We start from the raw sequence: 72,089 nt of genomic DNA on the forward strand, positions 1-72,089 counted from the left end.
TTCTCAGAAAAGTAGTTATTCTAGGGCAAATCTAAAAAAAAAAAGTATTTATTTGAATACGGGTTTCTCTGGAGACCTAGTTTTAAGTTTGGTGGAGGGAGAGATGGAGCACCTTATGTACTAGCCTATGGTTATAACTAGGTATGACCATGTACAAAATCAACATTACCTTACATATATGCTTAGTTGCAGTCAAAACAGCTCATTAAAAGTATGTCAGTATGAATACTTGGTAGAACTGTAATAAAGAAACCAGCTACCCTCTAAATATACATATAGTGTTGTATTGCTGTGTATTCTTCGAAAAATAGTCATTCTACGGGAAGTGTTATATAAATACATGAATTCCTATAAAATTGTCCAATATTCTAGATGTGCAACTTGTTATGGTATTTGGGTTGCTATTACATTTGGTTTGAAGTAACTGAAGATTTGGGCATGCTTTCTGAAGCCTACAGCCATAGGCCCTACCACTGCCATTGTTTCACTAGCAACGATGCTCATGCTGGCTTTGGGGTAAGTAAATAAAGAAAAGGAAGCCATATTGTTGGTCATTGTCTCACAGGTTCAATAGATGAATCACTTTTTTAAATTAAGTATATTTCAAATGTTGGTGTACTGCCCCTTTAAAATTGACAGTCATTTTTACCACATAAGACAAAATGTATATTTACATCAACATTCTAAAAACGAAATGATAACAATCAAATGATGGTAAATTGGCTTAATAGTACTTCTGTGGATTGTACTTTGGAAAAAAGCTGCACATTATTTAAGTGAAATGTATATTCTTGTTTTCTAGAATATGCAAATACCCTGTAATTTTGCGAAAATAAGTATTTATTTTATTTAGATAACATTATTTACATATCTAATGATGTTTTGATAATAATTAATTTGATATTTTGCTATGATTGTTGCTTTTTCCAATAGTTTCTTCTTGGGGTCAAAATTACCCCAGTTGGTAATCCATGTCTGTAAAATATATTGGTGGTATGAGGGATAAAGGAATCCTTTTAAGGAGCAGTGTCCACAGAAAGGGTGGACTAAGGTATTGAGGAGGGAAGAATGCCTCCTACTGGCACTCTAACACAATTTCCAACAGCATCTGGTCTCCTACCCCAGAGATCAACCAGGCCTGACCCTGCTTAACCTCAGATGAAAATCAGCAGATAGAGGCAGTCAGGGTGATCTGGCCGCTTGCCATACATGAAAGCATTATGTCCCTCTTTTGTGCTACGATTTCCCTCCATGTCTACTAATACATAAAAAGTAAACCAGGGAACCCTTGTGGTTACACCTGGCATCTTTAAACTAACACATACCACAAGACGTTGGTGGGTAAGAGAAGATGCATCTGCATAGCAATGGAAGGGGAGGATGAAAAGGCAGTGAGGACTGGAGGAGAGTTCAGGGGTGGGATAGTCTTCTGTTGGCCTACATGGGGCAGACTTTGTTCTCTGGGATTGGCAGCTGGACGAAGGATCTGCACTTGCTGGGGGATGCCTCCTCATTCTTAGGCTGGGTGTTGCCGCAGACCGGGATGCGTGCTGCTATGGCTGACATCTCGCCCCCCGTGCAGCTCTCCCCCGTCATTCCCAGTCGCTCCGACGTTGCATTCATGTTCTCTGGCGCAGGCTTGCCGGTAAAGAGCTGAATCAGGCACTTCCTGAACTGGAAAAAGGTCAAAGGGCATTAGAACAGCCAATCGAAAAAGAAAATACAAGACAGGCAGTGAAGGCATTGGCAATGAAATAAACGTTCTTTTTGGAAAAGTTCAAAAAGCACATTCTTTGTTTCTTAATGTGTAGTCTTCTGTTTGGTGCCTTTTGAACAGGACCCAGGTGATATCACACTCCCAGGCAATAAGTGGATATCTGAACTGTCAGGTTACTTTAGCTCCTCTTAAAAAGAAGCAGATACGCGGCAGACATTGTTACCTGGCTGTGCAGGTAGGAGATATTTATCATACTTATCAAGAGATGCCCAGCACGTACTGCAACATTGCCATAGCTCCACTTAGGAGACTGAAAAGATTTGGCATGGGTCCTCAGATCCCAAAAGGTTCTACAGCTGCACCATCGAGAGCATCCGGACTGGTGCAAAGCTGTCATCAAGGCAAAGGGTGGCTACTTTGAAGAATCTCAAATCTCAAATATATTTTGATTTGTTTAACACTTTTTTTGGTGAAGAAAAATGTTAATACATGATTCCATATGTGTTATTTCATAGTTTTGATGTCTTCACTATTATTCTACAACGTAGAATCCTTGAATGAGTATGTAGGTGTCCAAACGTTTGACTGGTACTGTATATATTCAATATATTCAACGTCACATAAAATCTATTCCAAATACATGTAGATACATTTGCATCTTTGCTAAAAGATCGGCAGTACACTACAGACTTAGATTTGTTCTTAAAGGAGGTACAACCGTTTGTCATTGAGGTGGTACCCTTGTACATTTAGTTATAGGTACATAATTGTACCCCAGTTCATACCTCAGTACCTTTCTTACATATAGTCCAGAAGGTACAAAATCATGCTTTTAGAAAAGTTACAATTTGCCCTTATAGGGAACCACAAAAATGACAAAGCCCTAATGTTCTTAGTAGGTGACAAAAATGTACCTCTACCATAGACCACCTTAACTGGGACAACATAACGCCAGCAGCACTTGTGGATTTGACAGCTCTAATGCAATTTCACCTCTGACCCCGCCAAAACAACCACTATGCGGATGTCGACTAAAGCGGATCTGATTGAATAGAACCCTTAATCTTTTTGTACCCCAGGGAACAATACTGTACCCTAACCGTACCCTTATTTTTGTATTCTTTTTTTATTTGCGTTTTTATGGCTTTAAACACAAACTATACATTGTACAACGCTCAACAATATGTTAAAGTGTAGGTCTAGGTCTTGTGCCTCCAATTATACAGCTCTACAGTGGTGGTTAGCGGTGTGTTTAGTAACCAAGTGGGAAGCAGGAATTTACATCATCTGGGAAAAATCTACTTAAAATGGCCCTCCAACTGGTAATTCAAATCACATCAAATTGTATTAGTCACATGCGCCGAATACAACAAGTGTAGCCCTTACAGGGAAATGCTTATTTACAAGCCCCTAACCAACAATGCAGTTAAAAAAAATATGAATAAGAATAAGAAATAAAAGGAACAAGTAATTAAAGAGCAGCAGTAAAATAACAATAGCGAGACTATATACAGGGGGTACCGGTACAGAGTCAATGTGCGGGGCACCGGTGTCGAGGTTATTGTGGTAATATGTACATGTAGGTAGATTTATTAAAGTGACTATGCATAGATAATAACATAGAGTAGCATTGGCGTAAAAGAGGGGGGGGGGGGGGGGGCAATACAAATAGTCTGGGAAGCCATTTGATTAGATGTTCAGGAGTCTTATGGATTGGGGATAAAAGCTGTTTAGAAACCTCTTGGACCTGGACTTGGCGCTCCGGTACCGCTTGCCGTGCGGTAGCAGAGAGAACAGTCTATGACTAGGGTATAGAGGTCCTGGATGGCAGGAAGCTTGGCCCCAGTGATGTACTGGGCCGTACGCACTACCCTCTGTAGTGCCTTGCGGTCAGGGGCCGAGCAGTTGCCATACCAGGCAGTGTTGCAACCAGTGGCAGGATGCTCTAGATGGTGCAGCTGTAGAACCGTTTGAGGATCTGAAGACCCATGCCAAATCTTCAAGTCTCAAGTCTCCTGAGGGGGAATAGGTTTTGTCGTGCCCTCTTCATGACTGTCTTGCTGTGCTTGGACCATGTTAGTTTGTTGGTGATGTGGACACCAAGGAACTTGAAGCTCTCAACCTGCTCCACTACAGCCCCGTCGATGAGAATGGGGGCGTGCTCGGTCCTCCTTTTCCTGTAGTCCACAATCATCTACGTTGTCTTGATCACGTTGAGGGAGAGGTTGTTGTACTGGCACCACACAGCCAGGTCTCTGACTTCCTCCCTATAGGCTGTCTCGTCGTTGTCGGTGATCAGGCCTACCACTGTTGTGTCATCGGCCAAACTTAATGATGGTGTTGGAGTCGTGCCTGGCCGTGCAGTCATGAGTTAACAGGGAGTACAGGAGAGGACTGAGCACACACCCCTGAGGGGCCCCTGTGTTGAGGATCAGAGTGGCGGATGTTGTTACATACCCTCACCACCTAGGGGCGGCCTGTCAGGAAGTCCAGGATCCAGTTGCAGAGGGAGGTGTTTAGTCCCAGGGTCCTTAGCTTATTGATGAGCTTTGCGGGCACTATGGTGTTGAACGCTGAGCTGTAGTCAATGAATAGCATTCTTACATAGGTAAGGGCAGTGTGGAGTGTAATAGAGATTGCATTATCTGTGGATCTATTAGGGCGGTATGTAAATTGGAGTGTGTCTAGGGTTTCTGGGATAATGGTGTTGATGTGAGCCATGACCAGCCTTTCAAAGCACTTCATGGCTACAGACGTGAGTGCTACGGGTCGGTAGTCATTTAGGCAGGTTACCTTAGTGGTCTTGGGCACAGGGACTGTGGTGGTCTGCTTAAAACATTACAGACTCGGAGGTTGAAAATGGAGAGGTTGAAAATGTCAGTCAATACACCTGCCAGTTGGTCAGCGCATGCTCGCAGTACACATCCTGGTAATCCGTCTGGCCCTGCAGCCTTGTGAATGTTGACCTGTTTAAAGGCCTTACTCAAATCGCCTGCGGAGAGCGTGATCACACAGTCGTCTGGAGCAGCTGGTGCTCTCATGCAGGTTTCAGTGTTATTTGCATCGAAACAAGCATAGAAGTCGTTTAGTTCGTCTGGTAGGCTCGTGTCACTGGGCAGCTCTGCTCTGTGCTTCCCTTTGTAGTCTGTAATGGTTTGCAAGCCCTGCCACATCCAACGAGCATCGGAGCCGGTGTAGTACGATTCAATCTTAGTCCTGTATTGATGCTTTGCTTGTTTTATGGTTCGTCGGAGGGCATAGCGGGATTTCTTGTAAGTTTCCGGGTTAGAGTCCCGCTCCTTGAAAGCGACAGCTCTAGCCTTTAGATCAGTGCGGATGTTGCCTGTAATCCATGGCTTCTATACGTACGGTAACTGTAGGGACGACGTCATCGATGCACTTATTGATGAAGCCAATGACTGATGTGGTGTACTCCTCAATGCCATCGGCAGAATCCCGGAACATATTTCAGTCTGTGCTAGCAAAACAGTCCAGTAGCTTAGCATCTACTGCTGCTTCCTGCTTTACATTTTAGCTTGTAAGCAGGAATCAGGAGGATAGAATTATGGTCAGATTTGCCAAATGGAGGGTGAGGGAGAGCTTTGTACGCGTCTCTGTGTGTGGAGTAAAGGTGGTCTAGAGATTTTTTCCCTCTGGTTGCACATTTAACATGCTGATAGAAATTTGGAAAAATGGATTTAAGTTGCCCTGCATTAAAATCCCCGGCCACTAGGAGCGCCGCATCTGGATGACCGTTTTCCTGTTTACTTAGGGGGGAATACAGCTCATTGAGTGCGGTCTTAGTGCCAGCATCGGTCTGTGGTGGTATGTAGACAGCTACGAAAAATACAGATGAAAACTCTCTAGGTAGATAGTGTGGTCTATAGCTTATCATTATCATCATATTTTACCTCAGGTGAGCAAAACCTTGAGACTTCTTTAGATATCGTGCACGAGCTGTTGTTTACAAATATACATAGTCCACCACCCCTTATCTTACCAGACGCCGCTGTTCTATCCTGCCGATACAGCATGTAACCAGCCAGCTGTATGTTGATAATGTCGTCGTTCAGCCACGACTCCTTGAGCATAAGATATTACAGTTTTTAATGTCCTGTTGGTAGTTTCATCTTCCTCGTAGGTCGTCGATTTTATTTTCCAATGATTGCACGTTAGTTAATAGAACGGAAGGCTGTGGGGGTTTACTCGATCGCCAACGAATTCTCAGAAGGCAGCCTGACCTCCGCCCTCTTTTTCTCCGTCTTCTCTTCACACAAATGACGGGGATCTAGGCCTCTTCCCAGGAAAGCAGTATGTCCTTCACGTCGGGCTCGTCAAAGAAAAAAAAATCTTCTGCCAGTTCGTGGTGTGTAATCGCTGTTATGAAGTTCATTTCGGTCATAAGAGATGGTAGCAACAACATCTTCAAATTTCTTTTTTTTTTTAAGTTACCAACAACGCAAAAAAACGAACAAAAAACACAGTTGGTTAGGAGCACATAAAAAATATCAGCCATCTTCTCCAGCTGCATAATTACTATATCGTTTGTGCAAGTAGCTCTGAAAGCAGTGACCATGAGCCAAAAGTGGTACCCGACTAAACTGTACTGGCCAGATTCAGACTTACGCAGTGTAAGCATTTCCTACGCACTTCTCAGTAGTTGGTTTTCAGACTTACCTTATGCAGATGGGTAACGGGCTTTGCAGGCGTGGTTCCCTTGCACGCGCTGAATACATTTAATTCAACCTCTGAACACCCTCCCACATGCTGGCCAACAGATTTTGTCATGGAGTTCATTCAATAGGGTTTTCCGTACATTTATCTTAAGCCATCCCTTTAAATAGGGGGTACCTTTAATTAGAATTTAGAATCTCGACCGACTCACTAGAATACATAGAGAACGGGTTCTGAAAATAGATAGACTTAAAAATACTCTGACCTTGAATCATAAAAAACACTGGTTTGGAGAGCCTTTACACACTAAATATATTGATGAATCAAAAATGGAGGGGTTCGATTCATCCTGCAAGTTGTCATATTCAAGTTCATTAAATATTGGCAGGTGGAAAAAAGTGTATAAAAGGGTTAGAAAAATAGTCCTATAAATGTAGCCTAATCCTCACTAATCATGGAACTGTATGACAACGGTCCAGTTGTCGTGAACCGTGCTCCAGGCTCCAGGTTTAACCTGGTAAACGGAATGGAATGGAATGATGTAAAACAGGCTACAAATTGAAGGAAACAAACACTAAAGTGACAGTTACTGTACAAATGTATGTGGGTATCACCAATGGTGGCTCCTGAATGTGGCTAACATTTAAAATGATCCAAATGATAAATAAAACGGAGAAAAGCCCGGCATATATTTAAAACAATCTAAAGTGCATACATGAACTGGGCAGGTACAGCCGTACAGAAACCTATAGCTTGGGTCTTTAAATTTCATCCACGCAAATTATGAGGGCAGGGCATACAATAATAATGTGGAATAACGGCACAGTTATTTATAGCCTACTTCACTGTGTGAAAAGGGTCCACAATACATGCCATGTTGATATGACTTACAGTTTGCTTCCATATGACTGGTTTCACATTCGTCTCCAGCGATCATAAGGAAAAACCATCTCAAATAAATTGCTATGTGGATTTACAATCCCCTTCTCCAAACGGATTACTCATATATAGGGCTGTTGCGGTGAACTTATTGCCGCCACACCGGCGGTCACGAGTCATGAAGGCAGTCAAATTCCACGTGACCGTTTAGTCACAGTAATTAGGCTTCTCCAAGCTCTGATGCTGCTGCTGGTCATTAGTAGCCTACCAAACTTGCTAACTGCCTAACTGCTAATCACTCTGACATTAATGCAAATGCCTTTGAATATGCAATTGCACCTTAAAAACAGAGTGGTGGCCTCCGTGAGGGACAAATTACGTATTAACCTTATATTTTTAAATTAATAGTTAAGACATTTATGTTCTGTTAATGCTGTGTTTTTACGGACTCCACTCTAGCTTCCTGCAGCTAGTCTGGGCATCGAGGACATGGGTTTTACTAGAGATAGCTTGAGCTGACAATTGATGGATATCTTAGCGATAAAAACCAACAGCCACATTCCATTCTATGATTAGTGGTGCATGTGAGACATATGTCTCTGGGCTGATTGAGCCTGCATTCCATAGACAAGATATGGTGTATGTTTAGCCAGGATAGAGATAGCCTGGAGGAGCAGAACAAAGGCCTCAGTATTCCTAATTATCCTGGCATCTGGGAAACGAAGACAAGGTGGGGTTAAAAATAACACCAGAGGCAGATAACTAGGAGATGAACCCAGAGTGCATTATGATGGCCCTTAGTCTGCATGGGAAGGGTGGAGCCAGCCATGACAGCATGTTTAGGTCTACTATATATACACAACTCTGCATTTCTGTAAAGGTTAAGCACTCGGTCCGACAGTCAAGACTGTTGGGCTGACGGTTTCATTATTGCAATAATGAATCGATATTAAATAAAGATGATTGTTTGAAGAAATGGCCAAGTCTCTCTCAGTACTGAATTTCCACGACATCTCTACTAAAAAGAGGAGGATCCCATCAGCTAGGCCTACTATATTTATTTCTCAACTTTCCTAATATTAACCGCATTGTTTATCTTTACAACAAGAGTATAGCCTACCTGGTTGGCATGAAAATGAACTGCAGGAAAAGCGTCCTCCATTCGCTATTTAAGTGCATAGATTTATTTTTTCCTGCTGCCCTTTTCGAGACAGGTGCATGATAATGGTCCGTTCTAAATCAAAACAAATTTCACAGCTATATCATTTGGTACATGCAAAGACAAGATTAAATCAATAATATTCTGATGGATGACAATATTAGCCTATCACTTGTGAATGATATTATCACTTGTGAATAATGCCCCCATAAGAAACTGCCATTTTTTGGTGTCGCACACCTCATGTCGTCCGGGTTTGGCCGGGTTAGGCCATCATTGTAAACAAGAATTTGTTCTTAACCGACTTGCCAGGTTAAATAAAAAAAAGTTTAAAATGTAGCCTAGCCCATAGGCCTATATGTTTTGATAAGGTTTGTATCACAACTAAAGTGTCCAAAAAACTTCTTAAAATTAAGCACAATATATCTGCTTTACAAGGGGTTTAGAGCCTAACTGGCATACATAAGCAGCATGTGTTTCAAGTTAGGGGAAGATCATTTTCACCACAAAAATGCACCTTTATAATAAAAGCATTACATGCATAATCGCATTTGCGTCACTTTTGATAATGGTGTTTTCCCGCTAATGCAACACTCAAACTTATAGCCTACTGCCATGTGCACATTGTTGCGCTTATAATGTGAAGAAATAGCCTAATAGTTTATCAACATATTAAGATAAATATTCAGATCTGTTGCGTTAGCCACATTGCATACAATTTTTTTGCTAGTGGTTGTATTCATTTGGGATCTATCACATCCCATAACTGTCCCAGACTGTATTTAAAATATTATTTCTCCCACAGAATAGAATAGTTCAACTTTTGTACTATGGGGGATAGTAGATTGACATAGGCTAGTGCTTTTGCTCATTTACTCATCTTGTTGGCTGACGAAAAGTAAATGTGGACAGTTCTTCCAATATCTTCAATATGCACCTCGATGTGTCTTTCTTCACTTGTAGCCTGTTAGAAAGACCCGATCACGTGATGGAGAGCCATGTGAGTGAGAGGTGCTTAGGAGCACACAGCACTCCGGGCAAAGAGCACAATGGCCACTGGCCGCAAAAGGCATGGATTTTTTTAGGGTGCATTACGGCCACAAAGGGGATGCCGCCGTGAAATTCGAGGCATTACCAAGTGCTTGTCAAATTGTGAATGAGAGAGTAATGAAGAGTGTACAGCCTGCGCAAAAAAACAAAGCAGAGCTCATGCCTTTCAAGCAACCTTTTTCAAATCATCATTAGCGTCGCATCATGCAGCCTTACAATGTATAAATATCAAAAAATATAGCCCAAAGTTTGTAGAACAACTAAAGTTACATTAATAACTCTAAATTGAGCATATAGAAGTACCTTTTTCTTTGTTAACCGCTCAACACAGAATAGCCGCATGTGCGCACTCCCTTAAATCTTTTGGGGAAAATATTTCCATTTTATTCAGCTTTGTTCAATTGTATTCTTTATACTATAAAATAATGCCCCGGAATTCTAAGCAAATCTTGTCTGTTAAATAAACTAGTGTAGCCCACAGCCATTTGGCATAGCCAGATCAGGATCTAACGTAAGGACAACTCAGAGTATGCTATTCTGTTATTCTGAAATAGACTACATTATCTTCATGTCATGCTTCTTTAGACTTATCTAAAATAAATAATGGATTTCTTGTGAAGGTGTAAGCTATATTACATGGATTTATTAGACTTTTTAAACTGTAGATGTTCCAAAGGTCTGCATCAGTGGCTTGTAGTCTATGCGTAGAAGCCAGGAGATGCTAAATGTGTTTATGCTAATTAACGGTTAATTATCGTGAGACCGACAGTTATTTGTTTGACAATCACCGGCTGACAAACTTTTGTGACTGCCACAGCCCTACTCATATACCTCCCTCTTATCAATATATCAATATATCGGTCCCGTGTGGCTCAGTTGGTAGAGCATGGCGCTTGCAACGCCAGGGTTGTGGGTTCGATTCCCACGGGGGGCCAGTACAAAAATGTATGTACTTGTAAGTCGCTCTGGATAAGAGCGTCTGCTAAATGACTTAAATGTAAATGTAAATGTATCAATAGATCTTATCAATTTATACATTACAGTGCATGGCGAATGCTGTTATTTCTATCAGAAAAAAGAAAGTCGATTATTTTTCCACTTGGAACTGGCAAGTTCGATCAACATTATTCATGGTTTTCTCACACGTAAAGGTGGTGTAATTATGAGAGAATTAAGTCAAGGTCAGAATACAGTGTATCTATAGACACACCTCCACCACACCTTGTTTTCTTAGATCTCCATCCCAAACGAATAGCAGGTGAATTGCATGCTATTCTCATGCTTAAATTCAAGATCAGAGAGAAAAGAGCATAAACATTTTGAAAATAGCAACAACAACAAAAAATTACATTCCATTTAGGTGCACTTAACTCGGGTTGGAATTACCCCCCTAGTGTGTCTTCCTAGCTGTCACTCAAATGTCGAGGGACTGAAGCTCATTGGCTGAAACTCGAATTGCTACCTGGGGTGTAAATAGGGAAAAATGGCACCTCACAGCAACAGTCGCTTTCAAACTAGCGATTTTGTGGCTAATTAAGGTAATTCTGCTCATATGTTTGAACTACACATTTACACATCCAGCCTAAAGAGAGAGTTAAATAAATACTAATCACCAAAGTACAGGAATGTGTCTTTAAATCAGCCATGGGGGGCAATTTAATGCAAGATTAATTATTTTATTTTATTGTTAACATTTCTAGCCTGTCTATCTATGGATAACAGGGTTGACGTGTTATGCTTGTCCCACTCAGTTTTACACCACAAAACACCAAAACATTTGAACCAGCTCACCTGCTTTAACACTATGATTTGACTATTGATGTTCAATGTTTAATTTGAAGGAGAAAATGAAATAGTAATCACATGCAATAAATAATAATGTTCAGAAATAACTTTGTCAAAACAACAAAATAACTAGGGATTTACAATAATGGTGAAATAATAGAGTATTTTTGTGGGTTAGTGGGTTAAAATCTTAATAGAAGTCACAGAGGGTGCATGGAGGGACATGTTAAAATGCAGAATTTTGTCACTTCAACCAATTTTATTCTTATTGAAAATTGGTGCATAAATTCTACTTAAAGTGGAACCGACAGCGTTTTAACTACTTTGCAGATATGAAACAAACAGACAATCATAAATATCAAATTCCCATTTTATGCTACAAAACCAACTTCATTAAAAGAGGTTTTAAAAAATAGGTTATACTGGACTCAAAATTCCATGACGTACAGTAAGGCATTGTTGGCAGAATAGATGGATGCAGATCAATGCATGATCAATATAATTCACCAATACATTTCTTGGTAGTCCAAAAATTATTGCTATGAGGTTGTCAATCACAGCTGGCCTCGTACATTTTTTGCTGTTCCACTCATTCGGGATGCACTGTTTCAGTTTCAATGACTCAATATTTTGGACGAAGGCTGCGAATGTCAATACAATCAAACTAGCAAGGGCAATGATCACAAGTCAGTCATAACGTGGCTAATAGGCTAGCGTATCTTTTTATGTAGCTCTTTATTTAGCAACCTAAAAGCCCGGAGCCTAATGTTAGCTAGCTAGCTGCTGGGAAGATGTCATGTGATTAGAAGAATGGGTGAGTGACTGACTTTTTCCCCTCATATCGTTTTTTCGGTGGCTACAGCTAGATGCAGGTGTAAAGAAAAATCAAATCGCTTTGCTAGCTAGCTAGCTAGTTAGCTATGCTGAACTTGAACGACTGTTATCCACTTAGCATATCTCTTGCATTTGTAAATTCATTCTGGCTATCTATCTACTCCGATATCAGAGTACTCTTGTCTGAGTGTGCCAGAGCGCATAATAATGGATGAATTTACGAACGCGCGACACCCGCTGAATATGACCAGTGTAAATGTATTAATGGTGGCTTTGTAACTGCCTTCATACACACTTTCAAGGAGAAACCTAATTTAATCAATATGCCTACAGAAATGCATACCAGGGTTAGTTCGACTGATAGCCTTGTTTGCAAAAGCCAAGTAAGAAAGTGCATAGACCTTGGAATTGGTATTTTTTTGAATTGCTCATTTCTTTCTGTTAGTGTTTTTTTTATTTTATCTGTGAGTGTTATTTGAAATGATATTTTCACTAAAAGCATCTGGTTTCCCATTCTTAGCTACTCTTGGCAACTTTGGCTGCCTGCAAAAAAATTACGTTAGCATGCACCGAAAGTGAATTTGTTATTATCCTCATCACACAGTTTAGTGACCAACTGTAATAATACTTTTATCTGTTGCATGTTTACCTCTGCTTTCAGTGTTTCTTCAAGGCTGGCTCAATGACCTTTAAGGTGATTATTCATCTCTGGTATATTTTTCTAGATCATTTTCAAACTTCAAAAGTAGGCTCTGATCTTCCGTGACTGTCTGTAGCTGGGTAAATTGACCTTGATTACTTCCTCTAGTTTGGCAGAAATCTTACGTTTCACATTCTCACTCTCATTCAGTGAGTTAACAGCTATCAAGAGGTTTTTGCCAGTCCTATCTTTCACCGAGGGCCATGTTCACATCTGCAGAATAACTCAATCATGATTATTTTGCTAAAAGAAAATACTAATGTTCATGGTTGACAAACCAACGCTTACAGTGTGAAACCAAAATAAACAGCATGTTAATGTTGTTTTAAACATATCACTCAAACTGTAAGTGGTTTTGATTGATTAAAGCCCTGAGATTTTGTCTGGAGTCAATTAGAATTGATGAGTAAAGTATTTGATTGAACACTTCTAAGCTACACACATAATCACAGTTTTCTTCACTCACGTCTGTTTTACTGACTTGACTTGCCTTGACAATAATCCCCGGTGTAAAACTAAATTCATATCTCCCTTTCAATGAGCAGATGAGCCAGAGAAATCAAGAACCGCTGTGATAATAATTCATTAATTTGTAGCGCGCATTTCCCACAATCAATGTGCAGGATACCTTTTTATAATTGCAAAATGAACTGGTACTTGCCTGCGTATCGAGGAGCTAATGCATTTTTAAAGCAGCCATTTATTCATACACCATACAATATATAAGGACAGGCATAGTCCCCTCCAAGCTCATCAACAAGCTCAGATTCCTGGGACTGAACACATCCCTCTGTAACTGGATCCTGGTCTTCCTGATGGGCTGGCCCCAGGTGGTGAGGGTAGGCAACAACACCTCCGCCACGCTGACCCTCAACACGGGGCCCCTCAGAGATGTGTGCTTAGTCCCCTCCTGTACTCCCTGTTCACCCACGACTGCGTGGCCACACACAACTCCAAAACCATCATCAAGTGTGCTAAAGACACAACGGTAGTAGGCCTGATCACAGACAGTGATGAGACAGCCTACAGGGAGGAGGTCAGAGACCTGGCAGTGTGGTGCCAAGGACCAAGGAACTGATCGTGGACTACAGGAAAAAGAGAGGAGAGCACGCCCCCATCCAAATCGACGGGGCTGTAGTGGAGCGGGTCGAGAGCTAAAAGTTCCTTGGCGTCCACATCCCTAAGGACTTAACATGGTCCACCCACCCGCACAGTCATGAAGAGGGAATGACAGTGCCTCATCCCTCCCTCAGGAGCTGTCTCCAATTAACAATGCCTTCTGAAGCTATAAAAGCCAGTGTTCTGTTGTTCAGAAGAGAGAGATCATAGGCAGGCTGAGATCATTGCTGGCTGAGATCATTGCTGGAGAGATTGAATGTGATATAGATCATTGCTGAGAGAGGAGGTTGATGGCTGAGGGTTATAGCATGTTGGTCATTGATATGTACTGTGTTAGTTGTTGCTGGGAGCAGTTAGTATGTTCTGTGTGAGATTGTTGCTCAGAGAGCTTATTTGATGTCCTTTGTTTCTTAGTTTGTTTGAGCTATTGTTTGATATTCTGTTTCATTTGTTCGAAGGGGGGAAGGGGAAGGCACCTAGGGAGTGCTTAGGCAAGAGGCCCGCGGGCACACATATACCCGTAGTATATTCACTGTCTAGGCACACTAGGTAAGACCTGGGCGGACCACCCCCTGTATTTTGGTTAGGGCACCAGGCGGTGCTAAGTTAGGTAAGTAGTGAGTAGGCAGGTTAGATAGGAGAGGGGGGGCTTTGACACTTACTATCTTTGCTTTGGTTCCGTCCAGCCCCCTTTCCCCATATTACCGTGTAAAGGAAATAAATCCTAGTAAACGGTCAATTCAGCCTTTTGTCGTCCTTTCTCACACCTACAGTCCCATACCTCTTTCACTTCACGGGGAGTTGAGTTGTAGCAGGGTGTTGCGTTCCCTCTTCATAGAGGCATGCGTAACACCGCTGCACCATCTAGCGCATCTTGACTGGCTGCATCACCGCATGGTATGGTAATTGCACCGCCCTTGACCACAAAACGCTACAGAGGTTGGTGTGGACAGCCAAGTACATCACTGAGGCTGAGCTCCCAGCCATCGAGGACCTCTATATCAGGCGGTGTCAGATGAAGAAGGCCTGAAAAATTACCAAAGACTTCAGCCACCGAAGTCATAGACTATTCACTCTGCTACCGTCCAGCAAATGGTACCAAAGCATCGGCTCTCGGACCAACAGGCTCCGGAACAAGTTCTCCCCCCAAGCCATAAGACTGCTAAATAGTCTGGGTAACCATTTAATTAGCTATCTGCTTTGACACTATCTTGCACTGACTATATGCACCCTTACAAGACTATATTTACAATATACACTGCTCAAAAAAAATAAAGGGAACACTAAAATAACACATCCTAGATCTGAATGAATGAAATATTCTTATTAAATACTTTTTTCTTTACATAGTTGAATGTGCTGACAACAAAATCACACAAAAATTATCAATGGAAATCAAATTTATCAACCCATGGAGGTCTGGATTTGGAGTCTAAATTTAAGTGGAAAACCACACTACAGGCTGATCCAACTTTGATGTAATGTCCTTAAAACAAGTCAAAATGAGGCTCAGTAGTGTGTGTGGCCTCCACGTGCCTGTATGACCTCCCTACAACGCCTGGGCATGCTCCTGATGAGGTGGCGGATGGTCTCCTGAGGGATCTCCTCCCAGACCTGGACTAAAGCATCCGCCAACTCCTGGACAGTCTGTGGTGCAACGTGGCGTTGGTGGATGGAGCGAGACATGTCCCAGATGTGCTCAATTGGATTCAGGTCTGGGGAACGGGCGGGCCAGTCCATAGCATCAATGCCTTCCTCTTGCAGGAACTGCTGACACACTCCAGCCACATGAGGTCTAGCATTGTCTTGCATTAGGAGGAACCCAGGGCCAACCGCACCAGCATATGGTCTCACAAGGGGTCTGAGGATCTCATCTCGGTACCTAATGGCAGTCAGGCTACCTCTGGCGAGCCCATGTAGGGCTGTGCGGCCCCCCAAAGAAATGCCACCCCACACCATGACTGACCCACCGCCAAACCGGTCATGCTGGAGGATGTTGCAGGCAGCAGAACGTTCTCCACGGCGTCTCCAGACTGTCACGTCTGTCACATGTGCTCAGTGTGAACCTGCTTTCATCTGTGAAGAGCACAAGGCGCCAGTGGCAAATTTGCCAATCTTGGTGTTCTCTGGCAAATGCCAAACTTCCTGCACGGTGTTGGGCTGTAAGCACAACCCCCACCTGTGGACGTCGGGCCCTCATACCACCCTCATTGAGTCTGTTTCTGACCGTTTGAGCAGACACATGCACATTTGTGGCCTGCTGGAGGTCATTTTGCAGGGCTCTGGCAGTGCTCCTCCTTGCACAAAGGCGGAGGTAGCGGTCCTGCTGCTGGGTTGTTGCCCTCCTACGGCCTCCTCCACGTCTCTTGATGTACTGGCCTGTCTCCTGGTAGCGCCTCCATGCTCTGGACACTACGCTGACAGACACAGCAAACCTTTTTGCCACAGCTCGCATTGATGTGCCATCCTGGATGAGCTGCACTACCTGAGCCATTTGTGTGGGTTGTAGACTCCGTCTCATGCTACCACTAGAGTGAAAGCACCGCCAGCATTCAAAAGTGACCAAAACATCAGCCAGGAAGCATAGGAACTGAGAAGTGGTCTGTGGTCACCACCTGCAGAACCACTCCTTTATTGGGGGTGTCTTGCTAATTGCCTATAATTTCCATCTGTTGTCTATTCCATTTGCACAACAGTATGTGAAATTTATTGTCAATCAGTGTTGCTTCCTAAGTGGGCAGTTTGATTTCACAGAAGTGTGATTGACTTGGAGTTACATTGTGTTGTTTAAGTGTTCCCTTTATTTTTTTGAGCACTGTATATACACATTCACACAAACCCACACACAATCACATGTAGCCTCAAAACTACTACATACACACACAACACCTACTTGCATACAGATGCTACACAGACACACTTTCACTCATCATATGCTGCTACTCTGTTCTTTATTTTACTCTTATTATTATCTATCCTAATGCCGAATCACTTTACCTTGCCTTTATGTACATTTCTACCTCAAATATCCAGTACCCCTTTTTTTAACTCTGCATCATTGGGAAGGGCTCATAAGCAAGCATTTGACGTTAAAGTCTACACCTGTTGTAGTCGGCGGATGTGACAAATAAAATGTGATTTCGTGATGCCTCTCAGCTATGTGTCAGTTGAGTGAGACTTCCCACATCTTGTCAGAGAACTGGTGGGCATTTTTTCCTGCTGAACACTGCCAAATTGTGTTTCGTCTTCGCCGACAAACGCATAGCTTATCATTGCTTTTGTTTGGGCGGCGTCAGCCGTGTAATTGCGTTAGAGCTGTCCAATCGGTAAGCGGCTGTTCTTGTGATCGTTGTAATGAAACCACACCCGTCCTTAAATCTGACCCGTGTTAGAAGTTCCAGACAAGAAAGTGTAGGCTATATCGAAATAATGAAACTCAAATGTAATTTCAATGAACAAAATAACAGGGATTTATATCAGCCTAATCAAGGTGTAGATTACATCACACATTCCAGTATTCGAACTTGTAACGTGGCTCCATTGTAACGTGGCTGCAATTAAGTGCATCCAAGGCATGTCCACGATAGGTAACGCCAGGAACTGCTTGTGGATTTGACAACTCTAACACAGTTATACCTCCGACACTGGCAAAACAAAAGCAATGACAAACGATGTGTTTGCCGGCTAACACGTGTTACTGCTGATCTGATTGTATCCTGGCCTTATTCCCAGGACACCTGGGAATGGCTGTCTAAACCATTGGACAACAATAATAACAGCAATATAACCTATCCATAATCTGTTAGCTTCCAGTGAAATGAATTAGCCAGAGAATATCATCAGTAGCAATGCGTTCAGGAGGAAAAGAGTGAGATACCTGTTTGTTCATGAAGACGTAGATGACTGGGTTGTAGACTGCAGCCGTCTTGGAGAAGAAAGCGGGTGCAGCAGCCAGTCTGGGGTCCAGGTAGATGGTGGGACAGGCTGTGACAATGATGGAGAAGGCTGCGTAGGGCGTCCAGCCCACCATGAAAGCCACGATCATCACCACCACCATGCGTGTCACCTGACGCTCCGGTTTCTTGGCGTTACCCAGCCTGCCATGGGACACCTGAGGGTTACGTGAAAACAAACACCTTCGGTTATTGAGCTAGAAAGTCTGCCGTGTGAGTTTATTTAAAGACTTTTAAGAACTTAACTGAAAGGCTTGAATACACCAGGACATAAAGACTAGACATTACAAGCCAAGGATTGGCCAATTACTACTTTGGTTCAGTTGCATCCACTCCCAATAGTTCCAGTATTTTATAAATGGGAACGGACCTTTCTCAGTTTCTGTAGGAGCTTCCCATAGCAGTAGATGATCACCCCTAGGGGCATTATGAAGCAGGTCACAAAGAAGGTGATGATGTAGGTGTGATTTGAAATGTTGTTGGAGTACCTGAGGAAAGTAGAACATAAACAGTTGAATGACATTTCCAGCATTTGCTACATGGCCTGGTCTTATGGCTGAGTCTGTATTTAAAGTGATAGTTCACTCTTATAAAGCTCAAGCTGATTTTCCAACTGTTTTTAAAATATATATGCTGGTTATATAGCAATGTCCAGCATCTCCTGACTAGCATTTTTGGAGCCAAACAAGAAATTTAAAAAAGGTTTGTAAAAACACCCCAGGAATGTCAAAAACAAACAAAACCTTTTTTTTTCAAGTTAACTGCTACTTTAAAAAGGGGCAATCTGTAGTTGTTGCATCCATTTTTGAACTGAGTGTACAAAACATTAAGGACACCTTCCTGACATCAATAAGGGATCATAGCTTTCACCTGGATGCACCTGGTCAGTCTATGTCATGGAAAGAGTCCTTGATGTTTTGTACACAGTGTATACCCATTATTAACTTAAAAAGTGTATACCCATTATTAACTGTCACACCCCATGAGAACCCAAAATACAAGCTTGTTTTTCTCCAATGTTTGTAAACATTGTAATTGTAAACAAACACTGTATGGCCTCAAAACATGGTTAAAACAATCATTTTGATATCATGGATGGTCAGTCCTTGCATCCATAGCTCTGTGTATTAATCTGAGAGTGGCTACATTTATCCAGGCCAATGACTCAGCCTTTTACCAAAACATAGGCGGGGTGTCCCGTTATTATTGTTTCAACCTTAGATTTGGCCTTTAAGGACACCATAAAGGTGTGTGACATAATGTTGACAGAGGCGGAGGGTCGTATTGGGCCGTTCAGATAGGCTTATTCTGTTTTGTACCTCATTTGAGATGAAATTAAAGTGGGAATTCTACAGCTGAAGCAAATCTATTGGACAAAATTGGGGTCCCAGGGGCCGGTTGATGGAAGACTAATTGTGTCATTTCCATTATAAATACCTGTTACCGCTATCAAAGGCGGCAAGCTGGGGATTCATTTACACAGAACCAGAGATAGACTCTAAATCAGAAGTTGAGTTTAGGGAGGTGCACCTAACTAAAAATGTCCCCACCCACAGTCCACCTGGCGCCCTACTGATTTAGATTCCCAGCCTAACGCATGCCTTATCGGCCTGTCACAGCCCATAGGTTTTAAGGATTTGAGGGGATTTGAATGGAAGTCAATGCAATACTGCGTTTTAAGGTGGAACACTGACAGCAATTCTATCACGGGTCAACATAACATACTGTACACTCTAATCAGCATCATTTTTCATAAAATTCCTAACATTCACAATGCCTAGAATTAAAAAGTTTACCTCTTTTTAATATTCTGAATCATGTGAAAAGTGTGCATTCTAATGCTACTTGGGTTGAATAAATAAATGAGGCATTGAAAATGCATTATGGCCTCCCGGGTGGCGCAGTGGTCTAGGGCACTGCATTGCAGTGCTAGCTGCGCCACCAGAGTCTCTGGGTTCGCGCCCAGGCTCTGTCGCAGCCGGCCGCGACCGGGAGGTCCGTGGGGCGACGCATAATTGGCCTAGCGTTGTCCGGGTTAGGGAGGGTTTGGCCGGTAGGGATATCCTTGTCTCATCGCGCTCCAGCGACTCCTGTGGCGGGCCGGGCGCAGTGCGCGCTAACCGGGTGGGCCAGGTGCACGGTGTTTCCTCCGACACATTGGTGCGGCTGGCTTCCGGGTTGGAGGCGCTGTGTTAAGAAGCAGTGCGGCTTGGTTGGGTTGTGCTTCGGAGGACGCATGGCTTTCGACCTTCGTCTCTCCCGAGCCCGTACGGGAGTTGTAGCGATGAGACAAGATAGTAATTACTAGCGATTGGATACCACGAAAATTGGGGAGAAAAGGGGATTTAAAAAAATAAAAAAATAAAATGCATTATGTGGATGCATGTGTGTTTCCTCAGTCCCTGCTGGGAAGTCAACATGACCCAAATGTTTTCTGACAGAACACAAGCTGTGTATTTGCAGAGGGACAAGTTAGGACACAGATATATTATGTATATCCTTGAATGTGGCTTATAATTTCATTGTTGACTGTATTTCACTGCCTTAGCGATGGCTCTCTCAATGGACCAGAGGCAGTGCTCATCAGCCCCCCTACCTGCCTCCCTTTGATTAGCAATGCTTAACATCATTACCATGATCTCTAGAAGGAGGGTACCCCGTAGGGCCAAATTAGCCTGGCTCCTTGACTTGAAAGTGTTTTTCCATTGTAAAGGTGAGATAATTTCGCAAGGTGCCATCAACTAAGTTACATACACAAGGCTTAGTCTTAACCTCTAGCTAGTAGTTATATGAAGAGTTTAATTCCAAAATGCTATATATCCACTTTCAGAAATGTTGGTAAATTAGCTTTTATTATTTAAAGAAATTATGAAAAGAGATTGGTCTGTTTTTTCACTGTCTAATCGGGGCAGTGGGTTGTCGATGACAGACATGTTTGTTTAAAATATATCACTTGATGGTTTCATTTCAGAGAGACAATCTTTTAATTTGCAAAATGCTATACAGTGGAGTCCAAAACCTTGAAAAATATGAGAGAAAATGAATAAATTAAATAAATCATTTTAAATATTGAGCTTTATTGTATGCTCCAAAACATTTGAAAAGTATGTTATTTTATACTAATACAATTGCAATGAAAAATAGATTTAATTCTCAAAAAGGTAGGGATCAAAAGTATTGACACCCCTGTTTTCAATACCTTTCAATAGCTCACCTTGTGAGGATTACAGTCATTCTTGAATTGTGGTGGCATTTGCATCCCTTGGCTTTGCAACCATGAAAAACACTTTAAAATGGGCCTCCCGAGTGGCGCAGTGGTCTAAGTCACTGCATCACAGTGTTAGCTGTGCCACCAGAGACTAGGTTTGAGCCCAGGAGGCTCATGGGACGGCGCACAATTGGCCCAGCGTCGTTCGGGTTAGGGAGGGTTTGGACGGGATATCCTTGTCTCATCGCGCACTAGTGACTCCTGTGGCGGGCCGGGCGCAGTGCACGCTAACCAGGTCGCTAGGTGTATGGTGTTTCCTCCGATACATTGGTGCGGCTGGCTTCCGGGTTGGATGCGCGCTGTGCGGCTTGGTTGGTTTGTGTTTTGGAGAACGCATGGCTCTCAACCTTCGCCTCTCCCGAGTCCATGCGGGAGTTGTAGCGATGAGACAAGACAGTAACTACTAACAATTGGATACCACGAAAAAGGTGGTTAAAAAAAAAAAGACACTTTAACACTTTAAAATGACAATGTTTGTCATTCATGTTTTATTTTACACAGTATTGCAACTCCTTCATACTGCAAAACTTTACCTGAAGGCATTTTGTGAAGTACTAATATACGTAATAAGTATGTAATATATTGTATAGAGCAGGTATTCCCAAACTGGGGTACACGCGCAATGCCGTCGGGGGTACGCCAAATAAAAATGTGATTCACATTTAAAAATATATATATATTATTATTATTGTTTTTTTAATTCTCTTCACATTTTCAAACAGTCCATTTATATTTTCCAATGGGGCTATACATTCGGGTGAGGTTTCTTTCTCGCCTGGCTGGCCTCATTTCACTGCCAAAAATAAAATTAAACCATCTAGTGTTCAGCGAAATAACAACACAATGTCAAATACAGGTAGCCTAGTGAAATAATGAACATCTATTCACATTAACCGTTACTCTCTCGCGGGAATTCCACTATGCAGCCAAACGTAGCTGCAGCTCATGTTGGTATCTGTACTGGTGGCGCAAAAGCCATGACAGGGAGACATAGTGGAGTGGTAGCGCGCATGCAAGCAGTTGCTCCCGACGCCACTGGAGGACACTGCAGCATCCACCGAGAGGCTCTTGCTGCCAAGGGAATGCCTGAGAGCTTGAAAGACGTTTCGGACACTACGGTGAAAATGGTTAACTTTGTTAAAGCAAGGCCCCTGTACTCTCGTGTATTTTCTGCACTATGCAATGATATGGGCAGCGACCATGTAACGCTTTTACAACATACAGTATCAAGAGGCAAAGTTTGACACATGTTTCTTTAATTGAGAGATGAGCTTAAAGTTTTCTTTACTGACCAACATTTTCACTTGTCTGACCGCTTGCATGATGAAGAGTTTCTCACACGACTGGTCTATCTGGGTGATGTTTTTTCTCACCTGAATGATCTGCATCTAGGATTACAGGGACTCTCCGCAACTATATTCAATGTATTAAGAAGTTGGAGCTCTTTTCTTTCTACATTAACAAGGACAACACACAGATCTTTCCATCATTCTATGATTTTTTTGTGTGCAAATGAACTCAAGCTTACGGACAATGTTAAACGTGATATAGCGAAGCACCTGAGTGAGTTGGGTGTGCAATTACGCAGGTACTTTCCCAAAACGGATGACACAAACAACTGGATTCGTTATCCCTTTCATGCCCTGCGTCGTCCACTTACCAATATCTGAACAAGGGAGCCTCATCGAAATTGCAAGAAGTGGTTCTGTGAAAATGTAATTTAATCAGAAGCCACTGCCAGATTTCTGGATTGGGCTGCGCTCAGAGAATCCTGCCTTGGCAAATCGCGCTGTTAAGACACTGATGCCCTTTGCAACCACGTACCTATGTGAGAGTGGATTCTCAGCCCTCACTAGCATGAAAACTAAATACACTTCCCAGGAGCCGGGTTGTGACAAACTCACACTCATTCTTATGTATTGTGTGTGTGTGGCAGGCTTTCAATGATGGCAAAAAACAACATTTGAGAGCGCGCTGACCCTGGTGCTAGAGGGGGTACGCAGCTGGAGGTTGCATGTTTGAAGGGGTATGGGACAGTAAAAAGTTTTGGAACCACTGGATATTGCAATAAAAACAAAGAAGGATATTCAAATGAAATAAAAATCTAACAAATGTAATTGTTACGAGATGTCACCAAGCCAGTAGATGGCGCTGCTGTTATGTGTAGCTGAGAGTGATACTATATAGTACTATTGAGCCAAGTTTGGCATTACTTCATATGCACTGAATGGCGCTGTATGCATGCTACCGAGTGATCCTGAAGTAGAGACTTTCTGATCAACATTACCTTGCTCTTGTATAGAATAAACACCATACAAAACAACAATGTGTATCCCTTCATTTGATGTCATTGATGTTTCCGCCTTAAATCACTTCTTACAAGGAAATACACGGATCTTGGTGAGCATTTCCTCCAGTGGCAAACTCTTATCGGGGAGGGGTCTATATTAAAAGGAAATAATTTGATAATCACACCCTTTTAGTATGTCATGAATTTGAGGATTCCATTGATAATTTTGTGTGTATAAATAAAATAAAAATGGTATTGGTGTTACTTGATTTAAATGAAGCGAAATTACATTTTGAGCAAAATGATTATGATAATACGTTTGTCAATCTTTTATGGGTTGATGACCTCCAATTAAGAAAATCCAAAATGACCTAAAATGTGTCATTGGTGTTCCTACCGCTACTGTTGATAAGTTACAATGTTATCATAATAGTAAAATTATTTTAAGTCATCAAGCTGCCATATTAGTTGATTAAGAATGGGCAGACTTACCCAAATGCATTTAAATAAATACAAAATGCCATGCCCAAATGCCACTGCAATTCAAAAATGACCCGTTTGTGCCTGCGTGCGTTTATGATACAAACAGGAGGTCGAGGTTGCTGTACATCTATGTTTACGTGTGCTCTCTGCTCTCTCTGTTGCCTCTCACCAGTTTGGCTCGCAGGTGGTGCCGATCTTGCTGACGGTGTAGCTGCACCAGCCGAACACAGGAGGGATAGTCCAGATGAAGGAGAAGGTCCAGACAAACAGCAGGCCCATTGCCGCATGCTTCCCCCTAAGACGAACATTCCCCAGAGGCCGGCAGATCACAAAGAAACGCTCGAAGGACAGGACTGCCAGGGACCACAGAGCCACAATCCCTAAGAGGAGGCAGAGACAGTCTGTAGGGCCCAGAAGAAACATCTACCCATTTGGCTGTGACTATATTCATTAAAATAACAATTCATTACATATTTTCATTTAAAACGTTATCTTGATAAGTAAATTCATACAATTTCATTCTTCCACCAGAATATATAGTCCGGACAAAAATCTGTGTGTTAGTTATTTTGGTCATGTTTCTACAGACACACACCAGACGTAAATCATGTTTGCATAGTTGCTACGTAAAATTACTGGTCGTCCTTTGACAAAAATGGTTGCTATGCAGGCTGACTAAAGTTGTTGTCGCTAGCTAGCTAGCTAGACAACTTCAGCTAACTCAGTCACGCTTATATTAACCCCGCTTTACCAAACTAAATGCAAGGCAATAAGCAAGGGGAAATAGTGTGTAAATTCAGATAAATACAATAGATGATTCGGACAGCAACCTGAATATGATTATATTCTTATGGAGGGTGAGAAATAATTCAGATGGACCTGTTAGCAGGCATAGGTGTGCCTGTTGGTGAATACAGCACGGGTTGGAATGCTGCTCGTCCAATCAGCATCAATGATCGGAACAACCCGTTTCATAAAATGTGCTAAACACTACCATTCTACACTTCACTCTACCTAAAATGGCTACCTAGAACGATTGTAAAAACTGCCAGCTTTCTGGCACTCCCTTTTGGTTAGTTTAGTCAGGCAGCTGAAGCCCCGTTTTCCAATGGCACTTTGAAGTCAACCTATGCTGGACTGGCCTTGGTGGACTAGCTCAAATTTGGCCCTAATTTTAAATCCCAGTGGAAACTGTGTTTTAGTCTCCTATTCTTCAGACCATAAACCACATTTAGTGTTCTTATTGGCCAAGGTCACGCCAGACGTTCTTATATTAGCCAATCAGCAGCATCTATTCCCGAGACTTCAGGTTCATTCGTGTAGGACCCCTACGCTGGCAGGGCAGAAATCAGATAACATTGCTTTCCATTCTGACGAGCTCCACTTTCCCCCCCCTGCTACCCTTTTCCTCTTGTGTACAATATCCTTGGTGTGTGACATTTTACTGTGCGTGCATCTAAAACATAAGTGTTTTAAGATCTATGTCCCGTTGGTGTTTTTGCTAAGTATTGTCTGTCGTTGTATTTTTCCATGTATGTTGAGCTTGTTGGTTAGCTCGCGCTGCTGCTAGCATTTACACAAAGAATGCATTAGTAGTGTATGTTAGCATGCATAGTAGCTTTAGCCGTTTGTTAGCATTTGTCATTTGAGGTGATAGGCTATTTCCTTTGTATATGTAAATCGCTCATGCTCTGGAGTGTATATTTACGTCAACGACCCTGGGTTTATAAGCGCGGATATCGACTCTGCCGCTCGAGCATGCTTTTGCGGCACAGTCGATAGCGCGCTGGACTTCGGGCTAGAAGGTCGAGGGTTCGAGACCTGCTCCCTGCCTGTTTCATTACATTATGTAGACATTCCTGTATTGCTGTTGTTGATGTACTGGTCCACTAGCCTGTTTAGTAGGCAGATAGAAACTAGCCCTGCAGAAGGAAAATATGCCTACATTTATATTATCTCCCTTACAGAACCAGAATCTGTCAGTTTCAAGAGTGACGTGTGTGTGTCTGTGTGGATCCTTTCTGTCCATTAAAAACCCCTTAACTAGAAATACTGTCTCGTTGTTCTGGATGGACATTGCTGTAGCGGCTCTACTACCCGCCTGGAAATCAGCACCTGAGTTCTATTTTAATGGTCCTTCAATTTTGTAACCAACATATATTCACCCTTTGGTGAAAAGGTTCTACCTGGAACCAAAAAGGGTTTGGTTTTACTACAGGGACAGCGGAAGAACACTTTGTTCTAGGTAGACCTTTTTTTCTAAGAGTATGTACAGTGCCTTCAGAAAGTATTCACACCACTCGACTTTTTCCACATTTTGTAGTGTTAGTGGGATTAAAATTGATTAAATTGTGAAACAAAAACAAAAATACTCTGTCAAAGCGGGATTGTGCAACATGTGCCCATTATTCTTTCCAAAATCCTTCAAGCTCTGTCAAATTGGTTGTTGATCATTGCTAGACAACCATTTCCAGGTCTTGCCATAGATTTTTAAGTAGGTTTAAGTCAACTGTAACTCGGCCACTCAGGAACATTCACTGTCTTTTTGGTAGGCAACTCTAGTGTAGATTTTTGTTTTAGGATATTTTCCTGCTGAAAGGTGAATTCATCTCCCAATGTCTGGAGGAAAGCAGACTGAACCAGGTTTTCCTCTAGGATTTTGGCTGTGCTTAGCTCCATTCAGTTTATATTTTATCCTAAAGAACTCCCCAGTGCTTAAACAATGACAAGATACTCATAACATGATGCATCCACCACTATGCTTGAAAATATGGAGTGGTACTCAGTAATGTGTTGTATTGCATTTGCCCCAAACATTTTGTTTTCAGAACAAGTTCAATTGCTTTGCCACATTTTTTGCGGTATCACTTTATTACCTTGTTGCTAACAGGATGCATGTTTTGGAATATATTTATTCTGTACAGGCTTCCTTCTTTTCACTGTCAATTAGGTTAGTATTTTGGAGTAATTACTATGTTGTTGATCCGTCCTCAGTTTTCTCCTATCACAGTCATTAAATTCTGTAACTGTTTTAAAGTCACCATTGACCTCATGGTGAAATCTACCGCAACTCAGTTAGGAAGGTAGCCTGTATCTTTGTAGCGACAAGGTGTATTGATACACCATCCAAAATGTAATTAATAACCTCACCATGCTCAAAGGGATAATCAATGTCTGCTTTTTAATTTAACCGTCTACCAATAGGTCTTTGCGAGGCGTTGGAAAACCTCCCTGTTTTTGCGGTTGAATCTGTTTGAAATTCAGTGCTCGACCGAGGGACCTTACAGATAACTGTATGTGTGGGGTACAGAAATGAGGTCGTCATTATTGCACACAGAGTGAGTCCCTGCAACTTGTGACTTGTTAAGCACATTTTTATTCCTGAACTTATTTAGGCCATAAAGGGCGTTTCAGCTTTTCATTTTTAATTAATTTGTAAAAATGTCGACACCCTCGTGTGCAAAACATGTTGGTTTCCTAAATTAGATCAGTTATTTTAATTTAAAAAATGACGATCATATCTATTTGCCTGTGTAATTTTGCCATCAGTTATGTCCATTTTTCAGCACCACAAAATGCTTTGAAAGAACTGCCAAATGCACTACAAAAGATGGATGAATTCCTTTCTGCTATGTATTATCTGTCTTTAAAAAAACTGTCTAAGAAACCAAATTAATCAAACAATCAATCAGTCTGACTTTCAAACGCTATTATTTTGCTACATTTCGGAATCTAAACAGCTCCAACACTGACACCTGCAGCAACTATGCGGTTACACCAGCATCCCAGGTTACTTATTCAAAAACATTACCATGATCCATGCTGAACTTACCGAAATAGGTGACAGCAAAACCTTCCAATACGCAAGCCCAATTTCCAAGAAAAAAATACCCTTTGGCATTTGTTAGAAAACTTATTGTTCCACCGGTAAGTGACACAAGAAAATCAGCGACAGATAAATTAACTATGATATAATTTAAGGGCTGTCTCAGCTGTTTGAACTTGTAAGTGGCCAACATAACAGTAAAATTTTCAAAGAGAGACAGAGATGTTACAACAAACATCAGGGTAGCCAAAACTGCGAAATTCCAAGGTGCAAGATGTGTTATTGGACCAGTGAACGGATCAGCGTGTGGCTTGTAGATCTCGGCTGCCTCGTTATAAGAAACACCATTTACTGCAATTCTTATATTATCCATTGTCCATGTCAAAATACTTGCACTTGACTATAGAGTAAAAATCCTATTGCACTCGTGGGTTATGTAAAGGGTCAGAGATCTTGTGGTCCATTACTCATTTTCACAACTTAATTTGGACTCCTCCTCGAAGCTGCAGCATGCCGTCGCGCGTAAAGAGCATTCGTTTGAAAGAATTACTGGATCAACAGCCATTCCTTTATTTTTTTTGCATACATTTCTTTGAGTAGGCTGTACTTAGAATCTTGATATCCGCATTTTACATGAAAGCACATATTTTGAACCAAAGCGACGAATCCACAGTTATTCAGAATTCAAGGCTGTTTAAAGAGTGAGTCTGTATCTAGAAAAACAGCAACGGTACACAAAAAACCGCAAAAGCACTGCTGCAAATAAACAAACACTTTCTTAATGAATATGTGCGGACGGAATCTGAGCCTTGAGAAGGCTTACCAGCAAGTGAATTAGTAGGTGACTTATGTTGCCTGTAGTCGACTCGCTCGCAACAATTCGAGCGTCACTCCTGACCTGGAGGAAATGTAGCCCCAAAGGCCGGTAGATGGCGAAATTGAGTCGTGTCATTTTACCATCCAAATGCATTGTATGCAGCCGGCAATACACTCATATCCCTCGTGGACCGGTTCGTACCTACAACATTCTCCATTCCGACTGCATAGGTTTTGATTTCCTCAACTCTGTTTAATGGAGAGAAGGCGAAAAAAAAACAATGAAAATATGCCTACTTTGTTTTTGAAACACCACTATCCACCACCATGCTAGATGCTAAATGCTAAGCAAATTAAAATTTAAAAAAATTGTACTGAAATCATAAGCTACAGCTAGCTAGCACTGCAGTGCATAAAATGTGGTGAGTAGGTGGCTCAAAGAGAAAAACAATATTTGAACAGTTTGTAACAAATACATTTATTGAAAAATGAAGGAGAAGCGAGAGAGTGAGAGCTAGCTATATTTCATTAAAAAAAATCACTTTCACTTACTTCAAAACACATTTTTGAGAGTATCAGAGGTGTAAAAGAGTGGGGGGCAATGCAAATAGTCTGGCTAACCATTTGATTAGGTATTCAAGAGTCTTATGGCTTGGGGGTAGAAGCTGTTTAGAAGCCTCTTGGACCTAGACTAGGCGCTCAAGTACCGCTTGCCGTGCAGTAGCACAGAGAACAGTCTGACTAGACGGCTGGAGTCTTTGACAATTTTTAGGGCCTTCCTCTGACACCGCATGGTATAGAGGTCCTTAATGGCAGGAAGCTTGGCCCCAGTGATGTACTGGGCCGTTCGTACTGCCATCTGTAGTGCCTTGCGGTTGGAGGCCGAGCAATTGCCATACCAGGCAGTGATGCAACCAGTCAGGATGCTCTCGATTGTGCAGCTGTAAAACCGTTTGAGGATATGAGGACCCATGCCAAATCTTTTCAGTCTCCTGAGGGGGAATAGGTTTTGTCGTGCTCTCTTCACAACTGTCTAGGTGTGCTTGGAGCATGTTAATTTGTTGGTGATGTGGACACCAAGGAACTTGAAGCTCTCAACCTGCTCCACTGCAGCCCCGTCGATGAGAATGGGTGCATGCTCAGTCCTCTTTTTCCTGAAGTCCACAATCATCTCCTTTGTCTTGATCACGTTGAGGGAGAGGTTGTTGTCCTGGCACCACACGGCCAGGTCTCTGACCTCCTCCCTATAGGCTGTCTCGTCGTTGTCGGTGATCAGGCCTACCACTGTTGTGTCATCTGCAAACTTAATGATGGTGTTGGAGTTGTGCCTGGCTGTGCAGTCATGAGTGAAGAGGGAGTACAGGAGGGGACTGAGCACGCACCCCTGAGGGGCCCCTGTGTTGAGGATCAGTGTGGCGGATGGGGCGGCCCGTCAGGAAGTCCAGGATCCAGTTGCAGAGGGAGGTGTTTAGTCCCAGGGTCCTTAGATTATTGATGAGCTTTGAGGGCACTATGGTGCTGAACGCTGAGCTGTAGTCAATGAATGGCATTCTCACATAGGTGTTCATTTTGTCCAGGTGGAAAGGGCAGTGTGGAGTGCAATAGAGATTGCATCAACTCTGGATCTGTTGGGGCGGTATGCAAATTGGAGTGGGTCTAGGCTTTCTGGATAATGGTGTTGATGTGAGCCATGACCAGCCTTTCAAAGCACTTCATGGCTACAGACGTGAGTGCTATGGGTCAGTAGTCATTTTGGCAGGTTACCTTAGTGGTCTTGGGCACAGGCACTATGGTGGTCTGCTTAAAACATGTTGGTATTACAGACTCGGACATGGAGAGGTTGAAAGTGTCAGTTTAGACACTTGCCAGTTGGTCAGCGCATGCTCGCAGTACACATCCTGGTAATCTGTCTGGCCCTGCCGCCTTGTGAATGTTGACCTGTTTTAAGGTCTTACTCACATCGGCTGCAGAGAGCGTGATCACACAGTCTTCTGGAACAGCTGGTGCTCTCATGCATGTTTCAGTGTTATTTGCCTCGAAGCGAGCATAGAAGTAGTTTAGTTCGTCTGGTAGGCTTGTTTCACTGGGCAGCTCTCGGCTGTGCTTCCCTTTGTAGTCTGTAATGGTCTGCAAGCTCTGCCACATCCGACGAGTGTCAGAGCCGGTGTAGTACGATTCAATCTTAGTCCTGTATTGACGCTTTGCCTGTTTGATGGTTCGTCTGAGGGCATAGCGGGATTTCTTATAAGCTTCCGGGTTAGAGTCCCGCTCCTTGAAAGCGCAGCTCTGGCCTTTAACTCAGTGAGGATGTTGCCTGTAATCCATGGATTTTGGTTGTGGTATGTACGTATGGTCACTGTGGGGATGACGTCATCGATGCACTTATTGATGAAGTCAATAACTGATGTGGTGTACTCCTCAATGACATCGGCAGAATCCCGGAACATATTCCAGTCTGTGCTAGCAAAACAGTCCTGTAGCTTAGCATCTGCTTCATCTGACCACTTTTTATTGATCTAGTGACTGGTGTTTCCTGCTTAAATTTTTGCTTGTAAGCAGGGATCAGGAGGATAGAATTATGATCAGATTTGCCAAATGGAGGTCGATGGCGAGGGAGAGCTTTGTATGCGTCTTTGTGTGTGGAGTAAAGGTGGTCCAGTGTTTTTTTTTCTCCTCTGGTTGCACATTTAACATGCTGATATAAATTTGGTTATAACGGATTTAAGTTTCCCTTCCTTACAGTCCCCGGCTACTAGGAGCGCCACCTCTGGGTGAGCGTTTTCTTGTTTGCTTATGGACGGAATACAGCTCATTCAATGCTGTCTTAGTTCCAGCCTCTGACAGGGGTGGTATGTAAACAGCCACGAAAAATACAGATGAAAACTCTCTAGGTAGATAGTGTGGTCTATAGCTTATCATGAGATACTCTACCTCAGGCGAGCAATAGCTTGAGACTTCCTTAGATATCGTGCACCAGCTGTTATTTACAGAAATACGTACTCCACCGCCCCTTGTCTTACCAGACGCCGCTGTTCTATCCTGCCGGTGCAGAGTATAACCAGCCAGCTGTATGTTGATAGTGTCATCGTTCAGCCATGACTCCGTGAAGCATAAGATATTACAGTTTTGAATGTCCCGTTGGTAGTTTAGTCTTCTGCGTAGGTCATCTATTTTATTCTCCAAAGATTGCACATTTTCTAGCAGAATGGAAGGTAGTGGGGGTTTATTCGATCGCCTAAGAATTCTCAGAAGGCAGCCCGTCCTCCTGCCCCTTTTTCTCCGCCTCCTCTTCACGCAAATCACAGGGACTGTTCCCGAGAAAGCAGTATATCGTTTGCGTCGGGCTTGTCAGACTCGTTAAAGGAAAAAAAGGATTCTGCCAGTATGTGGTGAGTAATCGCAGTCCTGATGTCCAGAAGTTATATCGGTCATAAGAGACGGTAGCTAGCGAATGCTGTTGGCTAGTTTAGCCTACTCAAACACCCGGTTCAAACAGAGAGGGATGCTATGTTAGCTAGCTGGCTATGGCTATCCAACACTGGAACTCTTCCAAGTCAAGGTAAGCGTTTGGTTTTATTAATTTATTGCCACCGGGGCCCGCCAGTGTAACTGCTAAACTGATTACTGACTGTACACTACTGCTAATGTGTTAGTTTACTAATGTGTTAGTTCTATTAGCTATGCTGACTATGATGTTAGCTAGCTAATATTGTGACAACGATGTAGGCTGTCTCTGCCGGTTAGTGATACGATATGAAGGTTTGGCCTGGTCACAAACAGCTGATGTGTTGTGCACTGAAGTCCACAAGTGAAGGGGTAAAGTTGAGAGAGGAGGAGAGCGCGTAGATGCGAGAAGGAATTACAACGAGAAAAGTGATCATGCTGTTTGCTGCTATGAAAGTGAACTGTGTTTTCTTGTAATCAGGGGTGTATTCATTCTGCTGATTATGTTGAAAAACGTTTCTTAAAAGGAAGCAAACGAAACGGGGATAAACATACCTGAATTTGTCCAATAAAAACTCTATTTTGCAACTGTTGGACTAATGATTACACCCTAGATCAGTTAGATGCAGGCAAGAGTGTGCAAGGCAGTATTGAATGTGTCACTGTGTGTCACCTTGATTACAAAAAAATATCTCTACCTGTGCACCTACGTTGTAAACTTTCATTCATAGGCTAGGTTGTAGCAACCTCATTGTGGGGTATAGGGAAAATTTGAGTATCATGTAGTAGCCTAAACCTATCGATGTTACTTTGAGCTCGGTGAATGGAATATGAATGACAGTCATCCAATATGCTGTAAAAGAAATAAGGCCATGCTCATCAAAAAAATCATTGTCCTCCCTCATCTTAAACGGCACCAACCTCCACTGATCTGGCTATATGAGAAATATATGATGATAAGGGTTACGTGCAATGTGTGTATTATGTTGAGTGTGTACTGTACAGTGTTTACTTTGTATACAGCATGAAAGTGTCTAAGAAAATGTTCCCCTTGGGACATTTTATCAGACCAACAGCGGCATTGCGTTTTGATACACCTGAAGTAGGGCTACATTAATTTCCAGTGGAACTCTGCATTTGCCTTGCAGCATTGCATTTCAGAGGCAGTTGCAGTGCGTTCTGTGTGGTACATATTGTGCAGTACATTGTATAAATCCAACGTATGCATCGAATTGTATGGTAGATGGTAAATACATGTGTTCAGCATAGTTGTGTAGTGACGCAAATGGTACACAATGATGCTGTCGGTATGCATCATTCGTGAAGCACGACAAATACACTGCCTTTCACTTTCATATTTTGAATAGGGCAATATTTTATATATACACTGAACTAAAATATAAACCCAATATGTAAAGTGTTGGTCCCATGTTTCGTTAGCAGAAATGTTCCATACTCACAAAAAGCTTTTTTCTCTAAAATGTTGTGCACAAATTTGTTTATATCCCTTTTACTGATCATTTCTCCTAACAGGTGTGGCATATCAAGAAGCTGATTAAACAGCATGATTATTACACAGGTGTTCGGGACAAAAAAAGGCCACTTTAAAATGTGCATTTGCCTTACAAAGCAACAATCCCACAGATGTCTCAAGTTTTGAGGGAGCGTGCAATTGGCATGCTGACTGACGGAATGTCCACCAGAGCTGTTGCCAGATAATTGAATGTCATTTTCTCTACTATACGCTGCCTCCAATGCCGTTTTAGAGAATTTGGCTGTACATCCAACCGGCCTCACAACCGCAGACTACGTGTAACCACGCTAGCCCAGGGCCTCTCCATCTGGCTTCTTCACCCGTAGGATCGTCAGAGGGGGGAGTATTTCTGTCTGTAATAAAGCCCTTTTGTGGGGAAAACTCATTCTGATTGGCTGGGCCTGGCTGCAAAATGGGTGGGCCTTTGCTCTCCCAGGCCCACCCATGGCTGCACCCCTGCCCATTCATGTGAAATCCATAGATTAGAGCAAAATGAATTTACAGTTGAAGTCAGAAGTTTACATACACCTTAGTCCAATACATTTAATCTCAGTTTTTCACAATTCCTGACATTTAATCCTAGTAAAAATTCCCTGTCTTAGGTCAGTTAGGATCACCACTTTATTTTAAGAATGTGAAATGTCAGAATAATAGTAGAGAGAATGATTTATTTCAGCTTTTATTTCTTTCATCACATTCCCAGTGGGTCAAACGTTTACATACACTCAATTAGTATTTGGTAGCATTGCCTTTAAATTGTTTAACTAGGGTCAAATGTTTTGGGTAGCCTTCCACAAGCTTCCCACAATAAGTTGGGTGAATTTTGGCCCATTCCTCCTGGCAGAGCTGGTGTAACTGAGTCAGGTTTGTAGGCCTCCTTGCTCGCACACGCTTCTTCAGTTCTGCCCACAAATGTTCTATAGGATTGAGGTCAGGGCTTTGTGATGGCAACTCCAATACCTTGACTTTGTTTTCCTTAAGCCATTTTTCCACATCTTTGTAAGTATGCTTGGGGTCATTGTCCATTTGGAAGACCCATTTGCGACCAAGCTTTAACTTCCTGACTGATGTCTTGAGATGTTGCTTCAATATATCCACATCATTTTCCTGCCTCATGATGCCATCTATTTTGTGAAGTGCACCAGTCCCTCCTGCAGCAAAACACCCCCACAACATGATGCTGCCACCCCCGTGCTTCACGGTTGGGATGGTGTTCTTCGGCTTGCAAGCATCCCCCTTTTTCCTCCAAACATAACAATGGTCATTATGGCCAAACATTTCTATTTTTGTTTCATCAGACCAGAGGACATTTCTCCAAAAAGTACGATCTTTGTACCCATGTGCAGTTGCAAACCGCAGTCTGGCTTTTGTATGGTGGTTTTGGAACACTGGCTTCTTCCTTTCTGAGCGGCCTTTCAATTTACGTCGATATAGGACTCGTTTTACTGTGGATATAGATACTTTTGTACCGGTTTCCTCCAGCAACTTCACAAGGTCCTTTGCTGTTGTTCTGGGATTGATTTGCACTTTTCGCACCAAAGTACATTCATCTCTAGGAGACAGAATGCGTCTCCTTCCTGAGCGGTATGACAGCTGCGTGGTCCCATGGTGTTTATGTACTACTGTTTGTACAGATGAATGTTGTACCTTCAGGCGTTTGGAAATTTCTCCCAATGATGAACCAGACTTGTGGAGGTCTACAGTTTTTTTTCTGAGGTCTTGGCTGATTTCTTTTGATTTTCCCATGATGTCAAGCAAAGAGGCACTGAGTTTGAAGGTAGGCCTTGAAATACATCCACGGGTACACCTCCAATTGACTCAAATTATATCAATTAGCCTATCAGAAGCTTCTAAAGCCATGACATCATTTTCTGGAATTTTCCAAGCTGTTTAAAGGCACAGTCAACTTAGTGTATGTAAACTTCTGACTCACTGGAATTGTGATACAGTGAATTATAAGTGAAATAATCTGTCTGTAAACAATTGTTGGAAGAATTACTTGTGTCATGCACAAAGTAGATGTCCTAACCGACTTGCCAAAACTATAGTTTGTTAATAAGAAATTTGTGGAGTGGTTGAAAAACGAGTTTAAATTACCTAAGTGTATGTAAACTTCTGACTTCAACTGTATTTCAATTGACTGATTTCCTTATATGAACTGTAACTCAGTAAAATTTTAGAAATTGTTGCGTTTATATTGTTGTTCAGTGTATATATAAATATATGATGATATAACATTCATCAAAGCCTCTCAGTGAAGGCTACATGTATTGATTATTTAACAATATGCAGTTAGCCTATGTAGCGTTTCATATCGGACTTTTAAAACTCTAGGCTAACATTATTAGGATACGCTATATAACGTTTTATATTAGTAGGCCTATTGCATGAGGAGTTCAAACCTTTGACAACTGTTGAATGCTTAAAGGTAGACTCAGCGAAATGACGTTGCCACGGGCAGCACCGCAGATATTGGTCTTGTTCAACATTGCAGCCGATGGTGCAGGCGACTGCCAACTGACTGATCTGCAAAGAATCTTACATCATAAATAACTCGTTATTATTTGTAGATCAATTTACCTATGATACATTACAGTTTTGATCCTCTTGAATACGTGCATTGAGATGAGCAAGATGCAAGACTCTCCCACAGTCACAAACAGTATCTGCACATGTGCACGGGTTCGCTGTTCGCAGCATGGTAGCCAGGGCACCAAAGCAGCAGGAGTTGAGCCTCAATTTGACCCATTATGCCAGTGGTCACCAACCTTTTCTGAGTCAAGATCACTTTCACAGTCAAAAAGCAAGCCGAGATCTACCACTCAGAATCTTTTTTTTTTAAATGACTTAAAAAAGCTTTGATAACAAAGTAGATAATTTGGTGTAGGACTTGCCAGGCAGCACAGCTCAGCATGCATTTAAATCATTTGCTAATAATTGGCTTTTTTATTTTACTGGACTGATGAAACCTGCATCTGATGGTCATGGTGCTTTTAAGACAACTGGGAACTCTGAAAAAAAATGTTAAATCATAACGTCAGTGATCTTCAGGTCGGAAAATTGTAGCGATGAAAAGATGCCCTAGTTGGACTTGGAATCCCGAGTTGGATGACCGTTCAAAAGATTTTTCCATGTCGGATCTCATTTCTTTCCGAAGTTCCCAGTTGTCTTGAACTCACTGAAGTCAGTAGTCTGACATTTCAGAGTTTCCAGTTGTTTTGAACAAGGCATTAGTCTCAGCGGAGGGAGGGAAAGAGTGGTAGAGGGTCCACGTCTCACGGTCCCTGCTCTCTCTTTTCTTTCCTCCGGTGAGCCTGGCCAGAGAGAGTGGACACCTTCTTCCACCTGATGGCAAAACTCGAGTCGCACAGCATCTGCCTCATGCCCAAATTTATTTTGTTCCTATGACCAGAGAAAGTGAAATATTCCTTGGTATTAAAATAGAGATGACGATCTGCTACTGCTAATTCATTGCAGCATGAGTGGAAGTAGGTACAAGCCATTTCATGTTTTGTAATAGTGTTAAATAAAGAAAAGTGTTGACCTTGCTGAGTAAAAATGTTGACATGAACTCACTCATAAAAACAGCATCTCTTTACTGTATTCTTTGACAGTCTGTCTGGTAATGTTTTGAAAAGTTATGAAATCTCACATAGGCTAGTATCAAACCTTGCTGTGGTCAGGGTTGTGGAAGCTGTAGGCACAGTGATTTGAGCTATCTGATTGGCCAGCATAGTACACACACTTGATTTAGCCACAGATCTCCCAGTCTGCCCGGTAGGCGGAGTTGTCTTTTCAGACAAATAAAATGGTTAAAGATGGGAATACTTTGCCTACCTGGTGCGCAGGGCTTCAGAATCAAGTGCACCTACCGCCAACAACACAACATGAAAAAAAAACAGTGCAAGCCTTTATCGTTGGCTTTTTGACAGAAATGTTTGTTGATCGACCGGTTGGTGACCACTGTACTATGCTGTTTACATTTTACATCTAAGTCATATCGCTGAGTCTACCTTTTATGCCAGTAGCCTATAGCCTAACCCAAACTATTTGTTTTTTTACTGAGGGGAGACTGCCAAGCAAACATAAAACAGTAGGCCAAAAAAAATGACATTTTATCCCGTGGTCATGCATACAGACGCATTGCGAGGTCATTTTTGAAGTCTTAATAGATTTTCTATAGATCTAATGATTGTATCATTGTTTGGCATAATGACTTCCTTAACTAGCCTGACCACATTAAGCAGACGTAGGATATGTTGTATACATTTGGGTCCCTTCATTTAGTTTGATGTTATGTTACAAATGGAATAGTGTTCTGGTGACTTAAGACATAAACTAAAGTCAGGAGGTTGGTCAGGGAGTATAGGTGAGTGTATACCATGACCGTCTAGCAATCCAAAGGTTGTGTGCGTGAGTCGCGTCGGGTACAACTGTAGCATTTTAGCTAACCCTTTCACTAACCTTAACCTATAAGCGGTGATAGCCTATGGCATGGTTTGAGTTATTCATAGAGGATTCTGTCAGAAATATTACTTATTACAGTAAGCTACTGTTGTCGGAACCTGCTGTCAATATTTTGTAATCATACCATTGAGGTCAACGGAGTTGTTGTTCAGTTATTCGTTTCGATATCACTGGAATCTCAGAAGCTCGAAGAACCTATCACACACGTCTGTCAGAGACAGACAGGTTGAGTGGCGAATGAGGTGAGCCCCTCCCCTTCATTATAAGGATTTACCAACTTTCGTCTTCTCTGTTGGGTGACTTCACTGAAGGTTTTCGCTGAGGGTAAGAATTCGCTTTTTTTCCCCCTTTGACTACTGTGGTAGCTAGTGTCACATGGCTAGCTACTGAGACTTTGCTAGCTTAGCTGTAAGGCTTAGCGAACCTGGCTAGCTCCCGGATCTTAGCGGGGCTCTCTTCCGCTCTTAGCGGGGCATCGATGGCAGATGACAGATATTCACTCATCGATATCTGCAAACAGGCATTGGCCAGACTCAGCATTGAGTGACCCGAATTGGAGGGGGTGGCAGCTCAGAGAGGGACTGGTATGATGGGAGGATGCTCTCCTCTCGCACCTTCCCAATGAGGTGAGCCCCTCCCCTTCATTATAAGGATTTACCAACTTTCGTCTTCTCTGTTGGGTGACTTCACTGAAGGTTTTCGCTGAGGGTAAGAATTCGCTTTTTTCCCCCCTTTGACTACTGTGGTAGCTAGTGTCACATGGCTAGCTACTGAGACTTTGCTAGCTTAGCTGTAAGGCTTAGCGAACCTGGCTAGCTCGCTGCAAGGCTAGCTATCCTACTGACTAGCTTTTCTACCTAGAAGTGTAGAATTACTAGCTCACTCTCTTGTTTAGCTCAACCCACTACCGCGCCACGTTGACTAGATCAACCGTCCTAGCTTCACTGCTTATCGGTCGAGAGCCATGTTTTTGTTTTTCCCAAGACTAACAAAGCGCTAGCTTCCTGTGGCTAACATTGTGCTATCTAGCTCAGCTAGCCACGTTTACATTGTTAAAGGAATAGCGTTCTCCGACTAGCACTGTGCTAACTAGCTAAGCTATTAGCCCACGTGGCGAAGTTACGTTTCACTTTGTTCTCAGATTAACTGTTTTTTTGGAGCCGTGGAGCCTGCTAGTTTGACCCAAGGGGCACCGAGCAAGGCCCTGGCCCCTGCCCAAACACTGGATCCGTCTCCATGCTGGACAACCATATCATGCAAGGACAGTTATGCTCCCATTGTAGGGAGTGCGCAGAGCAAGTCCAGCATGGTTTGTCTCCGGCACTGCCTTCGAGCAGGTAGACTTCTCACAGACCCAACCCTCACTGGCCGACGTCTTGGATGGCTACCCTGAGGACCTTCACCCACTCTTTCAGGGCTTGGCCCAGGAGGAGGGGGACCTTGTCATCAACGATGGCAAGGGCATGACCAAACTCCTCCAGGCAGCGGAGGAGGATGAGGAGTTGCAAACTCTAACATCTAGGCCCTCTTCCGCTCTTAGCGGGGCATCGATGGCAGATGACAGATATTCACTCATCGATATCTGCAAACAGGCATTGGCCAGACTCAGCATTGAGTGACCCGAATTGGAGGGGGTGGCAGCTCAGAGAGGGACTGGTATGATGGGAGGATGCTCTCCTCTCGCACCTTCCCAGGCAAGCAACTCCTCTCAGCCGTCCCAGGTTGCGTGGCGGAAGCAAAACGTAACTGGGACAAACCCTTGATCAGCAAAGTCAATACCGGAATTTTGCCAACATGAATGTCAAGGACATGGAGGAGCTGGGCCTTGGCAAGCCACTAACCACCTCAATGCCAGTGCCTCATTGCTGAAGGGCACTTACCTTCCTGTTAAGACGGACCTCTTTTCCCGCGTCCATCTACCAAAAGGTCTACGTGTCCGCCGTACGTTCTGTACAGGCCTTGAATGGTACATCCATACTGCTGGCCTACCAGGCCGATTTGATGCTGGAGATGCATAATCTCTGATGTCTGTCGTGACACACCTCAACCTCCGAGCCTCCAGAGGCGCCATTCAAGGCTATGGCCGTGCCATGAGCCTTGCAGTGGTGTAGGAGAGAGCCTTCCTTGACTCTCCTGTTGAGCCGAAAGGAACTGTTTGGGCCGGCTGTCGCCGCCATGCGGCAGAAGTGCAAACTTTGAAAGAAGAACGACGAAGTCTTTAACTTCTGCCTGCCCCGTAGACCCGGGAACCGTGGCTACCCGGCCTACCCCTCTACATGGCTTCGTGGCAGGGTGAGGGCAATTTTCTGGCACCAGGGCCTTCCATGCGAAGCCCTCAAAGATGCTGCGGGCATCAACCCCGCTGTTCGCATCCCCAAACGGGCCAAAAGTGGTGAAAACGGTCCTTAACTGCAGCCGCATCAAGGTCCCAACCAGCTGATTCCCCTGCGTGGAAGAAGGGGTGCCTGACCTAGGGGTGCGCCCCATGTGGCAAAGAGGGGCAGCCAACAGTTCACCCCGTGTTCTGGCCTACCACCTCTCGGGTCGAGTACAGACGTCCCCCCCATCACGGAGGCACATCTATTCTCCTAGAACGCTTCCTTTTGTGCAGCAATCCATTTCCATGTGTTCGCTATCAAGGAAGACTGAGGGAATTCACCCCTGTGTGCCCTCCGTATCACGGCTCTACCCTGGGATTTTGTTCAAGCAGCCGGGGCAGGAAGGCAAATTGCCAGTCACCACGAAGCACTGTTCCATTTTACAGTGTGTTAACACCGCCCTTCAGTAAAAACAGTATTTGCTGTATCCAGGTGTCATGCTAAGGAAACATAGCAAAAATATAATGAAAAGGCAACTTGCTCCATCGCCACCAGAGGGCGCTCCGTTCAACGTGCTGTTTCGCTCTATTCGTTGAGGTGACTGGTTCGCATCAGGTTTCTAATGTTTTCTTTTCAAGTCCTACGAATTCCTTCCTGTCCCATTTAGGCTAGCACTAGTTCCATGAACGTTCAACAAATGTGTAGAGGCAGCTCTCACACCCCTGAAAAACAAGGGGCTGAGAGTCTCCACTTACATAGAAAATGTTTTGCTCCCCATAGAAAATGTTTTGCTCCCCATCCCAGGACCAAGCGGACCAAGGATGTATTGGCTGTGTGCTTAGGGTCGTTGTCCTGTTGGAAGGTAAACATATTCCCCAGTCTGAGGTCCTGAGCGCTCTAGAGCAGGTTTTCATCAAGGATCTTACTGTACTTTGCTCCGTTCATCTTTGCCTCGATCCTGACTAGTCTCCCAGTCCCTGCAACTAAAAAACATCCCCACAGCATAATGCTGCCACCACCATGGTTCACCGCAGTGATGGTGCCAGGTTTCCTCCAGACGTGATGCTTGGAATTCAGGACGAAGATTTCAATCTTGGTTTCATCCGACCAGAGAATCTTGTTTATCATGGTCTGAGAGTCTTTAGGTGTCTTTTGGCAAACTCCAAGTGGGCTGTCATGTGCTTTTTACTGAGGAGTAGCTTCCATCTGGCCAATATACCATAGAGGCCTGATTGGTGGAGTTGCAGAGATGGTTGTACTTCTGGAAGGTTCTCCCATCTCCACAGAGAAACTCTGGAGCTCTGTCAGAGAGACCATTGGGTTCTTGGTCACCTCCCTGACCAAGACCCTTCTCCCTGATTGCTCAGTTTGGCCGGGCGGCCATCTCTAGGAAGAGTCTTGGCGGTTCCAAACTCCTTCCATTAAAGAATGATGGAGGCCAGCATGTTCTTGGGAACCTTCAATGCTGCAGAAATGTTTTGGTAGCCTTCCCCAGATCTGTGCCTCGACACAATCCTGTCTCGGAGATCTACGGACAATTCCTTCAACCACATGGCTTGGGTTTTGCTCTGACATGCACTGTTAACTGTGGGACCTTATATAGACAGGTGTGAGTCTTTCCAAATCATGTCCAATCAATTGAATTTATGACAGGTGGACTCCAATCAAGTTGTAAAAACATCTCAAGGATGATCAATGGAAACAGGATGCACCTGAGCTCAATTTCGAGTCTCATTGCAAAGGGTCTGAATGCTTCTGTAAATAAGGTATTTATGTTTTCACTTTGTCATTATGGGGTATTGTGTGTAGATTGATGAGGGGGGAAATTATTTTATCAATTTTAGAATAAGGCTGTAATGTTACAAATTCAAGGGGTCTGAATACTTTCTGAATGCACTGTAAATAGACAGCTATGAAAAGTATAGATGAAAACGCTCTTGGTAAATACTCTGGTCTGCAGCTTATCGTAACTCAGGCGAGCAGAAACTTAAGACTTCCTTAACATTAGAGCTTGCGCACCAGCTCTTATTAACAAAGTGAAACATCCCTCCTCCCTTCGTCTTACCCAAGTCTGCCGTCCAGTCTTGACGATGCTCATTCAGTTTGTTCTCCATTGATTGCACGTTCGACAATAGAACAGAGGGCAATGGCGGTCTATTTGCTCGCCGACGCAGCCTCGTCAGGGTTCCGGCTCGCCTGCCACTATTTCGCCACTGTTTCCTCTTTCAAGTCCCGGGGATTATGGCCTGGTCCGGAGTAACCGGAAAGTCCAGAGCTGCCTACTAAATGAAGTACACATTTTTGTCCAAATTGAGGTTAGTGATCGCTGTTCTAATGTTCAGAAGCTGTTTTCGGTCATTTTTTGTTCATGGGAAATGATGGCAGAGACATTATGTAAAAAAAAGTTACGATCCACATACATAAAACACACAAAATAATTGGTCAGTAGCCCGTAAGACGGCTGCTATCCACTGCAGTGCCATCTTCATATGCCATGCATTGTTAGGCATTAATTCAAATTCAAACTGTAGATATACACTACATGACCAAAAGTATGTGGACACCTTCTCGTCGAACATCTCATTCCGAAATCATGGGCATTAATATGGAATAGGTCCCCCCTTTGCTGCTGAAACAGGAAAGGGCCTTCCCCAAACTGTTGCCACAAAGTTGGAAGCACAGAATGGTCTAGAATGTCATTGTATGCTGTAGTGTTAAGATTTCCCTTCATTGGAACTAAGGGGCCTAGCCCGAACCATGAAGAACAGCCCCAAACAATTATTCCTCCTCCACCAAACAGTTGGCACTATGCATTGGAGCAGGTAGCGTTATCCTTGCATCCGCCAAACCCAGATTCGTCCGTCGAACTGCCAGATGGTGAAGCGTGATTCATCACTCCAGAGAACGCGTTTCCACTGCTTCTGATTCCAATGGGGACAAGCTTTATACCAGACGATTTTTACACGCTACGCACTTCAGCACTCAATGGTCCCCTTTCTGTGAGCTGGTGTGGCCTACCATTTCGCGGCTGAGCTGTTGCTCCTAGACAATAACAGCATTTACAGTTGACCGGGGCAGAAAGTTGAAGAACTGACTTGTTGGAAAGGTGGCATCCTATGACGGTGCCACGTTGAAAGCCACTGAGCTCTTCATTAAGGCCATCCTATTGCCAATTTTTGTCTATGGAGATCGCATGGCTGTGGGCTCAATTTTATACACCTGTCAGCAACGGGTGTGGCTGAAATAGCCGAAACCCCTAATTTGAAGGGTTGTCCACATACTTTTGTAGATATGGTGTATATGATAACACACTGAAGTACAACTGCCTCTGAGGTATTTGATAGGTTTGGTCACCTAGTTATATTTGTGACCACTATCACTATATACATGACCTGACCACTATCACTATGTGACAGATGAGAGAAATGCAAATGAGTTGATCAAGCATCTTCTGCCCAGGGAGAGGGCGATGTTTATTTATGCCAGCTTAAAAAAAGGTCCTGGGAGAGGAGTGTCATCAAAACAGGTCAAACCTTATCCTTCTACACCACACACACGCAGGAGCAGACACACACGTAGACAGATGCACACAAATCCTCACACGCGCACACTTACTCACTGATTTCCTCTCTCACTGTGACAATTACGTTGAGATTGTTTTACTGGCATGACATCCATGCAATTACACTGGCGTGTGATTTTTGAGACCTCTTCAGAAAAGGAAAAGATGGTCAAGAGGTGGTGATGGTGTCATGTGCAACATTTTAAAGACTATCAGTGTGTATTTTTGCAAGGTAAGCTTAACCTTAAACCTCCTTGGAGACACTGTTGGAGATTGTATTTGAATCCAAACACTATGATATTCCTACCCATCCTGACTCCATTTCAGGATGCTCACGACTTAGTATATGTTTCTGAAAAGAAACGGGTGTTTGGCATCGAGGTTACAGTGGTTACTGCCGCTGCCTTCTGAGCACACATGTATGCCAGTACTGGCGTGGGTTTGAATCTGGCCTACGCCCTTCAAGCACACCATCGCTCTTCCTTACTTTCCTGTCTCTTTGACTTTCTCTGTCCAATAAACAAACAAACCAAAAAAGAGGCACCAAATAAAATACCTAGAAGTCATTACAGACTGCCTCCTCCCTCCCCCCTCCGCTAGATCTTCCACTGTCATCTTCTTACTCCCTCGGGGACAGATGTCATGTTGATTCATTTGTACTGGAATCGAAAAGGTTGATCAGTATTTCTCACCAGGCACAGCACCACAGACTGAAATGCCCCTGTCAACCTTTTCCCTGGTTTGCACCGTTCCAAGAAAAAACTGTGGTGAGTGTTGAGTAATGTCAGGAGTGCCGGCTGCCGTTGAATAGCGCGGGAAAGGAGAGGCTCAGGGGGACTCCGATGGGAAATGCATTACACCCTGAGGCATAGCAACATGTTTATTACTGATAAGTACCCTTCAACAAACTCTTCCAGCACAACCTGTTTCTTTACACAGCATAGTGATTGAGTCCAAAAAGGTGATTTCTTCGTTTGTTTTGGAAAGAGAGGCAAGTTTCCATCATTTCCCCAGGATTGTGCTATTATTAGATGAGATCCTTGGGAGGCATATCTAACCTCAAAGGGCATTTGCACCAACAACATTATGATTCAGTAAACACCCAAGTGATGGAAAAGAGGTCAGTCAGAATTGTTTTTGTTACAGAGTACTGTCATAATAGATTTTGAGATTCGTTTTGAATGATTCATTCATGTTCAGTGCGTGAGGGTCCATTGGTCCATCAGCAGCTGTTACTTGAATGTGTCTTATGATGCTGCAGCATCGGCACTATCGTGGAGTGAGAATATCATAACGAGCAAATTCTTCATCTTAAAGATTTCTGTGAATAAAATTGTGCTAGACAACATGGCCATTTTATGTACATTGAAACTGCAAATTTAATTTATTAATTCAGAAATATCTAAGCTGCTAGAAAAGGAAAGTGTCATGGTTAGATAGATACTTGGGTCATATGCCTTTGGGTCTATTTTTCTCCAACAAAACAATTTGTCAGTAGTAATTTACAAATGTTTGGTTGTGCGTCTGCACTTTAAACAGATATCTGTTGCCTGTTGGTATTATTAAAGCAATAAAAGTCTGTAGGTTCATGTCAAGAAGAAAAGAGCACTGATTAAAAGGCCATAGGCCAAACTTTGAAAAAATCCAGCCTGAAACCGGCCTCGTCCCATGATAAAAAAGTGGAGTCTACAGACAGACACATTTTATTTATTTTTATTTAACCCTTATTTTACCAGGTAAGTTGACTGAGAATACATTCTCATTTACAGCAACGACTTGGGGAATAGTTACAGGGGAGAGGAGGGGGCATTAATGAGCCAATTGGAAGCTGGGGATGATTAGGTGACCATGAGGGCCAGATTTGGAATTTAGCCAGGACAACGGGGTTAACACCCCCACCCCTATGAGTGCTATGGGATCTTTAGTGACCACAGAGAGTCAGGACACCCGTTTAACGTCCCATCTGAAAGACAACACCCTACACAGGGCAATCACATACCAGGACCAACCCTGCTTAGCTTCAGAGGCAAGCCAGCAATGGGATGCAGGGTGTTATGCTGCTGGCAACAATGGTGGTGATGTATGGCCTATTCAGCACCCATCTGTGGTAAGAGGAAACTACAACATAATTTACATTAAATAAATAGCAAGTCACCGATAACATGGATACAGCACTGGAAAAGAATAATGGACAAAAAGTGCACAGAACATGAAGAAAACTGATAAAGCGTAGAACGGAGTATCCTGGAATTCTCACAACTTACAGTAGTGAGTGCATATATTTTCGTACTGGTCCCCATGGTAATCGAAACCCACCACAACCCTGGAATTGTAAGCGCTGTACTCTACCAACTGAGCCACACGAGTTTGTCTTGGCCCAATAAATGAAATAGAGTTGTACATCCTGACAGCATCTTAATTTCATATCTGGGGCTCAGGGGTTACTGACACGATAATAAATATAGCCGTAGGAATTTTCGAACAAGAAAAGTGGGTGTGCGTCTGGCGTGCATGTCTGCCTGCGTAGGTGCGTGTGCGCGCGCGTGTGTGTGGGCTCCTTTGTGTGCATCTCTTTGTTTCTCATCATACCGACTGCAGTCATCTCAATGGGCCTTTAACCCAGATAGAGTTGACGTCAATTTAGACTTTCTTCTTACATGTTGTTTAACAAACTGAAATAGTTTCTCTCTGTTTATGCCTGGTGCATTAGTAAAATTGGATTTGGAATTGAGTTTGTGCTGAGGCAAAGCAGTCTAACTTTCCTCTTTGAATAAATGCCTGTTGAATTCCATCCTTCAGGTGTGTAACAGAGAGATGACCTATGACAGAACATCGACGTCCTCCCTCCACCTCCAACCCTAGCAAATTTTCTCCTGCTCTGTGGACCTTTGAAAATCAAACCGCCCTGGAGGAGGCTGTGGGTGTGTGTGTGCGTTCCCTCGCGTGTGTGTGTGTGTGTGTTTGTGTCACTGGAGGCTGGAGGCTGGTGGGAGGAGCTATAGGAGGACGGGTTCATTGTAATGGCGGGAATGGAATCAATGGAACCGAGTCAAACATGTGGTTTCCATATGTATGATGTGTTTGATACCGTTCTATTAATTCCATTCCAGCCATTACAATGAACCCGTCCTCTTATAGCTCCTCTCACCTGCCGCCACTGGTGTGTGTGTGTGTGTGTGTGTGTGTGTGTGTGTGTGTGTGTGTGTGTGTGTGTGTGTGTGTGTGTGTGTGTGTGTGTGTGTGTGTGTGTGTGTGTGTGTGTGTGTGTGTGTGTGTGTGTGTGTGTGTGTGTGTGTGTGTGTGCACGTGCGCCCGTGTGTGTGTGGCATTGGGGGATAAGGTTTGTGTTAGTTGTTTGGTTGATACTCATCCCAGAACCTTTTTATGTCTAGCTCTGGTTGGCATTAAACATCTCCCTTACTCTGGGCAGCAGATGCTTGTTCAGCTTATTTGCATTTCTGTTATCTGCCACATTAGTCGTCTGCCCAGACTACCCCCCCCCCCCCCCCATCATGAGATAGAGATAATCATCAGCAACATCTTTCAAGGAAGCACAGGAAGGGAAAGGGACTGGCATTTGTTTAATGGTAGTGCCAGAGAAGGAAGCAGAATCAGGGCCTGGGTGGTAATAGGATAGTAACAAAACCCTCTGATGGTACCATTACTATAGACTACAAGAGTGCACCATTACCCTTTCATTTTTACATTGGGAACTATTTCATGAATATAATCGGAAAAGTCACAAAAGCAGGAAAGTAGAAAAAAAACATTCCCTGCCATTACTTCCTATTTATCCATGTATCTTATAATGCTCCCTAACATATCAGATTTATTTCAAATGAGAGATCATGGACAAAATGGATGATAATTAGATGCTTTCTTGGGTGCGTCCCAATAATCTCTCCTTTCTTCTGAAGTGTGCACTCGTTCACTGCTCTCCTCAAATTTGAAAACATTTGGATTTGTGTTGCCATGTGCTAAAGGAAGTTTCAATATACAATACTAGTCATTTTCTTTTAAATCAATGAATGGAAGTGAACAAGTGCACACTTCAGGAAAAATAAGAGATAATTGTGACACACCCCATGAGTCACCCTGGCCAGAAATAAGCATAGGTCTGTCTTCACACTATCTAGTAAAGATTGTGTTTCAATGGAACTCATCTGAATGCTATTCCATCCTATACAGTGCTTTCAGAAAGTATTCATACCCCTTTAATTATTCCACATTTTGTTGTTACAGCCTGAGTTCAAAATTATTTAGATTGATGCTTTTCGCTCACTCATCTACACACAATACCTTATAATGACAAAGTGAAAACATGATTTTATAAATTTCTGCAAATGTATTTCAAATGAGAAATACAGAAATGTCTCATTTACATAAGTATTCACATCCCTAAGTTAAAACATGTTAGAATACCCTTAGACAGCGATTACAGCTCTGAGTCTTTTTGGGTAAGTCTCTAAGAGCTTTCCACACCTGGATTGTGCAGTATTTGCCCATTTATTATTTTCAAAATTGGTTGTTGATCATTGCTAGACAACTATTTTCAGTTTTTTTCAAGTAGATTTAAGTCAAAACTGTAACTCGGCCATTCCAGCGTAGATTTGGCCTTGTGTTTTAGGTTATTGTTCTGCGGAAAGGTCAATTCATCTCCCATTGTTTGGTGGAAAGAAGACTGAACCAGGTTTTTCTTAGGATTTTACCTGTGCTTAGCTCCAATCCGTTTATTCTTATCCTGAAAAACTCCCCAGTCCTTAACGATTACAAGCATACCCATAACATGGAGAACTTCCCTGGTCTTTGTGGTTGAATCTGTGTTTGAAATGCACTGCTTGACTGAGGGACCTTACAATTATCTGTGTGTGTGGGGTACAGAAATGCTGGAGTCATAAAAAAATGTTAAACACTATTAATCCATGCAATTTATTAGTCCATGCAACTTATTATGTGACTTGTTAAGCACATATTTACTCCTGAACTTATTTAGGCTTTCCATAACAAAGGGGTTGAGTACTTATTGACTCAAGACATTTAAAATTTGAACTTTTAATTCATTAGTAAAAATGTCTAAAAACATTATTCCACTTTGACATTATGGGCTATTGTTTGTAGGCCAATGACAAACAAAACTCAATTTAATCCATTTTGAATTCAGGCTGTATCACAACAAAATGTGGAAAAGGTCAAGGGGTGTGAATACTTTTTGAAGGCACTGTACATGGCCTATATGTATGCTAATTACTTCTTTGTAATCACACATAACTCTACATGCCTTGACATACTGATAACATGCAAACATCCCGTAGAAGTTGTAGTAACCTTTTATGAGCACACTGGACTGGAGCATTGGTGTTAAACTGTTCATTTATTGTAACCTTTAATGATCATGCTGGAATGGATCCTTCGGTGTTAAACTGTTCATTTATTGTAACCTTTAATGATCATGCTGGAATGGATCCTTCGGTGTTAAACTGTTCATTTGGTATAAAATGTCAATCGCACAGCATTTCTCATGGGAATGCAGCTCTGACATCCGCTGTGGCTTAACCTTTCCAAAGAGCTCTGTGCTGCTTGCACCGCAGCAAATGTCGCCTCGGTTGCTTTTATGTGGAAGAAAGTATCTTATTCATCTCTACCATCTATTTCATTGCATTTCGGGAAATTAGTTTTATATCACACATTGTTGTAGACTTGGTTTAATCTTGCACCTTTAGTGAACTTTCTGTCGGTGTTAGTTGCAGTAGTGTAAAGTCACTTATAAAAAATACTTTGAAGTACTACTTAAGTACATTTGAAGTACTACATTCCTAAATAAAATATGTACTTTTTACTCCCATACATTATCCCTGACACCCAAAAGTACTCATTACATTTTCAATGCTCAGGCAAGACAGCAATATAATCCAATTCACGCACCTATCCATATAACGCATTGTCATCCCTACTGACTCTTATCTGGCGAACTCACTAAACACAAACTGCATTTTGTAAATGATGCCCCTGGTTGTCTGTAAAAAAGAATATAAAGACTGTGCCTTCTGGTTTGCTTAATATAAGGAATTTGATGTATAGCATTTACTTTTAAGTTTTTTGTATAAAGATTTAGTTATTTTTGCACCACTTCACTTAAGTTCACTTACAACCAGATACTTCTGGACTTTTACTCAAGTAGTATTTTACTGGGTGACTTTCACTTTTACTTGAGTCATTTTCTATTAAGGTATCTTTACTTTTACTCAAGTATGACAATTTAGTACTTCTTCCACCACTGGTTAGTTGAACTTTTTGGAGTTTGTGAGAGTTGCTCAAAAAGAGAATATGTTCTCAGTCACTTACCTGGTAAAATAAGGGTAAAGAAAGAGCTCCGATTGACAGGTAAATATTCTGGAGAAAATGATATTGTAATCTAGGTGACCTGGATCCCAGATCTAGTCAGAGCCATGTACAGCCCTTTGGTGGGACAGGTGCTTAAAATGAGAAGAAAAAAAATCGACCATAATTCCATTCATACTTTTCTACTGTTCCTGTAGCCATATTATCCCTACTTTTTTAAAACATAGGCCTGAAGGGGAGTTGAAGGGGAGTTGGGTATCTTTTTTTATTTATTTTTTATAATATGTTTATTATTTTCCAATAAAAATAAAGTAAAAAAGACCGCAATACAAACAATGACATTCATTGTACAGTTGAATGGGATGGCCACTTTAGAGGACAAAACAAAAGTTAACTCACACATACACAAAATAAAACAAAATCCTATTAGGTGGTACATGTATAAGAAGACAGCATATAGTCATTACAAGCAGTGTAGTTAAGCCAAAAATAAATATTGAGTGTAGTACAGCACAGAGTAGCAGCAGATCGTCAGCCCAGTTATGAAGCGGGACTAGACCATTTATCCAGTATCGGCTGCCATATTTTGTAAAATAATGGACTTCTATTTGAGGTGTTGTATCGAATCTTTTCCATATGTATTACATTCCCTAAATCCCGTAACCACATTTCAAAGGTAGGTACAGTCTCCAATTTCCAAAATTGCAATATGAGCCTTTTGGCTAATAGAGTACAAAGAGAGACAGCTTTCCCTTCCTGGTTATTCCCATCAACTGTACCAAACAGAGCGATCAATGGGTCTGGGGCTAGAACTCTATCAAAGGCCTTAGATAAGTAATCAAAAATGAGAGCCCAGTAAGCATGTAATTTAGGGCATGTCCAGAATAAGTGGGTCAACGTCCCCTCCTCCTGCTTGCACCTCTCACACAGTGGTGAGGTGTCCGGGAATATTTTATGCAGTTTTACCTTTGAGTAGTGTAACCTGTGAATCACCTTAAACTGTACAAGGTTGTGTCTGGCATTCACTGAACTGTGGTTTATATTCCTGAGAGCTTCTATCCAGTCCTCATTTGAGATTTCTGAACCAAGTTCTTGTTCCCAAGCCCTTTTAATGGTGTCTGTGGATACCTCTATGTGGGCCTGTAGCACATCATACAGTCTAGAGACCGACCCTTTTGAATGGGGCTTGACAAGGATCAAGCTATCTAATGTAGGACTATTTGGCTTCATGCCATACTGTGGGATATGTGTCCTTAAGAAATTCCTGATTTGGAGGTATCTGAAAAAATGTGTTGTTGGCATGTTGAACTTTGCCTGTAGTTGTTGAAATGAAGCTAACTGACCATCTATGTATAGATTACCAATTGTTGTGAGCCCCTTCTCCCTCCACTGTGAAAACACCACATCATCCAATGCAGGGTGGAAAGCATGATTCAGGCTAATCGGGCTGTCTATGTAAACAGTGGGTATGTTAAGAAAATCCCTAATCTGTTTCCAGATCCTAAGCGTATGACAAATGACTGGATTGGAGTCATAAGTGGCTTTTTTCACATATGATGGGCTATTAACAAGTGCAGGGAGTGAGGAACGTTGACAGGAGGCCTGCTCAATCAAAAGCCATGAAAGCATATCCTTCTGTCTCATCGCAGGTAAACTTTCCCTCCAGAAAGACACAATGTTCAGATTAGCAGCCCAATAATACAGTTTGAAGTGAGGAAGGCCAAAGCCCCCCTCTATCTTGTACTTGCATAAATGCTTCTTTGCAATTCTGGCTGCCTTGTTATCCCATAAAAATGGAGTTACTATTGAATCCAGTTTCTTAAAGTAGCTTTGTGGTATGAAATTGGGTAGACATTGGAAGAGGTAAAGAAACCTGGGTAGGACAACCATTTTAATAGCGTTTATACGACCAACCAAGGAAATAGGCAGAGTTTTCCAAAAATCTATATTTTGTTTAAGCTGATATATTTTCATGTCCCAATTCGCTTTCAATAGCTGATCAAGGTCTCTTGTCACTACAATGCCAAGGCTTGTGAACTTGTCCCTCACTGTTCTAAACGGGGTAGATTGCAGAAATTGCATATCCACAGGCCGTGATATTGGCATCAACTCACTTTTTTGCCAGTTTATCTTGTATCCAGAGAAGGAGCCGAATGTGTTTATCAAGTTAAGTAAGGGTGGAATAGAAGTTTTAGGCTTGGACAAAAACAAAAGAACATCGTCTGCATATAGGGAAATTTTGTGCTGTGTGTCTTTTATTTTAACAGAAGCTATATCGGGACATGCCCGAATGCGAGTAGCAAGGGGTTCCATGGCTATAGCGAAGAGAGCAGGCGAAATAGGGCACCCCTGTCGGCACCCCTTGAACAGGCGGAATGACTGCGACATTTCCTGATTGGTCACCACGGAGGCCATTGGGTGTGCATAAATAATTCTTATCCAATTAATAAATTCCTTTCCAAACCCAAAATGCTCCAGAACCGACATCATATACTTCCACTCAATCTGATCAAACGCCTTCTCTGCATCAAGAGCTATTACCACTGCCTCAACTTTATGATCATGATACATTACGTTGAAAAGGCGTCTCAAATTGTAGTATATATGTCGGCCCGGGATAAAACCTGTCTGGTCAGGGTGTATGATGTCGGAAATATATTTTTTCAATCGGTTTGCCAATATCTTTGTCAACACCTTGTTTTCTATGGGGAGTAACGACACGGGGCGATACGACGACATCTCCACGGAATCTCTATCTTTTTTCAAGATCAGGGCTATTGTAGCCTCATACAGTGTTTGCGGGAGTTTGGCATTTTCTTTTGATTGTTGAAACATTCGTAACATAAGTGGAGATAGACTAGCGCAGTACTTCTTATAGAATTCTATTACATATCCATCGGGCCCAGGGGCCTTGCTGTTTGGAAATTGTGCTATCGCTGTGTTAATTTCCTCTAAGGTTATCCCTGCATCGAGTGCAGCAGCTGCCCCCCTGTCTAGTTTAGGAAGTTCACATTCAGCGAGAAAGCGTTCCATAGTTTGTGGATCAGTAGCATCGCATTTTGATTGGTATAGCTCTGAGTAAAACTGCGCAAAGCATTTATTAATGTCCTGCGGATCTGTTACTATTTTACCCTTCTTGTCTTTTATTTTGTGAATAGCTCTAGATGCCTGTACATGCCTTAGCTGTCTTGCTAATAATTTATGTGGTTTGTCCCCCAGTTCAAAATAACTTTGTTGCGTCCTAGCAAGTAAAGAGCCCACCCGTTTCGAAAGGATGGTATTATATTCATATTTTAACTTTGTGATCTTCTCAAGGACTGTATATGAGGAATTTGTCCTAAAAACGTTCTCCTGTTCCCCTAACTCTCTTTCAATTTCTCTCAGCCTAGTATTGGCACGTTTCTTCCTCTCTGATGTATAAGAAATAATGTAACCTCTAATCACAGCCTTTAGAGATTCCCAAAGGGTGGAGTCGTCAACATCCCCCGTGTCGTTAGTTCTGAGGAAAAAGGCAATCTGCTCCTTCAAATACTGACAAAAAGCCTCATCTTTCAACAGGTATGCGTCTAAGCGCCACGGTCGCCGACCTGTCGACATATTGTCGAGTTTCAGCACCATGGACAAAGGAGAGTGGTCCGTAATTAGAATGGGGTGATAGGTAACCGACTCAGCTGCTGAAATTAGTTTGGAGTCCAACAAGAAATAGTCAATTCTGGAATATGATTTATGAACTGATGAAAAGAAAGAATAATCCCTGTCTGTTGGGTGCGTCAGTCTCCAAATATCGACAATGTTAAGGTTTGTCATCAATGTATTTAGACAGACACTGGCATTTGATTGTTGAAGTGACCTTGATAGCTGTTTATCTAAAAGAGGATCTAACGTACAGTTAAAGTCACCTCCAACAATAACACTTGTATCCGAGATATTTGGTATGGCCTTAAATACCCTTTGAAAAAATAATGGATCATCGAAATTGGGTCCATATAAATTGACCAAGGTTATTGGTTTTGAATTCAGTGTACCAGCAACAATAATATACCGACCATTAGGATCTGAAATCGAGGTTGAGTAAACAAAAGGAATGTTTTTCCTTATCAGGATTGCTACCCCTCTCGCTTTTGCATCAAAGTTAGACTGGTATATCTGACCGATCCAGCTGACTCGTAGCTTGGCCTGCGCCGAGCGTTTAATATGAGTTTCTTGAAGAAGCACTATGTCAGCACCCAGTGATTTAAGATGAGAAAAAACCTTAGCTCGTTTCACGACATGCCCTAATCCATTACAGTTCCAGCTGACTATCTTTATTCCACCTGGTCTACTCTGTGCTCGGTCACTATGTGGCATTTCTTATTTTAAAGCAAATTGCTGCTGTCATACAAAACCCAGAAGAAAAACGTCCCGCCGTACGGGAGCTTGTCATGCCACCTGTATTAATAAACGTGAACATAAAACACAGACCCCATCCCCCCTCCCATCCCTTTACTGAGTGACTTCCCCAAACGAAGCACTCCTTGGCTAACACACAAACCTTAGGGTGTCTAGACATACAGCTTGAACTAACTCGTCGTCTATAGATGCTCCGCATATAAACTAATATTAAATAACACTTAACTTAACTCTCACGTTAGGGGGTGAGTGGCGCCAAAACATGACATGCCAAACAATGCTATATTAGCCACAACATCTCACCTATCCTATAAGTCCCAATTTCTGATCTTCTGATCGAAAAGACATAGGCCGGAAATTCAATTCAAACCCATTCCTGGCCTGTATTTGGCCATTTAGCCGGCTGGCACAGCCGTTCTGTATCCTCAGCCGGGGAGCTTGCTTGTCAAGAACAGATCGGCCTCTTTTGCGTTGTCAAACGTACGTGTTGATCCCTCGACTGTCACCTTAAACCGGGCTGGGAAGAGGAATCCATATCGGATGTTGGCCGCCCTGCATTTGTTGCGTACCTCATCATACTCTTTCCGTTGGTTCCTCACCTCCAAGGTAAGATCTGGGTAGAAAGACACCCTGGCTCCGTTGTAGTTAAGGGGGAACTTTTGACTAGCCAGCTTGAGGATGAGATCTCTGGTGTGGGGATAGTGCAGCCTTACAATGAATGGCCTTGGTGGCCCGCCCTTGGCCGGCTTCGTTGCCTGTGATCTGTGTGCGCGGTCGATCAGGATGGCCGTTTTGAAGTGTTCACTCCCCAGCAATGCCGGTATCAGCTCCGAGACAAATTCAGTGGGTTTCCCTTTCTCAGTGTCCTCCTGGATCCCACATATTCGGATGTTCTGGCGTCTTGAATGCGATTCGAGCATTTCCAGTCGGGCCTTCAGGGTTTTGTTGTCATTTTTGAACGTTGCGCACTGTTTCTCTATGTCCTGTAGTCTGGCCTCGTGATCGACTGTCGTCTGCTCAACCTCGTGCACCCTTCTCGTAGTTGCCTTCACAGTTTCGGCCAAAGTCCCAATACTCTTTGAGATATCAGCCAACCTTGTGTCCACCTTCTTGCTTAGTGCGTTTATGGCAGCCAGTATGTCACGTTGAGTAGGATCTGTGGGGAACTCTTGGAAGCTAGCCTCTTCAGCTAGCTCCTCGTGGGTCGGCGACGTTGAAATTGGTTCGTTGTCTATCTCATTCCAATTATCTTGTTTAGCGCCCCCTTTTTTGGTGCCTTTCCCCTTTGTCATATTTGTTTGAAGTTATAGGTTGTGAGAGGTTAAGATAAATACTAATTTGTTTCAAAATTGAGCGGAGCTCTAGCACAGCACGTCTACTCCATAGCACGCTCTCTAGCGCCCCCGGAGTTGGGTATCTTTACTAAAATCACTACTGGGGTGGGCTATTGGGCTATTGTCATTGCTAATATAGGCTAAATGAATCAGCTAGTTAGCGAGGCCATTCTGTCAAAACAAGCTAACTAGTCTTTACTTGATTTGAATGTATTCTGCTACTGACAGTTGAACTGCAGTTGCCTCGTTCCCTGTCCCTGACTGTGAGACAACACGTGTAGCAACTCCAAAGTAACCAACTTGCGATATTCATTTCAAACTCCCCACCCGGCCTGGCGCCGGTGGGTAGCTTGTGCATGTGAAAAGCGGGAAAGGGGACTTTTTTCAAGGTTCATAAGTTTATGAGAAATTATCTACTTTGATAGGCAATCAGTTGCATTTAAAGTTACAAGAGAGAAAAGAGACCAAACATTTAAGAAAAAGTAATTTGTTTAAAAAAACACCAACAATCAAAGGGCACTTTTTTCATTGGATGGCAAAAGGGCAGGGGCTCCAGCATCCAGGCTCTGTCTGTGCATGTGCCTGGGTCTAGGTGACCCATCACAATCCCATTGAGGATGCAGAAGTGTCAGTATAGATGTTGAAGTTCTGTCTGTCGTTTCATAATGGCCTTATTTTTGGTCGGGCGCCGTCTGGGTCAGCTCTAATTGTTGGTAAATGAGAATCGCCCTGGGTGAGGCTGAGGAGCAGATGGCTGTCTGTGGGGACCTTCACCGCCGCTGGAAACACAGCCGTATGTCCTCGGATGCAAATACAGCCCACAAACATTTCCCTGAAAGAGATTTGTGTGTGTGCGTGTGCGTGCGTGCGCGCGTGTGTGTGTGTGTGTGTGTGTACTGTTTGTGCTATTGAGGACACAATCCACTGAAATGTGTATTATTGTACTTTGCCTGTGACATTGAATAGCAGCAAACACATCATATGCTTCTACTTTATGACATATTTTAACTTCTGAAACATGTTGATGCCGCGTTGTGTACCATTCAACTTCATAAACTGAAAGTTATTCTAAAATGCATTCAGTTGACAAACTGTATAGAAAACACAACTTGAGATTCAACACAAGCGATGTCACAGAGGGAATAGGAGGGGGAAAGTGGAGACAGATTCCAGAAAATCAGGGCAGTCCCAGCTGTTAGCCTGGAGACTTTAAATTTGGACTGAACTTCCTGATATGGCCTCGTTTTGAAGCTTGGTCATTAAGAAATGCTAGCGGCCATGACATCCTCAGATCCTCAAGAGATCCAAAAGTTCTACAGCTGCACCATTGAGAGCATCTTGACTGGATGCATCACCGCTTGGTATGGCAACTGCTTGGCATCCGACCGCAAGTCATAGACTGTTCTCTCTGTTTCCGCAGCTTCTACCCCCAAACTATAAGACTACTAAATAGTTAGTTCAATCGTTAACCAAATAGCTACCCCGGTTATCTGCATTGACCCTTTTTGCACAAACATTTTTTGACTCATCACTACGCTGCTGCTACTGTTACTTATCTATCCTGCCGCCTTGTCACTGCATTCCTAGTTATATGTACACACTGTATATACAAAAGTATGTGGACACCTGCTCGTCGAAAATCTCATTTGAATATCATGGGCATTAACATAGAGTTGGACGATTTAAAACATGCTACGCGCTTCAACACTCTGCGGTCCCGTTCTGTGAGCTTGTGTGGCCTACTACTTCGCGGCTGAGCCGTTGTTGTTGCTCCTAGACGTTTCCGCTTCACAATAACAGCACTTACAGTTAACCATTCGGGAAAGTATTCAGAGCTCTTCCCTTTTTCGAAATGTTGTTATGTTACAGCCTTATTCTAAAATGGATTAAATAAATAAAAAATCCTCATCAATCTACACACAATACCCCATAATGACAAAAGCGAAAACAGGTTTTTTGACATTTTTGCAAATGTATTAAATTTAAAAAACAAAACAATATACCTTATTTACGTAAGTATTCAGACCCTTTGGTATGAGACTCGAAATTGAGCTCAGATGCATCCTGTTTCCATTGATCAACCTTGACATGTTTCTACAACTTGGTAAATTCAATTGATTAGAAATGATTGGAAAGGCACACACCTGTCTATATAAGTACCCAAAGTTGACAGTGCATGTCAGAGAAAAAACCAAGCCATGAGGTTGAAGGAATTGTCCGTAGAGCTCCAAGACAGGATTATGTTGAGGCACAGATCTGGGGAAGGGTACCAAAAAATGTCTGCAGCATTGAAGGTCCCCAAGAACACAGTGGCCTCCTTAATTATTAAATGGAAGAAGTTTGGAACCACCAAGTATATATAGTGTAACTTTAGAAGAAGTTGTCTCTGCAGTACGTTCCTTCCCTAACGGAAAAGCAACTGGCCCTGATGGATTTGGTATAGTTTTACAAAACATGTTCAGAAAAGGTTACTTCTCTGATGTTGAGGATGTTTAAACATTGTATTGAAACTCGCAGACTCCCAGAGTCTTTATACTCTGCCAATATCTCTCTAATAATATAGAAAGATGAAGATGGATCTGTTTCATCTTTATATCATTCTATTGCCCTCCTCGGATGCGACCTTAAGGTGTTTACTAAAATCCTTGCAAACAGACTAAATAAATGCATGTCGACTATAATTCATCATGACCAAACTGGTTTTATCCCAGACAGATTCTCATGTTAGGGCGATTGATGACTATCATGTATTCCAAATATGACAAAGATTCTAAAGTTGCCATTCTTGCACTTGACGCTCTAAAAGCTTTTGACCAAGTGGAATGGAACTACATTCTGACAGTAATACATTTGTTTTGTTTGGGCGAGAGTTTTGTCTCTTGGGTTTAAATACTATATGCTACCTGACGGCTTCAGTTATCACTATTTAAAAGAAATCACCTTCGTTTTCACTTGAACGTTCCTGTCGCCAGGGGTGGCCCTTGAATCCATTGCTATTCGCCATTGCTATGGAGCCCCTAGCTATTAGTATCAGGAGTCATCCTGACATTGCTCCGCTAAACATGGGCAAGGTTGATCTCCGCATCTCACTCCATGCGGATTACGTAATTTTGTTCCTTCCACCCCCGGAAGACTCACTCCCACTTCTGTTGGAGCTCATCGAATAATTTGGAGAACTTTCTGGGTACACCATAAACTGTGATAAAAGTGAATTCTTGCCTCTTAAATGCGACTTAAACCCAGACTTTCTTAAAAATATACTTTTCAAAATCACAAGAGACAAGATTTAATATGTAGGTGTCATCCCCAAGGACCCTGAATTGATTTATAAATTGAACTCTCGGCATGGAGAAGTTGATGCGCAACATTGAGATCTGTAGAGTGTTGCCTCTATCTATGATAGGCCGTGTTAACGCTATTAAAATGGTTACACTCCCCAGATTCACTTATCTCTTTCAGAATCTGCCTATATTGTTTTAACTAAAGCTTTTTTCAGATTCTTGAATTCTATCATCTTGCCTTTTGTGTGGGGATACAAAGTACACCGTATCAACCAAAAAAAACTTAATCAAGCCCAAAGAATTAGGGGGACTCAGCCTACCAAATGTTCAGCATTGGTTTATTGGTAGGATGCATATCCTGGCGTGGTAAATCCCTCCACCCCTTCATGGTTCACTATTGAACAAGATATACACAACACCTCTCTTCCAGCACTTCTCTTTTCATCAACTAAATCCCCTACAATTATTACTGGCAGTAACTTTATGCAAAAAAAGTCATAAAACATGGTATCAAATAAGGAAAACATTCGGTCTCCCGGAGACCTATGTCCAGTACCAAATTACCCTCGTTTTACCCCTCGGTCTCTTCGATAGTCTCCCGAAGGTACCCTAGGTCACCCTAGGTCACCTCTTCTGGTCATGCATCAAACTGCTCACATTCTGGCTGGATATTTTAAGTGTTACTCAGAAGTCTGTCTGAATAAGCCTCATCTAATAATGATAGCTAAAATATTTGGATCTGGAATGTGTCTTTCAGCATCAGTAGAACATGCCTGACTCTCCTCCACCAGTCATACAAGGAGAATGATTTTATGCCCCCCATCAAATAGAGATCTGGCCCAATCAAGCACAGGTTACACCTGAAGCGTGAGGACTTGCAGCGAGTGGTGAACTTCATCAACAACTACGCAGAGGATAATGTAATAATATTACCAGGACGCCACCCAGGACACAAACACTTTGGTGGAAAGCTGCTGCCATCCCATGTGACAAAAGCAGCAGTGTGGCGTCTCCACAAGGAATCGATGACAACAATTGGTATGTAAAGCATAAACAACCCATGTTTTGATTGGCACTACGTTTATTGATCTTACATTATTTGTGTATTTTCCCAAGGAACATGCAGTCGGGCTGTCTTCCTTCAGGAATCTGTAGATAAAATTGCTGCCCCACATCTCAAGCACTAAGCCGAGGACAGACCTGTGCTGGCAGTGCCAGAGGAACAACTATCAGCTCTAAAGATCTGCAAATCTGCCAGAAGCTAAAGTCAGCCAAGCTGAAGAAGCAAGAGCAGCGTCTCCTGCTTGTTCAGAGTGAGCGGTCTGTATACCCGAAGTTGGTTGCTGACTGCAAGACCACCTGTCAAGACCTGCAGTTGTCTCTGGGGGTCCCTACTGAATCAGCAAGCAAAGACATTAGGATACATTACAGCTTTGATTTTGCTCAACAGGTAAGCAACATTTCCTCCTTTATACTGATTGAGGACCTTCTTACTGATGAATGTTTGTTGTTATAACTGTTTTTTTCTTTGTGCTTGCATTTGTATTTATATTGATGTGTGATTTGCTAGTACTGTACCATGCACAAGCTCCCCCACAGTCTGGACCTGATCACAGGCCACACCAAGTTTGCTCCCAAATGATGCTTTGTCAGAGATGGCTGGTGTGGGGAAGGACAGCACTGTGACAGGGGTCAACATCCCACAGCTGGCTGGACTGGAGGATGGTACGGTGCTGGCTATGACTGGTAACAACACCTGACTCCGTACTTCAGGCCACTGCCACAGATCAAGCAGTACCAGCACTTCAGGTGAATATCATTTTCATTGCATTGTATGAGGTTATTATTTTTATCTAAACTTGGGAGGTGAATTGATGTTATACCAGGTTGTAATCATCCATTTTTTTTATTGTCTATTTTCCTGTTTTACAGCTTCGATGCTCTGGAGCGTTCGGACTCAGTCGGAACCAGGTTTCAGCTGCTGCAGAAAGCTGACGCGCTTCCTCCCATAGATGGCCTGCCTATACATGCACCACTTGGACAAACATATATTTTTGAGAAAATCAGGGAGTTTTGCGACGAAGAGGGCACGGACATCACATGCCCTGCACCAAAGTCAAGGGCAGGACATAAACAGGCTCTCCGAATATAGATTCCCTTGTTCATGCGTGGTGCGGACATACCAGTTCATCACTGGGGGGCGAGTTCCCAGTCATCCAGACTATCTGCAGTGCCTCTATGCATATTCACATGACTCTATCCTAACACACACATACACACACTAGCCATACTTCTACTATTAAAAAAAAAATCCTGCTGCTCAGCCACTTTACCCCTGATTGTATGCATATAACTACCTCATCTATCACCAGTATCACTGATATCATTATTGATATTGTTCTTGGTACGTACTGTATATTATTTTGTTCTTTCATTGACACTTTTTTTTTATACTGACACTTTCTATTTTCTATATTGCTACTATACAAATATGCAAGTAACCATTTCACTGTACCGTTTACACCTTCCTTAGAGACCCATCCACTTAGCTAGACGTGACTGTGGGGTAGATATAGCCTCTCTTTCACATGACCCATCAAGCTAGCCAGGTGTATCTGGGGGTGATTACGGCCATCTATTGTATTTCATGAACATGTGTACATGTCTAGACAATAGTTGCCCATTATCCATTTAGCTAGATGTGGCTGGGGGGTGGTTATAGCATTTCTTTCACATGACCCATCAATTTAGACAAGTTTGTCTGAGTAAGCATCATCTAATAATTATAAAATATTCATACAATATTTTTATCTGGACACTTTCTATTTTTATGCTGCTACTATGCAAATATGCAAGTAACCATTTCACTGTTCTGTTTACTTACACATGTGAATGTGACACATAAACTTAGGATTTTATTTGATATAGTGTGTTTACCAGAGATGGTAATGTGAAAAACAACATGACCTGCACCAAAGTTAGATTAGGATATAGGCCAAGGAATAGATCAAGTGTATTTTTATCTGGAGTTTTTCCTTCTTGTAGGCTACTATAAATCTTTGATTGTTTACTATCTACCTTACTCTGTTTAGCACATGGCCTCACATGTGAATCCTTAAAGAGATGGGTGGGGCTAAAGCTTAAGAGGGTTTGAACGATGCTGAATGGGTGTAAACAAAGAACAGCTCTCCAGTAGGTGTACCAAAACATTCAAGGGCCATTTTCTCTAAATTGGAGTTACAAGTTTATCAACTTCCAAAGCAGAATTACTTTCCCATTGTTCCTCAACTGCAGTGTATGATATATAATTTTATAGCTCTGAGTCTGTACTTTTATCCAATGTAACAAACACAATTTCAAATGTTGCTACATACGCTTGCAAAGAGGTGCTGGGTCACATATGTGCAATCCTTGATAATGTGTGTGATGCCAACATAGAGGTCTATTTTCTCGGTGACCTGAATATAGACTGATTTTCATCAAGCTGTCCGCTCAAGAGGAAGCTTCTTATTGTAACCAGTGCCTGTAATCTGGCTCAGGTTATCAATCAACATACCAGAGGGTTTACAAATAGTCCAGGAACTACATCATCCACGTGTATTGATCACATTTTTACCAATGCTGCAGAACTTTGTTCTAAAGCTGTATCCATACCTAAAAAGCCAAAGTTCCAAAGGCCTAAAATACTGTATAAGAGATAATACAAACATTTTGTAATGATTCCTATGTTGAAGATGTACAAAACATTTGTTGGTCTGATGTGTGTAAGGAGGAGCATCTTGATGCGTTTATGAAATTGTTTCTTCAAGTCATTGATAAGCATGCACCTATTAAGAAGCTGACTGTTAGAACTGTTAAAGCTGTGGATTGATGAGAAATTGAAAAATGTGATGGTTGAGTGAGATGAAGCAAAAGGAGTGGCTAATAAGTCTGGCTGCACAGCTGATTTGCAAACTTACTGTAAATTGAGAAATGATGTGACTAAACTGAACAGAACTAAGAAGAAACTGTGTTTATGAAACTAAGATAAATTATATAAAGTATGATTGAAAAAAGCTTTGGAGTTCTTTAAATTATGGTCAGAAAGACTAATTCAACTACATCTTTCATTGAATCAGATGGCTCATTCATCACAAAAACTTTTGATATTGACAATTATTTTCAAAACTATTTACTCGCCAAAGTGAGAAAACTCAGGCATGAAATATCAACAACAAACTGTGAGCCATGAAATTCATGCATAAAACACCTAATAATGAAAGAAAAACAGCGTCATTTTTTATTCTGTAAAGTCAGTGTGGAAGAGGTGTGAAAATGTTTGTTGTCCGTCAATAAAGAGGAACCACCTGGTATTGACAACTTGGAAAACTACTGGGGATGGTAGCGGACTATATTGCCACTCCTGTTTGTCATATCTTTAACTTGAGCCTGGGGAAAAGTGTTTGCACTCAGATCTGGAGGGAAGCTAAAGTCATTCCGCTACCCTAGAATGGTAAAGCACCCTTTACTGGTTCTAATAGCTGACCAATCAGCTTGCTGCTCCCTGGGATATATGGGACGGTAGCGTCCCACCTGGCCAACATCCAGTGAAAATGCAGAGCGCCAAATTCAAATAAATTACTATAAAAATTTAACTTTCATGAAATCACATATTCAACATACCAAATTAAAGCTACACTTGTTGTGAATCCAGCCAATGTGTCAGATTTAAAAAATACTTTACGGCGAAAGCAAACAATGCTATTATCTGAGGATAGCACCCCAGCTAACAATCACAGACCATCATATTTCAACACTACCGGCGCGACACAAAACGCAGAAATAAAGATATCATTTATGCCTTACCTTTGACGAGCTTCTTCTGTTGGCACTCCATAAACATCACAAATGGTCCTTTTGTTCGATTAATTCCGTCGATATATAACCAAAATGTCAATTTATTTGGCGCATTTGATCCAGAAAAACACTGGTTCCAACTTGCACAACGTGACAAAATATCTCAAAAGTTACCTGTAAGCTTTGTCCAAACATTTCAAACTACTTTTGTAATACAACTTTAGCTATTTTTTTTACGTAAATAATCGATAAAATTGAAGACGGGATAATCTGTGTTCAATACCGGAGGAAAACAATGTGTAGCATGCTTTCTGGTCACGCGCCTCTAACAAACAGTACACTTCACTGGAGCCTCATTCTGAACATGGCTACTTCTTCATTTCTCAAAGGAAAAACCTCAACCAATTTCTAAAGACTGTTGACATCCAGTGGAAGCGATAGGAACTGCAGGAAGGTCCCTTAGAAATCTGGATTCCCAATGAAAAAACCATTGAAAAGAGAGTGACCTCAACAACAAAAAATCTGAATGGTTTCTCCTCGGGGTTTTGCCTGCCAAATAAGTTATGTTATGGTCACAGACATGATTCAAACAGTTTTAGAAACTTCCGAGTGTTTTCTATCCAATACTAATAATACTATTCATATATTAGCATCTGGGACTGAGTAGGAGGCAGTTTACTCTGGGCACGCTTTTCATCCAAATGTGAAAATGCTGCCCCCTATCCTAGAGAAGTTAGCTCTGTCAGGTTGGATGGGGAGCATCGCTGCACAGCTATTTTCAGGTCTCCCCAGAGATTTTCGATCAAGTTCAATTCCAGGCTCTGGCTGGGCCACTCAAGGACATTCAGAGACTTGTCCCGATGCCACTCCTGTCTTGTCTTGGCTGTGTGCTTAGGGTCATTGTTCTGTTGGAAGGTGAACCTTCGCCTCAGTCTGAGGTGCTGATCGCTCTGGGGAGGTTTTCATCAACGATCTCTCTGTACTTTGCTAAGTTCATCTTTCCCTCGATCCTGACTAGTCTCCCAGTCCCTGTTGCTAAAAAACATCCCCACAGCATGATGCTGCCACCACCATGCTTCACCGTAGAGATGGTGCCAGGTTTCCTCCAGACATGACGCTTGGCATTCAGGCCAAAGAGTTCAATCTTGGTTTCATCAGACCAGAGAATCTTGTTTGGAGATGGTTATTCTTCTGGAAGGTTTACCCATCTCCACAGAGGAACTCTGGAGCTCATTCAGGGTGACCATCTGGTTCTTGGTCACCTCCCTGATCAATGCCCTTCTCCCCCGATTGCTCAGTTTGGCCAGGCGGCCAGCTCTTGGAAGAGTCTTGGTGGTTCCAAACTTCTTCCATTAAAGAATGATGGAGGTAACTGTGTTCTTGGGGACCTCCAATGATGCAGAAATGTTTTGTACCCTTCCCCAGATCTGTGCCTCGACACAATCCTGTCTTGGAGCTCTACAGACTTGTGTATTGTGTATAGATTGATGAAGAAACTGTTTAATTTAATATATTTTAGAATAAGGCTGTAAAGTTTTAAAAAAATATGTATACTTTGAATACTTTCCGAATGCACTGTATACAGTGGTGAAAAAAGTACTCAATTGTCATACTTGAGTAAAAGTAAAGATACCTTAAAACTTCTTAAGTATAGGGGGCAGTATTTTCGTTTTTTGGCTAAAAAACGTACCCATTTGAAAATGCCTATGTCTCAGCCCCCGAAACTAGAATATGCATATAATTGTCAGATTAGGATAGAAAACACTCTAAAGTTTCCAAAACTGTCAAAATATTGTCTGTGAGTTTAACAGAACTGATATTGCAGGCGAAAACCTGAGGAAAATCTAATCAGGAAGTGGATCTTTTTTTGAAACCTCTCTGTTCTTATGCATGCCTATCATCCATTTAAAGGGATATCAACCATATTCCCTTTTCTATGGCTTCCCTAAGGTGTCAACAGTCTTTAGACATAGTTTCAGGCTTTTATTTTGAAAAATGAGCGAGAACGATCACATTGCGTAAATGGATATGTGGGAGCTCTCAAAGTGAGTTTTGCGCAACAGAGAAAGGCGGCCATTGTTTCTCCCGGTCCTATTGAAAAACCAACACTCCCGGTTGATATATTATCGAATATATATTTGAAAAACAACCTGAGGATTGATTATAAAAAACGTTTGACATGTTTCTGTGGACATTATGGATATTATTTGGAATTTTCGTCTGTGTTGTCGTGACCGCTCTTTCCTGTGGATTTCTGAGCATAACGCGCCAAACGAACGGAGGTATTTGGATATAAAAATAATCTTTATGGAACAAAAGGAACATTTGTTGTCTAACTGGGAGTCTCGTGAGTGAAAACATCCGAAGATCATCAAAGGTAAACGATCAATTTGATTGCTTTTCTGATTTTCATGACCAAGTTACCTGATGCTAAGTGTACTTAATGTTTTGTCGAGCGATCGATAAACTTACACAAACGCTTGTATTGCTTTCGCTGTAAAGCATAATTTCAAAATCTGAGACGACAGGTGGATTAACAAAAGGCTAAGCTGTGTTTTGCAATATTGCACTTGTGATTTCATGAATATGAATATTTTTTAGTAATATTATTTGACTGTGGCGCTATGCTATTCAGAGTTGCTGATGACAATTATCCCGATACCGGGATGGGTAGATCAGAGAAGTTAATAGAAAATGACTCAAGTAAAATTGAAAGTCACCCAGTAAAATACTACTTGAGTAAAAGTCTAAAAGTATTTGGTTTTAAATATACTTAGGTATCAAAAGTACAAGTGAAAGTATAAATCATTTCTAATCTATATATTAAGCCAATCAGACGGCACAATTCTCTTGTTTTTATTTATTTATGGCTGGCCAGGGGCACACTCCAACACTCAGACATAATTTACAAATAAAGCAGTTGTGTTGAGTGAGTCCGCCAGATCAGAGGCAGAAGGGATGACCAGGGATGTACTCTAGATAAGTGTGGGAATTGGACCATTTTCCTGTGCTGCTAAGCATTGAAGATGTGAGTACCTTTGCGTGTCAGGGAAATGTATGGAGTAAAATGGACAACATTTTCTTTAGGAATGTAGTGAAGTAAAAGTAAAAGTTGTCAAGTAAAGTACAAATACTCAAAACCTTTTTTTATTTCTATTTTTTAAATATTTTTTTCTTCTCATTTTCAAACAGTCCATTTATATTTTACAACGGGGCTATACATATGGGTGAGTTTTTTTTCTCGCCTGAGTAGCCACGTTTCATTGCCAAATACAGGTAGCCTAGTCAAATAATTAACATCCAATCACATTAACCTTTACTCTCTCGAGGGAATTCCACTAACAGTCCGTATGTAGCCAAACGTAGCTGCTGCTCATTCTGTTTGCTCGAAAATGGATGAATGGTTAAAAAAAGTAAAGCCTGTATCCATTGAGACACATACCAGCTCTACTGGTAGTATTGCTACTACCAGTAGTACTGCACCTGCACCTGTCGACAATACAAGTTGTTCTGCTTCCACGAGCACATCCAATGCTAGCATCAGTAATTGTATGTTGTTAGTCCAACTAGCATGGACACTGACAGTTGTGAATCTGATGCAGCCAAAGAGCTACTGCCCCCTTACCTGGGAAAGCACCGAACATTGGGGTTCACTTATATTGGGAGTAGTGCCTTTCCTCAGCCACATTGTGTTACTGTTGTACTACAGCCACAGTTGTACTATCTCACAACTCGATGAAGCCTCTTGCGCAGACATTTAGTAACAAAACATGCCCATTTGAAAGATAAGCCACAGGAGATTTTTGAGCGAGAATTAAGATGACTTTCGAGTAGTAAGACATGTATAAAAGCAACAGATATCATTAATAAGAAGGGGCTAGAAGCGCCTTATATGGTGAGCTACCGAGTGGCTAGGACAGGCAAGCCCCATACTATTGTGGAGGACTTAATTCTTCCTGCTGCTGCGGATATGGCTGGGACAATGCTGGGGGAAGGGCCCAAAAAACTATACAGACAATGCCTTCATCAAACAACACTGTTTCACGACGCATCAATGACATGGCAGGAGATGTTTTGAAACAATTACTGCTTCGCATACATGCCAGTGAATTCTATGCGTTACAGCTGGATGAGTCAACAGACGTGGCGGGCCTGGCACAGCTTCTGGTATATGTCCGTTACGTTTATGGGGGGTCAATTAAGGAAGACATCCTCTTCTGCAAACCACTGGAAACCAGGACAACAGAAGAGGATATTTTTAAAGTACTGGACAGCTTTGTGACATCAAATGGACTTTGGTGGTCAAGATGTGTTGGTATCTGTACTGATGGCGCAAAAGTCATGACAGGGGGACATAGTGGAGTGGTAACACGCGTGCAAGCAGTTGCTCCGGACGCCACTTGGGTACACTGCAGCATCCACCGAGAGGCTCTTGCTACCAAGGGAATGCCTGACAGCTTGAAATACGTTTTAGACACTACAGTGAAAATTGTTAACTTTGTTATAGCAAAGCCCCTGAACTCTGTGTATTTTCTGCACTATGCAATGATATGGGTAGCAACCATGTAACGCTTTTACAAGAAACAGAAGTGCGCTGGTTATCAAGGAGCAAAGTATTGATACGTTTCTTTGAATTGAGAGACGAGCGTAAAGTTTTCATTACTGAACATAATTTTCACTTGTCTGACAGCTAGCATGATGAGGAGTTTCTCACACGACTGGCCTATCTGGGTGATGTTTTTTCTCGCCTGAATGATCTGAATCTAGGATTACAGGGACTCTCCGCAACTATATTCAATGTGCGGGACAAAATTGAGGCTGTGATTAATAAGTTTGAGCTCTTCTCTGTCAGCATTAACAAGGACAACAGACAGATCTTTCCATCATTGTGTGATTTTTTGTGTGCAAATTAACTCAAGCTTACGGACAATGTTAAATGTGACATAGCGAAGCACCTGAGTGAGTTGGGTGCGCAATTACACAGCTACTTTCCCTGAAACGGATAACACAAACAACTGGAGTCGTTATCCCTTTCATGCCCTGCCTCCAGTCCACTTACCGATATCTGAACGAGAGCCTCATCAAAATTGCAACAAGCGATTCTGTGAAAATTGAATTTAATCAGAAGCCACTGCCAGATTTCTGGATTGGGCTGCGCTCAGAGTATCCTGCCTTGGCAAATCACGCTGTTAAGACGCCGATGCCCTTTGCAACCACGTACCTATGTGAGAGTGGATTCTCGACCCTCACTAGCATGAAATCTAAATACAGGCACAGACTGTGTGGAAAAGGATTTAAGACTGAGACTCTCTCCAGTATAATCCAACACTGCAGAGTTATGTGCATCCTTTCAAGCACACCCTTCTCATTGACCTGTGGTGAGTTATTCACAATTTTCAGTGAACAAATAAGGTTTTATATGTAAGATGGTTAAATAAAGAGCAAAATTATTGATTATTATTATTATTTGTGCCCTAGTCCTATAAGAGCTCTTTGTCACTTCCCACGAGCCGGGTTGTGACAAAAACTCACACTCATTCTTATGTTTAATAAACGTATCGTATAGTGTGTGTGCAAAATGTTGGCAAAAAACAACATTTGAGAGTGCACTGACCCCGGTGCTAGAGGGGGTACGCAGATGGAGGTTGAATGTTTGAAGGGGTACGGGACTATTAAAAGTTTGGGAACCACTGATCTATACAATATAATAAACACTTTTGTTAACTTCCTAGCATTCAAAATAATAGATAGATATCCATAATTCCTAAAAACATGTCACAATAAATCTACTGGGTCATAACATAACCACATGTAACATATGGATTTTCATTAGTGTACGCATAAAAAGTACCAATGCAAAGTTACACCTCACTTTTACATTTTTGGAGTTATTACATAAAACCGATCAGAATTCCGAAGAATGCCGAAGTCATGCCGGAATAAGTTTCATCAGCCGATGAATATAATGAGGTAAATTCAAAGTAGATAGATTCTAGAGAAAAGAATGCATTGTGCACAGGAGACGAGGGGAAGAGTGAACAATAAGATGGTGATTGGAGGAAGGCTCCAGACAGATGGAAATGATCACAACAGCACAGTCATTCAGCTACTGTGGCGTGCTAGTACTAAGCCAAAGCTGAAAAACTCTGGTGGTGTACTTCACAAAGAACACATCGAAAAAGTTGACCTAACAAATTAGAGTGCGAAAAACAAACAAAAGAAAAAAGAATAGTCGAGGTACTGAACAATTAGAAGCAGGCAGGAAATGATTTTCCACTTCCTGTTTGAGCCAGAGCCAAGCCTGTTGATGCAGGAGAAGTCAGAGCTGCTTGGAGCAGCCGAGCAGGATCATGCAGCCCCCACGTGGGGAATCTGATTGGTTGTTTTCGTCACACCTCCTCATGATTGGTAGATTGTAGCTCACCACTGCCAACACTCGGTCTGCATCGATAGTGGCTAACGATAGCCAGCTCGAGTTAGCTAACGCAGAGTAGATTCTCCATATGACGTTGAGAAATAGTGCATTGTGGGTAGTTTAGAAAATATCCCGAAGTAAGTTAATAAATATGTTTAAATTTTTTTTTTAAAGGATTATGTTTGTAGCAGTGGCTAACCGTGACTATTGGAGCTAGGCCCTCAGTTGCGGAAAAAGATCTGACGTCATACATATAGACAGAGAACTCGGATGCCTGCGTATACAGAGCATGACTTGAGACCTATCTTTTGCAGACCTTTGTATGAGAAGCAATTCTTTGATGACAGAGTCAAACGGTCCTAAGCCACGCATCGGCTGGGGCTCACAGATGTAGCACACGTACACAACGGTTGTAAATATCGACAGCAGGAACCACATTAGAAGAAACGTTAGTTGCGTCATTTCAAAGAAACATTTGCCAAAACAAACAGTCACTCATATAGTGGTGGAATAAATTCAACCACATGTAACCGATGTGAAATGGCTAGCTAGTTAGCGGTGGTGCGCACTAATAGCATTTCAATCGGTGACGTCACTCGTTCTGAGACCTGAAGTAGTTGTTCCCCTTGCTCTGCAAGGGGCGCGATGGGTAACGATGCTTCGTGGGTGACTGTTGATGTGTGCAGAGTGTCCCTGGTTCGAGCCCAGGTCGGGGCGAGGGGATGGAACACAAGTTAAACTGTTACACACACAACTAGTCACATTGTTTCAAGACCACAGACAGTATATCCTGTCAGAGAGAAAAAAAAGTTGCGCTGTATTCGATGTTCTATCTCCAGCATGCAACAATAAAAGAATGCACCACAACACGAAATGTCATGTACCAATTGCAACGGCACTACCTTTGTTTTGACCACACAACCAGTGATCTAAAGTTGAAATCATTTTTTACACATTGTATTCGAAATGATATGAACGAGATAGCAACAAAAAGCAAGCTGTAGATGAAAACAAAAAGTCCACTCACCATTATGATTATCATTTAAAAACGTCCATTCTCCTGTCCTTTATGAAATGGGCAATGGCAGGTTCAAATAGCTTTTCTTTTGATTTTAAATCCGAATTCGATTGAGATCAAAGCCAGTGCTGACAGTCGGGCCTGTCCAGTGGTGTTCCTGGAATATGTCTTGATCCTTTTTAGTGCCGAAAATGTTCTTTCTACTGATGCAGTGGACACTGGAATGGTCAAAACTAGACAGGTAAGCAGATACAATTGGCGCATACTATCAATTAGTCTCTTCTGCTGGAGAAAGTGGAGCAGATCAGCCGGGCTCTTACCCTCAAAGTCAGACATAGAGTACATAACAGTGAGTTCTGTTTTAAGCCGCGGAAAATCTAAATCAAAATTAGGGCCATAGCTTTCCTCGAGACTTGAGAATGCAGCGTTTGGAAAGTTTGGTGTTTCCCTATATATTGGGAACTTTTGTGGGTCAAGGAGGGCAAGGAACATGAGCCTTTCATGGTCATTGAACCTGCTTCTTAGCTGAGTGACAATATTGTCGATGATCGCACTGTGTAGCCGTTGGTACTGCCCACGAACGTCTCCTTTTATATGTG

General features: G+C 42.3%; 1 protein-coding gene across 1 annotated transcript; it reads right to left on the bottom strand.

The window, feature by feature from the left end:
• Positions 1-1,437: 1,437 nt before the first annotated feature.
• Positions 1,438-28,110, bottom strand: valopa (vertebrate ancient long opsin a). Its single transcript, XM_038990497.1, has 5 exons — positions 27,744-28,110; positions 24,081-24,291; positions 18,241-18,358; positions 17,795-18,028; positions 1,438-1,674 (listed from the first exon to the last, which is right to left on the bottom strand). Exons 1-5 carry the CDS (start codon positions 28,108-28,110, stop codon positions 1,438-1,440), a joined length of 1,167 nt encoding a protein of 388 aa, XP_038846425.1.
• Positions 28,111-72,089: the final 43,979 nt, after the last annotated feature.

The sequence above is a fragment of the Salvelinus namaycush genome, chromosome 4, assembly GCF_016432855.1.
Source record: "Salvelinus namaycush isolate Seneca chromosome 4, SaNama_1.0, whole genome shotgun sequence".
NCBI classification, from domain to species: Eukaryota; Metazoa; Chordata; class Actinopteri; order Salmoniformes; family Salmonidae; genus Salvelinus; species Salvelinus namaycush.

Excerpts from the sequence above, each read along its gene's own strand:
- valopa (XM_038990497.1), bottom strand. The coding sequence starts at position 28,110 with ATGGATAATATAAGAATTGCAGTAAATGGTGTTTCTTATAACGAGGCA. Across the intron at positions 18,029-18,240 it reads TCCTACAGAAACTGAGAAAG|GTGTCCCATGGCAGGCTGGG; the intron begins GTCCGTTCCCAT and ends CGTAACCCTCAG. Across the intron at positions 1,675-17,794 it reads ACGTCTTCATGAACAAACAG|TTCAGGAAGTGCCTGATTCA; the intron begins GTATCTCACTCT and ends ACCTTTTTCCAG.